The sequence below is a fragment of the Trifolium pratense genome, linkage group LG5, assembly GCF_020283565.1.
Source record: "Trifolium pratense cultivar HEN17-A07 linkage group LG5, ARS_RC_1.1, whole genome shotgun sequence".
NCBI classification, from domain to species: Eukaryota; Viridiplantae; Streptophyta; class Magnoliopsida; order Fabales; family Fabaceae; genus Trifolium; species Trifolium pratense.
The window spans coordinates 9,204,720-9,276,808 of NC_060063.1; the positions used below are offsets into that span (position 1 = coordinate 9,204,720).

At 36.9% G+C, this 72,089-nt stretch overlaps 4 protein-coding genes across 12 annotated transcripts; 3 read left to right on the top strand and 1 right to left on the bottom strand.

Moving 5' to 3' along the window:
• The first annotated feature begins 5,036 nt into the window (after positions 1–5,036).
• LOC123886000 lies at positions 5,037–5,822 on the top strand. Its single transcript, XM_045935341.1, has one exon. It carries the CDS (start codon positions 5,037–5,039, stop codon positions 5,820–5,822), a length of 786 nt encoding a protein of 261 aa, XP_045791297.1.
• A 16,854-nt stretch (positions 5,823–22,676) lies between these two features.
• LOC123884668 (60S ribosomal protein L27-like) lies at positions 22,677–23,274 on the top strand. The gene has a single exon (XM_045933814.1). It carries the CDS (start codon positions 22,720–22,722, stop codon positions 23,125–23,127), a length of 408 nt encoding a protein of 135 aa, XP_045789770.1. The 5' UTR covers positions 22,677–22,719; the 3' UTR covers positions 23,128–23,274.
• Positions 23,275–28,550: 5,276 nt separating this feature from the next.
• Positions 28,551–31,995, bottom strand: LOC123887205 (D-aminoacyl-tRNA deacylase). 5 transcript variants are annotated; one of them, XM_045936484.1, is made up of 6 exons: positions 31,712–31,994; positions 31,500–31,633; positions 30,367–30,507; positions 29,209–29,234; positions 29,066–29,121; positions 28,551–28,990 (listed from the first exon to the last, which is right to left on the bottom strand). In XM_045936484.1, the coding sequence occupies exons 1-6, from the start codon at positions 31,954–31,956 to the stop codon at positions 28,963–28,965; spliced, it is 630 nt and encodes a 209-aa protein (XP_045792440.1). In that variant the 5' UTR covers positions 31,957–31,994; the 3' UTR covers positions 28,551–28,962. The 5 variants fall into 5 exon arrangements, with proteins under 5 accessions (XP_045792440.1, XP_045792441.1, XP_045792443.1 ...); XM_045936485.1 differs by having other exon boundaries at positions 31,536–31,633; positions 31,712–31,990; XM_045936487.1 differs by having other exon boundaries at positions 28,551–29,121; positions 30,402–30,507; positions 31,712–31,995.
• Positions 31,996–59,112: 27,117 nt separating this feature from the next.
• On the top strand, positions 59,113–63,734 carry LOC123887488. Of its 5 annotated transcripts, XR_006801518.1 has the most exons (7): positions 59,113–59,396; positions 59,609–59,726; positions 60,267–60,453; positions 60,981–61,247; positions 61,583–61,752; positions 62,116–62,208; positions 63,402–63,734. XR_006801518.1 is itself a non-coding variant. In XM_045936813.1 (6 exons), exons 4-6 carry the CDS (start codon positions 61,020–61,022, stop codon positions 63,519–63,521), a joined length of 441 nt encoding a protein of 146 aa, XP_045792769.1. In that variant the 5' UTR covers positions 59,114–59,396; positions 59,609–59,726; positions 60,267–60,453; positions 60,981–61,019; the 3' UTR covers positions 63,522–63,734. The 5 variants fall into 5 exon arrangements, 4 of the variants coding, with proteins under 4 accessions (XP_045792769.1, XP_045792770.1, XP_045792771.1 ...); XM_045936813.1 differs by lacking the exon at positions 61,583–61,752 and having other exon boundaries at positions 59,114–59,396; XM_045936814.1 differs by lacking the exon at positions 61,583–61,752 and having other exon boundaries at positions 59,114–59,353.
• The last annotated feature ends 8,355 nt before the right edge of the window (positions 63,735–72,089 follow it).

Here is a 72,089-nt window from a genome sequence, read left to right on the forward strand (position 1 = left end):
CTCCCCCTTGGATGTCCATCGAGGATATGCCTCATTAAAACCTTTACTAGAAAAAACCCGGTGAGAAAAAAATTCTAGTGAAGGAAAAAAAGTACAACATCCTTTGTATTTGAACTGAACTGCCTCGTTAAAAACCTTACCAGGAAAACCCAATGGGACAAAACCATGGTTAAGGGAAAAAGAGTGCAGAACACAATTATATCTCCCCCTCATGAAGACAATTATATCTGAGATGAATAAGAGCAATTAATCTTCAATATAGTTGATCAGAAGCTTTACTTGATGATGACTTTGTAGAAAGATTTGATTCTTCTTCTTTAATATAATCTTCTCTTAATTAGCTGTTGATGCAGTATTATCTTCTTCAAATTTCTTGTATGTGTAGAATCACAAACTTCAACAAAACCACACTTTGAACTTTCTGAATGTAGTGTTAAAACTTCCACATGATCGGATGATATTGTTGTGTCTCTAAGATACAAATTATATACTTGACTTTGTTCCAATATCTTTGAGTTTATTGATACCATCACATACATAATTAGCAAAATGCAATAGTGTTCTCAATTGAACTAAAATATGGTCCTTCAAGACCAATTCAAGTAAGTGATCATTTTCTTGAGACATGAAATGATCTTTGTTCACTTCAAGTAACAATAAATTATATTCGTTAATATCAAATATATTTCATTTCAAACTTTTCTTTAATCAATAGATTTCAAGAACTCTTCAGGAGTTTATGTCATCATATAACAAATTCATTTCCAAAGTGACTTATTCATTTCATTAAGTCATCTCTTCGATAGTTTGAAATGTATATCTCGTGGAAATTAAATTCTTCATGGAGTTTTATATAATCCACGCTAACAAGTGACATATAAATATAGCGTAACACATTTTTCAAATAAATTGAATCTTCCATGTGTTAACAAACTTAATCAAGTAAGAGAAGAATTTTGATTTCACTTCAGGTGAATATTTCTCTTCACAATCAATAGCAAACTTTTACCAATATGCTTGAATAAAAAAATCAAGCTTTTAATGTTTGTATTGCAACATTTTCTATTCACAAGAAAATTAATTTGTATCTCATCATGTTTTATATCTTCAGGTGTATGGACTGCTGGTCCAAAAATCTTCACTTTGCAAAGTGACTTTAATTACATAGCAATTGCGTTTTTATTTAGACAATCATTGTCTATAATTCTCAATAGAATTTATTTCATGATCCTCATTAACTCCTTTCACAAATAGCGCTATATTATATATAAAATATCGTCAACGTTGACTTTCTTTCGGTTCCATCATATTCCATTCGTGACATAATTTTCATTCATGACATAATTCGTCGAGATCTCTTTATTATCATAAATTTCAGGTACCTGAGAAGTTCTTCTGGAACTTATAACTCAATTATGTCAAATACTCTTTTGACAGTTTCATATCCTCACTTGGGTCATCTTTCTTTTTAGCTCCTTTTCTTATTTGAGGATTTTTTTTTTCATTGGAACCGACTGATCTACCACGCTTCAGGGTGGTTAAAATTCATTTGCAATATAAGACTGTCCATCAGGGACATCCATTTTGATCGGAGCATTAGCAGCTGATCGTTGATTTCATAAACTTTGCAAATGATTTATCTTTTGAACTTCTTGTTCAAACTATTTTATATGAGGATTAATGTGAGATAATAACATTAATTTATTTCAAGTGATTCATTTGAACTTCTGGTTCATATTTTTCAGCTGCTTATTCTCTCCTCCTAATATTGGGAAAATCAACTCATCACTTGATAATTAGCCTACAGGCCTGTAGATAAGTCTCCAATTTTTCTATCTCAAAATACTTTATAATGTATGGAGATTCATATCAAATATATTTTCCCAATATTCTTTAATAATTCATCTTAGTGCATTATATTGGAGCAATTGGAACATACCAACACATCCAAAAAAATGCTTATATGAAAAATATTAGGTTATAAACCTAAACTTAATTGCAAATTAAGGGGAGGACTTTCATATTATAACTTATTGGCTTGATGCAAAGCAAAAATTCTATAAATAATGCCATGTTCCCAAAGTTGAATTTTGAAGTTATGATTTCATAAGTATCAATCACACATTTAACTTTAGACGTCTAAATGAAGGATCTTCAGGTCCATATTTTTAATTAGCATATGCTACAAGATATTCAATATCAATTTTGATTTACATATGATACTTATCGAATACTTTCTGAAAATGAGCTATTTGTCAAATCAATTTCACAAACTTCTGGTTGTGAGTTGACTAACCATTTAGTTGATGCATCAATTAAAGTCATAAAATATCTAAATGGTTGGTGAATTGGTTTACAAATATCACCTTATATACATTCTCAAATTGTGAGAGACCCAATTATTCAAATTTCCAACTTCCTTTGGGAACCAATAACACAAATTATTGGATTGAAGAATCTCCTGGCTCTTCAATACATATTCAACAATATAATAATTATTTTTCGCATCATAATAGATCCGGGATAACCCAACCGATCTTGCCAAAGATAAATATGATTTGTAAACTTCTGGTTTACAATAATTTGTGCTTCAATTGCACTAATATATAAGTGTAGTATAAACTTCTGGTTTATAACTTTTTTCATTACACTTTTTTTTTTATCCAAAATATTCAAAGCTCGGGATACATGTATATTGAATTCTTCCGGAGTTCATAAAAATTAGAATTGATCTAAACAATATAATATCAGTTCTATGTGCAATCCATCAAGGATGCATGATTATTGAATTCTTCTGGAATTCATAATAAAATTGAGATTTTGAAGTTCTTCCGGAACTAGTCTATTGAATTATTCTGGAGTTCATTGAGAATAAAAATTGTTCTTTAGGAACTAAGATCATAATAAATGGTGAGACTTCTTAAGTTCTCCAGGAACTAAGAGTATTGAATTCTCGAGAGTTCATAGATTAGATTTGTAAGTTCTTCGAGAACTAATTATTGAATTCTTCGGGAATTCAAGGTTAAATTTATAAGTTCTTCAGGAACTATATATTATAATAATATTTTTTGTGATCCTTCGAGGATGCATGAATATATTCTTTCGGAAAACTAGCACCCAATTTATCACAAACTCAATCTAAATCATAAGGTGATCTGCTTTATAAAATCCTTTCATGGTTAATGTATACAAAAGCATCAAATATTTATATGGGCAAAATTTGATATGACACATATATGACGACAAAATAAATAAAAGTTGCTTCTGGATCTGAAGCATAATTATAGTCCTTGTTAATGATCATACAAAATTTTATCAAATAAAAATGAACATGGCTATAAAAATGAAAGTAGATTTTGCGTGGTACGTACACACCTTTGTAGCAACTGTGTGGTAGAGTTTGGTTTTATGATATTAGATTAATCTTTATGTAATCATTCAGAAATATATATAGAATAGTAAAAGATACGAATATAATAGAATCCACACAATGTCATAATAAAACATTTAAAATTATATTTGGAAACATTGATAGTTATATTTGGAAACAGTATTAAATATGAAGATTTGTCTTAATTTAGAATTTTTAACGGAAAAATCAATACGGCCATAGACCTTTGTTTTCAAGGTTATATTACTGCAGGCCGTAAAAACAAAGGTGCGATTCATGCTAAATGCTTTCTGTGAAATTTACTTAGCAATTGAATTTTACAATTTTATCCATTGAGTTCTTCAGGAACTATATAATAAATCACTATCAATTTACAATCCTTCAAGGATGTAGGAATATTGAATTCATCTAGAATTCATTGAAGAGAAAAAGAAGTTGTTTTATTAGTTCTTCAGGAACTATATAACACATAAAAGTATTTTGATGTGCAATCCATTAGGGATGCATGGTGATAAATGGTGATAGTTCTTCGGGAACAAAATTTTTTTAAGTTCTTCGGGAACTAAGATTATGAATTCTTCGGGAATTCATGTATTAAATATCTAAGTTCTTCAGGAACTGAGAATAGGTTCTTTAGGAACCAAGATTATGAATTTTTCGGGAATTCATGTATTAACTGTCTAGGTTCTTCAGGAACCAAGATTATGAATTCTTAAACATGTTTATGTTCTTTTGGATGATCGAAGTGTCGATGCTTCACCATACAGGTGTCGGTCACGAAGCATAATGATGCTTCACCAGACTATTGTCGGTCACGAAACTCAAACAATATCAAACATCCAAGATACATATTATAAATAAAGAAATAAATAAATAATTGATCAACATTTTATGTAATATTAATGATCAAAGTGTTATGCTTCACCATACAAATGTCGGATATCACGAAGCGTAAACAACATTGAATCAATTAAATACATAAAGGAATGATGCTTATTTATTTATTTAATTTTAATTATTATTATTTGATCTTTTATAAGTATACAAGGTTCAAACGATTCATAATCATATAATAATCAAAAATAAAAACTACTTGTGATTTCATAATAATAGAATAAGAATTGCATACCTCAGTTGGTAAGCTTGTGCTGATAACGTGTTATAAACTAATGTAAATAGGAGCAATAGTATAGATGGAGAAGAGAGAAAGAATAGTGTATGTTGTTCATCACTAGGATTAGGGTTAGAGTTACAATATAGTGATACATAATATCTATATATAGGTAAACATAATGGGCCAATTACATGGGCCAGGACATCCACTAATAATATTCATAACAGTCTTAATATATAAAGGATTGTGTAAACTATCCTTACTAAATACTATCAATGTTCATGTACCAAAAAAAAAAAATACTATCAATGTTCTTTTGTTAATTTTAATTTTAAAATTAGTAAAATATGAAGTCTTTTGTTGTAACAAGAAAAAAATAAATGAGGCCTTTATTAAGAATATAGATAGTTAGTTAATAGGTTACTAAGTTGGTTAGGAGGTTAGAAAGTTAGTTAGAGAGTTAGTTACTCCAAATAGTCCTATAAATAAGCTACTCCATTGTACATTTTACTTATTCTTTTATCAATCAATATGATTACATATGAGTTTTTACCTCATGAGTATTCCTATGCTCTCTACCTCTCTTATGAGTATGATCTTCATCCCTCTCATCTCATGATTCTCAACATGGTATCAGAGCGATACCCGAGGGATGAAGATGAAGATTGTGCTTTCGCTTACGATTCTGACAGTTGTGAAGAAGATGAATCCGTCGATGTTGCAATTCTCAGCACTTCTGATCAAGATCTGGAATTTTCAACTTCGCAAGATTCAATCCTTTTTGGCAGCTTCGCAAGTCCAATCATTCCAGTTTCTATTCCTTCAATTGCATCAGATTTTGATGGTTTCTCCATCAAGATTGGGGCTATTACTTGTTTTCTTGGTGATTCTTGTTGTAGCAATGTCGATTTCGCGATCACCACTTCGGAAGAACACAAACAATTGAAGAATTTTGAAACTGAGTTTGTGCCTTCTGCAGTCAGCCAGAAATCGAAGAATCAACCCGGTGTTCAGTCGTTCTCTTCTCCGATCAAATTCGAGCGTCAACATGACGGCAACGTCCGATTCTCGCAAGATCAAGATCAGAACAACAAGAAAGGTGATACGCTTTCTGATTTGCTATTATGTTCGTCGGAGAGCATCACTTTCATTTCTCACCATCGAGCTTTCGACATCACAGTTTTTGATCCCGGTGGAATTATGTCAGTGATTTACAGTTCCGTTGTTATGCTCACTTTTCTGTCAAAGCTCATTTCGATGTATTTTACTGTTCGTGTTTTTGTCTTCGATCCCGGCGGAAATCGCTGCTGGACTTAGTTCTCAGTTTTCTGCGTGTTTGTTAGAAATTGTCAGGAAGATAATTTTCATTGATTCTTTCATTGTTTCTGGTCTGTTTGGTTGTTGGTTGCTTATGGTCTCATTGCAACATGCTGAAAGTTAGATAGCCACATATATTTCCAGTTCTGCTACTATACTCTCTATTATGTCATTTTTCGATTCAATTTCACTTTTTCCCTTCGATCCCGGCAGAACTTTCCTATGTCGAATTGGTCTTTTTTTCTGTTTGGTTTCTGTTTTCCAAACTCATACTAAGTATTCTCTTACTATGAGTTTGAGGGAGGCTAGCACAATATAGGGGTCAGTTCTGTAACAACATTGTTCAAGATTGATTGATGGTAGTTATGACTTCAATACCTTTGGAAGTATTCTTATGTGATTTGTTCTATCAATTCGATTGGAATGTTGTGATTTCTTCTATTGTTGTTACAACTGTGGAAGATATTTGGCATTGTTATTAAGTTTGGACTTCACTGTTATTTCTCCCTTGAATCAGATTGGTTTTAATCTTACTTGTTACAGTTGTAGTCAAGATTGGTATCTTTTGTTCCATATATGAAGGGTGATTCACCAAGTTGGATAAATATGTTCCTAAATTACTCAAAGATACATCAGATCAAGTCCTCACTTCACTTTACTGCATATTGGATCGAATGGAGATACCTTAATGACAAAGATTCTCACAAAAGTTTTGTCAATTGTTGAAGGAGTGGATTGCTTGTCATTGAACTTGGTCTCCTGTGCACAAACTACACTGTCAAGGTCCTTAAGGATTCATTCGAGTAAAGTTGGCCTTGGATCGAAGTGATCGAAGCAGAATTAAAGATCGGTTGCTACTTGGCCTATTATGCTGACATTGTGCCAACAATGTTACTGTTATGATTTGTCTTGGTGTTTAGTTCTTCACTATATGTTATCCCATATTTTAGCTCAAGGTAAAATATGTTATAATCTCCAGTTCCAAAGACATTTATTGCTATAAAAACCTGTTAAAATGGCTTTAAATAGCCTTAGTCTTTAATGTCTTCAAGAACAAGAGAGATTATCTCTCTTATCGTTTAAACGAAGGTTAAGGGTAATGTCTTTAAGAACAAGAGAATTCTAATGGAAAAACTTCACAGCTCGAGACTGAAGAATATTTCGATAGAAGCTAACGAATCGAAGTAGTCAGGAATTGTGGACTTAGAGCATTTTTCATCATTTAAGTGTGACTCGACTTCGACGGTTACAACGGTTTAAAGGCCTTGGTTCATTTCAAATGCAAAAGGACGCGTGGCTGAAGTGTAGTAGTTTAACGTTAGGATAGACGTTACTTAGTTTTCTATAAATAGGAGTATGTATAGTCGAAATAGTGGTCACAATTCATTTACACAAAATCTCAAACACTCAAAGTATCCATGTTAAGGCGAGAAACGAGTTACTCGAGAAAGATGTATGAATCGGTGAACCTTTACATTTTCTTTGTAATTTTTACATTCTAAATGCAAATTTACTTTCCATAAGTCTTTACTTTCTAAAGTATTTACAAATTCTGCATTTTATTAGTTCCCTCGTTCGAGTGAACTTACTTTGTTTATATTTAACATATGTTTCAGAAATCTAACATATTGTTCTTTTGCAAAATAAGGATGTCTTTAAAGATAAACTTCCAAATTTCTTTTAACAAAATGCATGAACAATTGTCCCGAGATTTACTAGTTGATCTCTCAAGTAATTAATTTAAACTAGCGGTTGTTTACCAAAAATCAGTGTAAACAAATTGGCACGCCCAGTGGGACGGGTTGTTTTGTGCAATTTACATTTTTTGAAAGAAGTTTATTTTCTAAAAATCCTTTTACAAGTACTAAGACAGTTAGTATTTATAGTTTGTGTTTTGATTTTGTATGCATTTGAGAAGTGGTAAATCTTTACCAAATTTAACTAGTGTTAAATCTAGATCAAAAATGGTTAGACCACCAAATAACAATCAAAACAATAACAACAATGTCCCAAATCCTGAAGGACAGCCAACACAAGCGTCGATTAGTAACGCTACTGTCATGGCCCAAGGCTCTGGAACATCTGTTTCGAGCGTTCCTGCAGTCAGTTTTGGGAATATAGGGGTAACAATGCCCTCAACGAGTTCGACTGTATCTGGGTCGATATCTTCGTTAGTATCACATGGTATAGGAGGCAGTCAGCCTGGTGCTGAAGATGTAAGGAGCCCCATTCGATAATTTCTGTTGAACCAATCAGGATTAGGAATGCCAGAATCTCTAATGGCAGGCTTACATAATTCTAATCAAAATCCTGAAAGGAGTACCATGCCTTCCCCAGCAGTCTCTGTTGTGGGAAATAGGACCAGAGACATTGCCTTACAAAATTTAACCAATGTAACTATGATGTCCTTTCGACAACAAATGGACGAGAGTAATCATGAAATGGTTAATATTCTGACTTCGCAATTGGGAACTATTTTGAATCCCTTGATTAACAGTACAAATAACAATTATCAGTTGTTAGCCCATCAGATGGGGCGAATAGCAGATTTCTTTGGTACTCCTGCAATGCCTAACCAAAACCTTCAGCCCATTCGAAACCAAACACAGGTTCATAACCAAGGGTTTCATGTGAACAATGAAGTTCCAAACAATCAAGTACCACAAGTGGTACAAGAGGAACCACCGGCTCCAGTAGTGCACCAAGTGCCAGAGCCTGAAGTAATTTTGGTTAATCGAAATCAGAATGCTGACGAAGTAATTAGAAATGTGCAAAGAAATAATTTTGCGCAACAAGATAACTTGGCAAATTTAGTCGAAACTATCTTAACTCAAAACAGTTTCAACGTTGGCTTACATAGGCCTAACTTTATTTCCCCATTATCTGAATATGTATTACAAACTGAATTGCCAAGGGGATGGAAAATCCCCAAATTCACAAAGTTTGCTGGGGACACAACTGAGTCAACAGTGGAACATATGGCAAGATTTTTTGCCGAAGCAGGAAATTTGGCAGATAATGAAAATTTAAGGTTGAAATATTTCCCGAATTCCCTTACAAAAAATGCTTTCACTTGGTTCACAACTCTTCCCCCCCGTTCGATTCAGCATTGGACTCAATTGGAAAGGGCTTTCCATGAACAGTTTTATATGGGCCAATCTAAGATTAGTTTGAAGGAATTGGCCAGTGTGAGGAGAAAGACACCAGAGTCCATAGATGATTATTTGAATCGATTTAGGCTACTCAAGGCCAGATGTTTTACTCAAGTGCCTGAACATGAGTTAGTTGAAATGGCTGCTGGAGGCCTAGATTATTCAATTCGAAAGAAATTAGATACACAACATCTAAGAGACATGGCACAATTAGCGGATAGGGTAAGACAGGTCGAACGCCTTAAGGCTGAAAAGGCTAGATCATCAAAGTTTCAAAAGAGGGAAAAGATTGCTTATGTCGAAACTATAGATGATGATGATGAGGAATATGTAATAAACTATGGAGACGTAGAGGATAATGAAATTAATATGGCCGAACTAAAACCTGGCCCTCCTTATGTCTGCAAATTACTAAAACCTTCGAATGGAAAAAATCCTGTCGAACCCAAGAATGATAAATTTGTTGCTAAAACTTATTCGTTTGATATAACTAAATGTGATGAAATATTTGATTTGTTGGTTACTGATGGCCAAATTGTTGTTCCAAAGGGATTGAAAGTGCCTCCCCTTGAACAACAAAAGAAAAGAGGTTTTTGCAAATTTCATAATTTTTTGGGTCATAAAACCTCACAATGTGTTCTTTTCAGGGATCTGGTTCAAAAGGCTTTGAAAGATGGAAGGTTGAAGTTTGGAGAGAAATCCAGACAACAGATGAAGATTGACGAAGATCCACTACAAATATCAGATGCTTCCTATGTGGAACCGGTCGAATGCTTGATGATCGATGCCATGGACTTATCAGGAGGCGCTCAATTGGTTTCTATTCCAGAGAATGAATACTACGAAAAAATGAAAGTAGTGTATCCTGGGGCTGAAGAGGAACTGATTGACTTTCTGCAAAGGTGTAAGCTTAACAAGTCTGAAGTTATGCTTTGCCCAAGGTGCAGTGCCGTATTCGACAAGAAGGCTACTGAGGGCCTCAACAAGTTTATACCATTCAGAAGAAACAAAGAGAATTGGCCAAAGTCAAGGCCAATGAAAAGACAGAACATGGCGCATGCTAAACCAATACATCAAAGGTTGGGCAACCCAAATACTTTTGTGCCATCCAACAACTCACCAATGAACAAATGGGTTCATGGTCATGCATCAAACTTTGTCAGAAATTCTGTTGACAAGGGAAGTTCAAGTAAGAATCATTCGAGTCATTCTGTTGATTCGAAGAAGTATGCTTACAGAAACAATTACAAGGGAAAGAATCCCATGACCCGCACACAATGGCGTAGGCATCAGCGCCAACAAAGACTCTCCCTTCAAGAGGCTCAAAAGACTGAAGACAACAAAGGAAAACAGGTTGTCAAAGTGACCAGAAGGCCTCTGAAAGAAAGATTGACTCAAACAGAGGATGTTCGAAAGGTTGAGAATGAGTTTGAAGGAGAGAACATGGAAGATGAGGATCTCCTTGATTCAGATCCCGAGTTTGATGTGCTGGTGAACGTAGTTTCGATCCTCCCTGCTGAATATGACGTGTGGTCAGAAGTGACTGAAGGGGAGGATGAGTTCGATGAGTCTGAATTGGCTTTGCACAAGCCAATGTGTTATTATGTAATGAATAATGGCTGTTTAGAGGAACAGATGGCCAATTTTGAGAGGCCAACTGAGGGAATGAAGAATCATTTGAAACCCCTCTTTATTCAGGCCAAAGTAAATAACGTGGGGGTCAACAAAGTGTTGATTGATGGAGGAGCAGCAGTAAACCTGATGCCAGAATTCATGATTACCAAGATTGGTAAATTTTCTACTGACTTGCACCCTCACAACATCGTTCTTTCGAATTACGAAGGTGAGACTGGTTTCTCGCTGGGGGCAATTCAAGTCGATGTGGCAGTTGGCAGTACTGTTAGGCCAACTTTGTTTTTGGTTGTAGCATCGAAGGCCAATTATAATCTGCTTCTAGGAAGGGAGTGGATACATGGCGTTGGAGCAGTGCCTTCGACTCTCCATCAGAGGGTAAGTATTTGGAGAGATGATGGTGTGGTAGAGAATATCGAAGCCGATCAAAGTTATTTTAGGGCTGAAACACACCACATAACTAAGCATTCATTTGATAAGAAGTTGGCGAACATATCGCCATGTACTGAACAGGGATATGTCTATGCCCCTGCTGATAATGTCTACCATTCTGTCAAATTGGATCCAACTCATGGATTCATTTGGGAGAGAGAGGAGATAGATGATGGTCCACATGTGGATGAAGGCAAAGTCCGCCCAACTGGGTGGGACCTTGAAGAATACTACGATGACTAAGCCCAATGCTTGGGCCAAGATTTCGGCTTATATGGCCGAAAACAAGATAAAGATGGCTTTAGAAGCCACAATGCTGCAAGAAAATATGGCTGTCGAAGCCAATAACTGTGAAAATGGCAAATTATTGCCAATAACTCAAAAATTGGATTGCATCTATGATGAAGAACCATTGGGATTTGAGAAAGATCCTTCCAGTTCCAATCAAAAGATGCAGGCCCAAGACCCTTTGGAGGAAATAGATATTGGAGATGGCTCGATCAAAAGGCCAACGTACATAAGTGCTAATATCCCAAAGGACTTGCGTGAGAAACTGGTTGAACTCCTTAAAGAGTTCAAAGATTGTTTTGCTTGGGATTATGATGAAATGCCAGGCTTAAACAGAAATTTGGTCGAACACAGATTACCCATTCGACCAGACAAGAAACCAGTTAAACAATCACCAAGGAGATTTGCACCAGAAATCCTATCTAAGATCAAGGAGGAAATCGAAAGGTTGCTGAGAAGCAAGTTCATCCGGACTGCCAGGTACGTCGAATGGTTAGCAAATATAGTTCTTGTCATTAAGAAAAATGGTTCTCTTAGAATATGTATAGATTTTAGGGACTTAAATAATGCTACCCCTAAAGATGAATATTCGATGCCTGTAGCAGAAATGTTAATAGATTCAGCAGCAGGTTTCGAATATCTTAGCATGTTAGATGGGTATTCTGGATATAACCAAATTTTTATCGCTGAGGAAGATGTGGCAAAAACAGCTTTTCGATGCCCAGGGGCTTTGGGTACCTATGAATGGGTCGTAATGCCGTTTGGATTGAAAAATGCTGGAGCCACATACCAAAGAGCAATGAACTCAATTTTCCATGATTTTATCGATACTTTTATGCAAGTATATATTGATGATATTATTGTTAAATCATCATCACAAAATGATCATTTGGTTTGTTTAAAAAGGTCATTCGAAAGAATGAGGAAATATGGATTGAAAATGAATCCATTGAAATGTGCTTTTTGTGTACATGCAGGAGACTTCCTCGGATTTGTGGTGCATAAAAAAGGCATTGAGATAAACCAAAACAAGACAAAAGCGATTTTGGAGACTAACCCTCCAACAAACAAAAAGCAACTCCAATCCTTGTTGGGAAAAATCAACTTTCTGAGAAGATTCATTTCGAATCTAAGTGGTAAGGCTCAAGCTTTTTCACCATTGCTTCGACTCAAGAAAGAAGATGTTTTTACTTGGGGGCAGGATCAGCAAGAAGCATTTGATGAAATCAAAAAATACTTGTCTAATCCTCCAACTCTGATGCCACCAATTAGAAATAAGTTTATGAAGTTGTATATTTCAGCATCTGATACCACATTAGGTAGTATGTTAGCCCAAGAGGACGAAAATGGCGAAGAAAAGGCCATTTATTATCTAAGTAGAGTCCTTAATGATGTTGAAACTAGATATAGTAGTATTGAAAAGCTTTGTCTTTGTTTGTATTTTTCTTGTATGAAATTGAAGCATTATATAAAGCCTATTGATGTTTATGTTTATTCTCATTATGATGTTATTAAACATATGTTGCTAAAACCAATTTTACATAGTCGAATTGGGAGTTGGGCCTTAGCTCTTTCTGAATATTCACTTTCATACAAACCTTTGAAAGCAATTAAAGGCCAAATAGTTGCTGACTTTATTGTTGATCATTCAGCAAGCGAATCACCTCAAAATTACATTGCTTTAGAACCATGGACTTTGTATTTTGATGGGTCTAGACATCAGCATGGTACTGGAATAGGTATTTTGATAATTTCCCCACAAAAAATTCCTACTAAGTTCAAATACAGGATTAATGGTATGTGTTCGAACAATGAAGCTGAATATGAGGCTTTGATAGCAGGATTAGAAATATTATTGAGCCTGGGGGCAAAAGACATTAGAATAAAAGGTGATTCAGAATTAGTGTTGAAGCAATTGACAAAAGAATACAAATGTATTAAAGAGCATTTGATTCGTTATTTTGTTATAGCAAATGCGTTACTAAAACGTTTCGATTCGATTGACATAGAACATGTTCCTCGAATAGAAAACCAAGAAGCAAATGACTTAGCACAGATTGCTTCAGGATACAAAGTGTCCAAAGAAAAGCTAGAACAATTAATAGAAATCAAAGAAAAATTGATTTCTAATGAGCCAATGCAATTGGAATTGTCAATGCCAAAACTTGAGGGGGCAGAGATGTCACCAAATGACATAAATAATTCTGATAAAGAAATGAATTATGATGAATTCCAAATTTTTTTCATTGACAATTTAATAGATGGTGATTGGAGAAAACCAATTGTAGAATATTTGGAGAATCCAATCGGGAGTGCTCGAAAAATCAAATATAGGGCGTCAAATTATGTGATCATTGGTAATGAATTGTTTAAAAAGACCCTCGAAGGAGTACTGTTGAAATGCCTTAGTGAGAATGAGGCCTACATAGCAATATCCGATGTTCATAGTGGGGCATGTGGTTCTCACCAATCAGGCCATAAGATGAAATGGCTTTTAGTTCGACAAGGCATGTACTGGCCATCTATGTTAAAAGATTGCATAGATTTCGCTAAGGGTTGTCAAGAATGTCAAAGACATGCAGGAATCCAACATGTACCTGCAAGTGAATTACATTCGATAATAAAACCTTGGCCATTTAGAGGTTGGGCATTAGATTTAATTGGTGAAATAAAACCAGCATCATCAAAAAATCAAAAATATATAATAGTTGGTGTTGATTATTTTACCAAATGGATCGAAGCCATACTCTTGCCCAATGTTGATCAAGAAGAGGTTATAAGTTTTATCCAAAACCACATCATTTATAGGTTTGGAATTCCTGAAACCATTACAACTGATCAAGGATCAGTGTTTACTGGTCGAAAGGTGCAAGAATTCGCTAGGCAAACAGGGTTTAAACTTTTGACTTCGACACCTTATTATGCACAAGCAAATGGTCAAGTAGAAGCTGCCAATAAAATTATTATTGGATTAATCAGAAAACATATTGCTCAAAAGCCAAGAAATTGGAACAAGACTTTAAATCAAGTCTTATGGGCATGTAGAAATTCTCCTAAAGAATCAACAAACTCTACTCCGTTTCGATTAACATATGGTCATGATGCAGTGTTACCAGTGGAAATTCATTTGCAATCTATCAGAATTCAAAGGCAAATGGAGATACCAACTGATCACTATTGGAGTATGATGTTTGATGAATTGGTTGATTTAGACGAAGAAAGGCTAAGAGCGCTTGATACTTTAAGTAGACAAAAAGAAAGAGTAGCAAAGGCCTATAATAAGAAGGTTAAATCAAAAACCTTTGAAGTGGGAAATTTAGTTTGGAAGGTTATTTTGCCTATGGACAAAAAAGATAGAGTTTTAGGCAAATGGTCTCCGAATTGGGAAGGACCTTTTAAAATAATACAAGTGTTTTCGAATGGTGCATATGAAATAGAAGAATTGACTTCAGAAAAGCGAACATTGAATATAAATGGTAAGTATTTGAAAAAATATAAACCAACGCTTTTAGAAGTTAATGTTAGCACAGAATAAATATTCGAAACGAAATTGAAATGGCATAAACAAAGTAAAAGTGCCATCAAAGGCAATTGTCAAGGTTACAAACCAAATATAAATAAAACCAGATAATTGTTCGAGAATTTAAAAACATCAAAAGAAAGTCTAAGACAAACACTTGGACTTGAAATCAGCATAATGGTCCTTAATAAGGCCAACTTCGACAGTCTGGATCTTGATTGCATCTTCGAGAGACTTGATCTCTTCTTTGATCACAGTGGCAGCACTGAAGTGAGAAATACCTTCTTTCGCAGCCTCGCGGATAGATTCTTGAGTGGTAGCAGCAACAGCTTCTTCAATCTTCGAACGCTTTGCTTTCTCTTCGAGGATCTTCTTCTCTCGATCAGCAATCTCAGCTCGAAGAGAATCTATCTCTGCCTCCCACTTGGAAATATTGTTGGTGCATTCTTGAATCCCAAGGCCTGGTTGCTGAACTTGTGCTTTCATTTGGTCAACTTTCGATTGAGCAGCCATGGCCTTCTCGAATAATGCATCATAAGCAGCCTGCTGACCAACAAGTTTTTGAGAATTGCGTTTCAAGCTCTGCACCGTAGTAGCAAATTGGTCCAAGATAGATTCGAGCTGGATAACTTTTCCCAAGGTTTCGAGATCAGTTTGAGGATTATGCAACTTGTTCAAAAAAGATTTATGCTTAAAAGCATTAGCAGGGTGCTCTTCAACTGATGCCAAGATGTCTCCATTGATGAAATCAGTATATAGCTTTGAAATCAGAGAGTCTTGTCGAACAGAAGAATTGATTTCTGAATCTGAAGCAGTCGAATTACTGGGTCCACTCGAACTCACAGGATCAGTAGTCGTTTTAGAAATCAGAAGTTTCAGAGCAGCCTCAGGATCATGGATTTGCAAGGAAATGAATTCTTCTTCAGGAAGCCCTAGGCTGGCTGACAGTTTCGACGTTGAAGTTTCAGGCAGCAATTCTGATCCACCAGCTTCTGCTTCTTTCATGGCTTCAGAGTCAAAATCTTCTTCTTCTGAGGAAGTCTCATTAGCATCGACATCGATTGCTGCAGTCTCGTTCCATTCCTTGAAAGGGGAGGTCTTGTTATCAGTCTCTGCAGATTTAGGATGCTCTGGTTGATCTTGACTAAGCTCTGGTATGATCTTTTCAGAAATAGTGGTCTCACTATCTTTGAGGGTATCACCACTAGACTTGTTCGATATGATGTCCTAAAAAACAGAATCGAATATGAGGGAATATAACATTACTTATTTTAAATGAGAATGCAAGTAAAGTAGTACAAGTACCTCTGGATTGATGTCTTGCTGGGGCATGTTATCCGAATCATTGAGTGTAGCATCAGGCATAGCAACATCTTCTTGAACTTCAGCTTCAGGGGTAGGCTCTTGTTGTTCACTCGAAATCGAAGGAGTTTTAAGGTTGGTTGCAGAGGGATCACTTGAGGACTTGGACTTTTTATTCTTTTTCTCCCGGGTTCGATCCTCTGAACTTTTCTTTCCTTCTTTCTTCTTTTCCTCTTTCCTCTTTTCTTTCCTTTCCTTCTTCTCTTTCTTCTCTTTCATCTTCCTCTCCTTCTCTTCAGTAGAGAGACTATCAGAAGTAGTTTCCGGAATGTTTGTTTCAATATTCGCAGGAGGCTGTCTCCTTTTTCTCTGGAAACTTTCTTCTTCTTCTTCTTCCTGCGAATAGAAGTCGAGACAGGAAGCATTTGAATTAATGGAATTGATTTGGGAGGAACTTTGAAAATAAACTAGAAAAAAAAAACTTATACCTCTTCTTCGTCACTGACGACTATCGTGCTAGGTTTTGGCTTCTTCGATGGGCCAGTCTCAGTAGAAGGGACGTTGGTTGGTCTTTTACGTGCCTGGAAGAAGTAGGTTAGAAAGTTAAAAAATTTTAACTTAGAATTTTCAAAAGAAAACAAGTTTCGATTCAGTAAGTACCTTGGAAGGCTTTCCAGTGGTTTCAACTGCCTTTGGTGTTGTTTTTTCTTTGACTGTCTTAACAGTTTCTGCAGTTTGTTTCTTGGTGACTAGGAAACATAAGCAAAGGGTTAAATCGAAATAGTATGAGAATATATGACAAAAGAAAAGTGCATATATAAAGACAAGTTACATGTAGTTTTGACTTGTTGTTCGATTCTTTTTATCTGAGGTTGAGTAAAACCACTCTCCAACCTCGAGATAAGCACTGCATCTCCCAGGTGTTTGCTGTCGAAATATCGCCTCCACCAGTTGGCAAACTCTTGTGTACAGTAGTAAGAAAGGTTGAAGTCAAATGGCTCGAAGCCATAAACATTATCACGACTAATCTTCATATACCTTTCATACAAAGTAGAAGTCACAGTAGTCCCAAGCACGATGTTCTTCTTTCTTATATACATGCTCTTTGGTCGAAGCTGTGAGAAACCAAACTGTCTAGAGACCAAATTCGGTTGATACCCAATTAATGCATATTCAGAAGATAAGGTACCAATTCGAATAGACAGAATGGTAGGATCTAAATATGCCGTCCAGGTTTCATTTATTTCCTCCTTAACATTTGGATTCAGCACTGGTATCTCTTTGACGAACCAGGAGGGACCAATAGTTCTCTTCACAAATGGAGCATGTTCAGGCTTGAATTGGTCGATGGCTAAGAAGATTTTCATGTACTTCATAAAAAGTTGTTGGGAGTTTTGTTCGAGGGGATTAGGTTGGAGCCTTATCAAACGGGTGCCTTCGACTTTCCTTTTAGCTATCGAAGCATGGTGTTCAGTGGGAATGAACAAACCAAGCTCTTTTTCAAAGGTGGCATTCAACCACAATTGTAATAGCCACATAGGCCCAGCAGCTTGAAAGCATCCATCTGTGGCAGCTTTCTTCGATTTCGACTTAGCAGGGACCAAACCTTTCAGGTTATCACAAACTTCCCCAATAGATTCATACAAGGTTGCCAGCAGAAGGCGTCCTAAGGCAAAGTGGCATCCTTCATGTATTTGCACAGCCATAGGGATAAATTTCCTAGCAATTTGAAGAGATCGAGAGCAGAATACATAATGGGATAGCCATAAAGTAAGAAAAGCCACATGTTCTTCATCTGAGACTTCTTCATTCTCAGGTCCTGAATGTTTGAGGATATAGGCAGAAAAGGCATTCTCTTTGTAGTTCAAAGTGATGTTATCACTAACATCATTGGGGCTGTAGGTTTTGCCAGTGGGTCTTAATCCTGTGATAGCTGACATATCGAACAGGGTAGGTGTCATCATACCACTTTTGAAATGAAAAGTGTTGGTAGATTTTTCAAAGAAATGCATCGCAGCAATGAGCATTTCAGGTTGGTATTTGGGCCCTATCCTAGAAAATTGTATTAACTCGAAGATTCCATAATCTTTCCAGAATTTGCCAAAGGATTGTTCTATTCGATCAAGCCAAGTAAGGTAAAGGTTATTTCCGTAATAAGGATGGGATCGAAAGGGTTTATAATTTGTCAGCATATATTCAAAATTATAGGGTTTGCTGTCAAAGATTCTGGGTTCGCAGGTTTCGAGACATGGAAATATCTCATATACTTCCCTAGTCAAGTTCATATCATCTGGAATCGGACCACCAAAAGCATAAACATTTTTATTAATAGCAAAGGGAATCATTACCTGACTTTCCCAGATTTCTCGATGTTCTTTGCTACCTTTGGGTTCTGGAACGTACTTTGTTCCATCATCAGCAATGGAGAAATCGCTCCATTTTCCAGCGAAAGGGATTTGAATCTTGTTGGATGAAGACGCCATGGGAGCTCTCGGAAAAAGAAGAAGATGAAGAATGTAGATCTGAGATCTGGAAAGATATGATTTGAAGAAGGTAATCCAAGATACGGTAAGTTCAGAATCGTTTTGAATCTTTGTTGTTTCAAGATTGGGAGAAAGATTTTGAGAGATTTTTGGAGCGTGAGAAGCTATGGAAGAAGTTAGAAAAGTTTCAACTGAAGTGGCAAAGCTCTATTTATAGCCATTCTTGGATTAAGACAAAATTTAATTAAAAAAGGAATAAATGCTAAAAAAGTGCTTTTTGTCTATTCCGATTCAACTTCTCAGACTGACGCGTGTCCCACTACTCAAAATGGCGCAGAACGTGACAGATTTGTAAGAAGTGAAACGGTTACCTTTTTTAAATGCCATGACATCATCAATTCGAAATAAAGGGATGGCGTTTGGAAATAGAGGTACTTTGAAAAATGCCCATCTCTTATTTCATTTGAATCACTCAAATCGAAATAGGCATTTTTTGGGGGCAATTTGTTATCCCATATTTTAGCTCAAGGTAAAATATGTTATAATCTCCAGTTCCAAAGACATTTATTGCTATAAAAACCTGTTAAAATGGCTTTAAATAGCCTTAGTCTTTAATGTCTTCAAGAACAAGAGAGATTATCTCTCTTATCGTTTAAACGAAGGTTAAGGGTAATGTCTTTAAGAACAAGAGAATTCTAATGGAAAAACTTCACAGCTCGAGACTGAAGAATATTTCGATAGAAGCTAACGAATCGAAGTAGTCAGGAATTGTGGACTTAGAGCATTTTTCATCATTTAAGTGTGACTCGACTTCGACGGTTACAACGGTTTAAAGGCCTTGGTTCATTTCAAATACAAAAGGACGCGTGGCTGAAGTGTAGTAGTTTAACGTTAGGATAGACGTTACTTAGTTTTCTATAAATAGGAGTATGTATAGTCGAAATAGTGGTCACAATTCATTTACACAAAATCTCAAACACTCAAAGTATCCATGTTAAGGCGAGAAACGAGTTACTCGAGAAAGATGTATGAATCGGTGAACCTTTACATTTTCTTTGTAATTTTTACATTCTAAATGCAAATTTACTTTCCATAAGTCTTTACTTTCTAAAGTATTTACAAATTCTGCATTTTATTAGTTCCCTCGTTCGAGCGAACTTACTTTGTTTATATTTAACATATGTTTCAGAAATCTAACATATTGTTCTTTTGCAAAATAAGGATGTCTTTAAAGATAAACTTCCAAATTTCTTTTAACAAAATGCATGAACAATTGTCCCGAGATTTACTAGTTGATCTCTCAAGTAATTAATTTAAACTAGCGGTTGTTTACCAAAAATCAGTGTAAACACTATAGTACATTGTGTGATTTTGGTGTTCTACAAATTTGTATTTTCATTGTATTCCAAACTCAAATTGGTAAATTTCCCAATGTTGAGTTTGAGGGAGACTATTAAGAATATAGATAGTTAGTTAATAGGTTACTAAGTTGGTTAGGAGGTTAGAAAGTTAGTTACTCCAAATAGTCTTATAAATAAGCTACTCCATTGTACATTTTACTTATTCTTTTATCAATTAATATGATTACATATGAGTTTTTACCTCATGAATATTCCTATGCTCTCTACCTCTCTTATGAGTATGATCTTCATCCCTCTCATCCCATGATTCTCAACAGCTTTTTATATGAAGTAATTTTTTTGAACATTTTTGGAGCCCTCTTGTGCCTCCCCAACTTGTTATAAGCAATTCTAGTGAATTGGTCATAACTTTACAAGTGTTAGTGATTAAGGTAAACCTTAGTTCAGGTTTTGGCATGTTTAATTAACTTGGTGTATCACATAATTCTGTCTATGGTTGTTATATGTGTAAAAAATCTGGATGATTTGGATACTTTTTTACACGGTTCTTATTAAATCCTACCAAATAGTATATACTTGTAGAAATATTTTAAAAATGAAATTTTGAAAAGAGGCAGCATGCAGACATACTATTATTTCGACATTGGTGGAAGGCAAATTAGTATTTAAATTAATAGGATTTTTTTTAGTAATTTTTTTCTTTTTTTATAAAATGGAGGGTTGGAACCCAAAGGAATAAAATTACAAACTATGAGAACACTAGTCTCAAATCCCAATAATTTGAGTCAGACATGTTCGCTTCACGATAAATATGACAAATATGGACATCTCATTCCAATTGTAAAAGTCTCTTAATCTTTTTAAACATGCTAAAATCATACTAAACACCTCTTCCATATCATGAAGCATCTTAACAATCCTCATGGAATCTACTTGAAGTTCCACACACGACGAAAACTCAATCTCCACTTATATTGCAAACCTTCTCACTCCCCACAACTCCGTCACCAAGACAATACACTCCCCTAGACCACGAGCAAATCCACTTACCACTACCACCTCTAATGAGACCATCACAACCACACCAGAGATAAGATTCTCGCGCTCCATCCGTTTTAAGTACAACCCGTTATCCACTAGAAGGTTTCCAATGCACCTGAACAACTAGATAAAATGCTCATACATTTTGAAATACGGTGAGGCATAAGTTGCCTTCGAAGAATTACAGATGATTTATCAAGCATCGAATAAAAATTAACCATGTGGGTAAATTTATAAGTGATGCCTACAAGTCGATTTTTACTCCACTTATAACATTTATTTATGTGCTTAATTTTTATCAGATGTTGAATAAATTACCAATAATTCTTCAAATATGGCCTAAAATTAAAATACCTTGAAATAATGGTTCGAAACATAGAAATAGACGCCAAAAAACCCCACGTAAAGAGTTGTTAAAAAGAAAAGTAAAATAGCTAAGTAAAATAGCTATTTTTATTTTCCAGAATCGCAAGTGGAACAAGTCTTAGCATGTGTTTGGTTCTGCGGTGGACAGAATTGATTTTGACACAATTGAGTTTGATATAATTGATTTTGATAGAATTGAGTTTGATACAATTGATTTATGTTTGGATATATTCATACAAAAGTGAGTTGAACAAAGAATTTGAGTGTAAAAATCAATTCTAGAATCAGAAGCTACAATTTCTAGCTTCAAGTAAAATCAATTATGGAGACAAAATCAATTCTACTTTTGAGAAACCAAACAAGCCAGAATCAATTCTAAACGTCTAGAATCAATTCTGTCTGCTCCAGAATTGAAACCAAACATACACTTACATCATGAACACACCCTTAAATAAAAAATTTGTGACACAGATGAATAAAATTAAAGGTGATACAATTAAGTATAGACACTATTTTTATTTTTTTGTCAAATGAGTAAAAAAAAAAATGGTGACACAGCTGAATAAAATTAAAAGAGAAATATCTGGCATAAGGTTCTCAGGTGGTTGAAAGTCGATCATGTCCCCATGGAGTGGAATGAGGAATTAAGATGGATCACTAGATCTAGCAAAGGAAAAGGGTGGAAGGCCCAACTGCTCAAAAGTGCGGCTGCTGAAACAGTTTACACATTGTGGAAATATAGGAATTATGTTTGTTTTGGTAATCAAGTATATAATACAAACATAGATGAAGATATTATCAACACTATAGTTTATAGAGGTTGGAGAAGTCCTAAACTTAGGGAGCATATTGCTCATTTGCTTATTTAGTTTAGCTTTCTCTTTTGTTTTCCTTGTCCGTTTGATGGTTGGATCCTGGCTGATCACCTTGTACAAAACTGGTTTTTTTTTAATCTATCTATATATTTGCTTCAAAAAAAAAATTAAAAGAGAAATAACTAAGTGTAGACTCTATTTTTATTTTTGATCAAAATATAGACTCACCCGTAAATATTTCATTGTGGTAACCAGTTACAGTTACTGGGACTCTTGTCTAGTTACTTTCATTTTTTAAATTAAGATAAATGCTATGCCATGTACGTATTTTATGTTGAGGTAGTGTAGGAAAATATGGGGGTGCAAATAATATTGTAAAATGAGAATAGACCAATTCGGCCCAAACCCAAACCCATCATAGCTTTCTCTTTCCTTTATACATCACTGCAAAATTAGGGTTTCATTTTCGAACCTAAACCCCGATTCAGAGCAACGAAGAAGAACAATGGTGAAATTCTTGAAGCCGAACAAGGCGGTGATCATTCTTCAAGGCCGTTACGCCGGGAAGAAAGCCGTAATCGTGAAGAATTTCGACGACGGAACTCGCGAACGTGCTTATGGCCACGCTTTAGTTACTGGAATAAAGAAATATCCAGCAAAGGTTATCAAGAAAGATTCGGCGAAGAAAACTGCGAAGAAATCGCGTGTGAAAGCTTTTGTGAAGCTTGTGAATTATCAACATCTTATGCCAACTCGTTACACTCTTGATGTTGATCTTAAAGAAGTTGTTACTGTTGATGTTCTTCAGAGTAAGGATAAGAAAGTTACTGCTTTGAAGGAGGCGAAGAAGAGATTCGAAGAAAGGTTTAAGACTGGGAAGAATCGTTGGTTTTTCACTAAGCTCAGGTTTTGAGTTTGTTTCTTATATTGAGGATTAATTGTTGTTTTAGTGTTTTGGATTTTGTTGGTACTGTTATTTGATAATTTTACAATTGATCTATCTATCTATGTTGAGGATTATGTTGAGGATTTTATATTGATTTTTGTTTTGTTTAGTTGATTTATGATTGTGTTAATTATTTGTTTGATTTTGGGTTATTTGAATCCTAATATGTGATTTGGAGTAAATTGAATCCCTGCCTGCCAATGCCATAGGATTAGCTAACTTTTTTGTAGCAATTTAGGTGAAAATTGTTAAATGTGTTGGAGGTAATGGAAAAACATAGTTCAGTGTTGTTTAAACTGGGTTTTCAATTTTTCTACGAGGATACTCGGAATGAAACAGTGTTTTAGTCCAATAGTTAGACGTTGTTTTAATCCCTTAGGTATGAATCATATGATTAAAGCATCTCTCAATGGTACTTGAATCCTAGAGGTGTCTTGGGATTATGGATCGGGATAGCTGAAAAATAGGCGATTTTTTGTGGTGGTTTGAAGCAACATTCAGTGCTGTCAAAGACTTTTTTCTGCGGTTCTGTGATGGTCATGCTGTTTGAGTTGGCGTCTTTATATAGTATTCTGGTTTATTTTCTGGTAGTGATGTTTGGATACCTCTTGTACATTGCATAGCTTACGACTCGTATGTTCTGCCTGTTATTGTTCATTTGTCATGGAGGAGATTTCTTGCTCTTTAAGAGGTTCACTTCAATTGTTTTGCGTAAGATTTGGGAGTCTAGCAGTCAGTTTGCGGTTGCGCAATCTGTTGCTTCTTAGTGCATCTCAAAATCATTGTCTGTTAGGCTATGGAATTGAAGAAAGTTTCTCCCTTTTTCTTCGAAAATTCAGTATCCGTTAGTGGTCGATGTCCTAAGATAGCTGTACTATGCTCTGCACTGCTATTTTCTCACTGCGAGGGCAAGGGGGTTTTTTGAAAAAAATAAAATAAAAAAGTAACTGGTTTTTTTAGAGTATTGGTTAATCTGTTTATAAAGTAAAATGCTTTGTCATAATAAACTGAAAAGGTGAAAGGATTAGAGCATTACGATAGAATTAAGAAGAGACATTTAGCAGGTTCAAGTTCAATTGATGAATTAAGACACGATGTTTATCAAGCTCAAATAAGACCTTGGGATCTTGTTCTTTTGACTTTTATTTTTGATTTATTTTTAGTTTATAAAGAAATGTTTGCACCATGAAGAGGGTTGATAAGATCGTGTTTATTTTGTAAAATCATTTCTTATATTTATTTTTAAAATTTGTGTTAACTTTATTTTATTTTTTTGGTCAAGTAGCCTTAGTGGTTAGAAATTTCACCTTAAAGGTGAATAAGTGGAGTGTCCGGGGTTCGAACCCCGGCTCCTACACGTATTGTGCGATGTCCCTTCCAACTGAGTGATGTTCATGGGGACAAATTTGTGTTAACTTTATTTACAAACTAGGAGATACTAGACTCTTGAAATGAATAATTATGATTTTTTGAAAACAATGAAAATACCATAAATTTTTTATTTCTAAATAGCATTCCATCGTTTTTCATCGCAATTGTTCATTTTCATTTTAAGCGTCTCATCTTTTTATTGGCAAGTTAACATGAACACTGATGGTGATAGGTTAGTTCTTTGATAAATTTTAGAGAGGACTCCCAACAAGTAATGTATTAAGGTCTAAATTTGCCTAATTAGTAAAATTTATGGACTTTAAAAAACCGAAGACAGAGACACCAATTAGCTAATAAATACATGACATTGTTTTAATGGCAGTGAGTTATCCCTTAACTTTGTTGACTCTATTGGAACTTAATGAAGGGAAATTCAACTGATACTTTTCACACGACTAATAAATTTCTTTCTTAGGATTATGCAAGCAAACTTTGCTAAAAATAAGTGCTGTTTTTGTTGTATATGAACTTTGCTAACAAGTATGATATGATTATATGACAACATAGCTGCCATGCCAATTTGGTTATGTTCTGTTACATAGGTTGCTTGATAAATTGTTTCAAGAAACAACAGTTTCAATTTTCTATTCTAACTATGACTTTCTTTGAGCCTTCATTGACAAAACAGGCAGTTTCAATTTGAAAAGGAGGGGAAAAAAACCTAAACTGAAATCCAACCAAGTAATGACTAAAAAGACATTGTACGGGTAAATAAAAACCAGGTAAAAATGTAACAATAACATACTGTTAAAAAAAACAATAACATACTTATACAAATACAACCATGTTACTATTTTTTCAGAAACCGTAATTGACAACATTGATTTTTTGTTTTGGTCATTCATTTGATTTGTATAATTTGAATTCCTTAGATAGGAATAGTTAATTTTCTTGAAGCGAATTTTGGTGAATTGGTTTTAAAGAGTTGGTTGTGAAGGGAGGGGACCTGTCTCCATAGAATCCTAGGGTTGATAATGCTACATTGATGTTGCTCTTTCGCTGTAGTTTATTTTGATGTGTGTTATTTTCTTGTTTGAAGCAATTTTGGTGAACTGGTTTTACGGGTTGTTGGATATAAGTGTTTTAACATGTTCATTTCCTAGAGGATTTTCTTGTTTTGTTACTATTACTGTATTTGATTATGCTCTCTCATTGTAGTGAGTTTTTTTTTTTTTTTTTTTACTGTCGGCCATTTTTGCACTTTGGAGTAATTTGACTCCATACCGTAGGATTAGTTACTTGCAGTTTGTTTGTAGCAATTCTGATGAATTGTTTAATGTGTTGGAGGTAAAGGTCTAAAGGAAAACCTTATTTCAAGATTTTTGACATGTGTTTAACTGGTTTAATGATAGACCACTAGTTAATCAAAATAATTGACCCATTGGCCAAATTCAAACGATAGGGCGCACTCCCAAGAAAGAAGACTTTAATTACGTGATCGTTCGAGTGAGTGCAGTGGAAAGCTAACCAACTTTCTTTTGCCAAGAGGGGAGGGTGACTTTGGCAAACAGCATTATAGAAGCTACCCCTACTTAACCTATGATATCCACTGTGCTCTCAAAAATCAAAATCCTGTGTTGTTTGAGTGTAGATTTTTGTGGTGATGTTCTGATTGCTAAGGGCCTGCGTTTGAAGGAAATGGATTTACAACTACCAGTTTAGTGGCAAAATAAAAGTGGCAGAATTTGTTGAACAAAATGGAGAATGGAAGTGGAATGAGCTTAGTTTATGGAGAGAGAGAGAGAGATAGAGAGAGAGAGAGAGAGAGAGAGAGAGAGAGAGAGAGAGAGAGTGGTGGGGCAGGGAATCATGGTTGATAGAGCATAGGACGGTCTTTTACAAGACGTGTCCGACGGATTTTATACAATTTCTTCTTGCTGATGTATTGGAGATTTCTACCCTCGTTTAGTTTTCGTGTAATCATTTTCTTTTTGGGCTATGGTCCTCTTTATTATAAAAATAAAATAAAAAATCAAACAATTAAAATTTGAAGGGTCAAACCCAAGCAATTGAGAAACTTTAGAGACCAAAATTGTAATTAAGTCATTATTTTTTGCAATATTTTTTATGTTAATTCTCCGGATTTTAGGAAAATGAAGAGTGGTAATTCGGATTTTTTCCGCGAAAGTAATTCAGATTTTTGCCACAAACTAAATAAAACCTGAAAATTAATCAAGTCGTACTTGAGTTCCTCCGATGATTCGTTCTTTGATATAGTTCATTAATCACTTAAATTCAATATATTAGTTATTTTTTGCAATATTTCAACTCTGGTTACTATTCCACTAACTACAATTATTACATTTCAAAATAAAACTAACTACGATTAATAAAAATGTATGAAATCTATGAAGATTGGATTGAACAAGAAAAACTGGTCTTAGTATAACTGTGAGGTAGATAATCTCGAATTTGTCGTCGAATGATGTAGACGGTGGGACATACTAGGAAAATTCATGGCAAGTTAAACATCGTGACAAAACTGCCTATATATGCCATTTTTTATTATTTTTTACTAAACATATATATACATGTAATAATATGTGAGAGTTCTTTCAGAGCTTCGTCTCAATAATGGTCCCATATATATTCTATCATTCTGGCTCCACTGAAGAAAAAGAACTACTTATTAGTTATTACCCAAAAAAAGTAACAAGAACTACTAGTAATTTCATGGATGATATGGTAAGACCAAGATCCAATTTTAATAGAGGTCATGAAGTGACCATTAATGTTGTCGGTGTTGTTCATGTATGTAACAACATCATAGGAGTAGAAGAAACCAATCCTTTTCATGGTCTTATGGCCTTCATTTTTTTTGTACTCCTTGGTTTCCTCCAAACTACTTATCCAAATAATCCCACTGCATTTCAACTATATCCAAAGACAATGTTAGTCTCTATTTCTAGTTTTCTACTATATTGTTTGGCTTTTTGGATTAAGCTTAAGTTTGTAACAAGGCTTGATACCCATATGGAAGTGTTTGGTTCACTTTCAATAGTGTCTTTGGTGTTGATGTTCATCCCACACAATTGGGGATTATCTGGATTCATTATTATCTATACATTATGGTTCATTTGTCATGTACTTGTCATGATTATTAGGCTACGTCCACAAATGAGAAGGAGGTTGCGACCACTCTTGCCAAATACATTAATAGATTTGAATTAATTATAAGTTGCATTTTTCACTCTGTTTGAATTGACTTATTTTTGAGCTTTTGCGAAACAACTTATACAAATAAATAAATTTTTATGTATTATTATTAATTTTTCAAAGTAGTTTATGAGAAAAAAAGATACAATATTTGTTAATGAAATCTTATTAATTAACATAAAAGTTTATTTATTTGCACAAGTCATTTTTCTAAGCTAAAAAATAAGTAAAATCAAAACGGACCCTTATTATATCAACTTCTTCATATAACTAATTTTCTTTTTATTGAGACTCTACCATATACACTCAGTAACTTATCAAAAAAGTAAAATTGGCATATAATTTTGGAGTCTTTTATAATTTATAATAGAGACTTATCTCATCTTCATTCCTACTTTAAAGATATAAACTGATGGATCAAGATCGGACACACCCTTGTCCTCTTAGACTAAAGGGACATGACGGCTTACCCCAAGTGTCAACCTGGCCCTCTTTTACGGGTTATGGTCGTGTCAAACCCGTAGCTTGTGGGCCAGAACGGGTTAACAGGTCAAGCTGAGTTTTGTACAGCTCCACCATAAAAGGTGGCTCCAGCAATTGTTGCTTAAAAAAAATTTTTGTTGCTCCAATAATATTCCCCACTCAGCATCTAGAGCATAGAGGGTCATACATATGTGTTTAAAACTCAACTACATAAAACAGACCTTCTGGACTAGGATTGCAATGCACATAGTATATTCACTAGGATAGTTGTGAATATGATCAAGCATTCAAATCAAACAAATATACAATTAAACCATCCATGGAGAGTATGAACCACCAAAACTTTATTAAAAAAATTGGGTGTACATTAAATATTCTAAACAAAGTTAACAGGCTTAAATTTTTAATTTATCAATATATAACACAGCATAAGATCAATAGACCTTCAGGTATTATCAGCTATTCGGGATAACTGTCATCAGGTATTAGTTTGTCCAAAAAATATACAAACTCTATTTTTTTTGCAAAGGATACAAACTCTATTGTCAGCTCACAGAACAGAAAAGGACTAACATAATCATTCTTTGAGCTGAATAGATGAAATGATAATTTACTGCATCGGAAAGAAAGAGCTCAAAGTAGAATACAACAAAATAATTTCTTACATTTGGTCTTGTTGCCAAACGAGTCAGAATTCAAATTCATGCTCATCAAATCAAAATCAGCTTCCAATCAAGATTTTGCTGCATCAACTGTATTTCTGAATGATTTGAATTGTCAATGACAATCTCATACCAGAAAAGACACATTTTCAAAACTAATATCATCAACTCACTTGGGTGACTGTGAATCAAGCTGCATGGTAACCGGTCCATCATTAACCAAATTTACCTGCTCATGAGCACGAGTGTGAGGCCTGTTAATACAGGAAGTGTTAAATGCTCTCAACCATAAAAGCAGCAATTACATAACTTATACCTTCATCATAGCTCCAAATACACCATCTGCAAAAACAAAACAAAAAAGGATCTTAAGAATATGAATGAGAAATATAACTGAATTTTAAAATGAATCAACAAAAAACATCACAGTCACACAATTTACAAAACAACAAATGCATTTCCAAGGGTATTAGAAAAAAATTGAGCAGTCATAAAAAATTTGGTAATCATAAACATTCTCAAAATTGTGTTTTTATAATTTGATTGGTAATCAGCCAAAAAGACTTGGTTGTAACTTCATTAATAAGAAATAATGTTGACATCGGAAATTGCACACCAAACAAATTTTGGAATCAACAATAACATGATTTGATAGAGGGAAAGGAAAGATTTCACTGGTGTTTGCCTTTGTTGTTGTTGCTGACCACAATAAATAATTTGCTAGTATTAGTCATTACCACAGTGCATATTTGCATACAACATGCCTCTGTTTCTTTGTGCAGTTTACTAAATACCCGGCAGAGGCGCGAGACTTGTCTAATACTAGACACCGCTAGTTAAAACCATCAAGTTCAGATCATATCACCACCAGGGTCCAGCGCAAGTGGCTGGTGCACTGTGTGTACAAGCGCGCTAAACCCTGGGGTTACAATTCCTACTTGTAGAAAAAGAAAACATCTCCAAGTTGAGAAATTACGACTACACTAGATATTATTGGGTACACAATTTAGAGGTATGTTCAAAATAAGAAGGGTTCCAATCCAACTCACAATATAAAGATGATTATACAGTCGAATCCTAATTTTCACACACCCTCTTTCTTTCACATTACTCGTACAGCTCCTATCTCTCTCTTGATTATATCTCTCATTTTCTATTTCTTGTCTTTATCTTTTCTTTTTAACTTTCTTCATTGCACACTACCGTTGTCACACACCGTGGAGATTGTGAGCGAATCAGTAGGTATAACCTGTTTCTTTAAGACCTTAATGGAAAACAATGCATTGTTATATCTATTTACTCAAAGAGAAGTCAAAGTATCAATTTAACGAACTACTTCTAAAGTCACATATATGGTTGAATGTGATTTGTTGACAAGTAAAACTTTTTACACCGACAATGTATCAAAATTAAAATCTTTTATTAAATAATAAAAATGGCAATAGAAATTGAAGTATAAACATTGATAACACACCCTTGATTGCATCGGAGTTATAGGCATTCCTAAACCTGTCCACTAAAGAGGCATAGAAGGGCTTGGCTCTTTGAGGCGCCATTGCCACATGGAAATCTGGCTTGTTACCCTTCAAGAATCCATACAACGTAAATTGACTCACTGTTACAAACCCATAATCAAACAATCAGACTCTGTTCAGATAAACAACTTAAACAAGTGCTTATACTTAAATTAAGCATTTATCATACAAACACTTGTAGAAAGAAATAAACTATTTCTATAACAAAAGCTAAATAAACTAAAACCATTTCCATAGTAAGCTATAAGCTCATGTCATAAAATAAGCAATCTTAAAGAGCTTATAGAAATAAACTAAAAATAGGTTATGGACATGTCACAAGTTATTTTCATAAATCTCGCAATCAGTTTCATAAGTGCTTGTGGCTCTGTTTGACAAAGTCATATTTTGAGCTCATAGCTTATAAACTCATGACAAAAAAAAATTACATCTTTGGCAGCATTTTTACTCACGAGCTTATAGCTTATAACTTATTTTGATAAGCTAATTCAATTAGCTTATAGATTAAAGCTTATAGTTTATCATTTTTCTCTCAACAACTATTTCAACAACTTATAGCTTATAGATTGCATCTTTGGTATCATATATTTTGCGTTATTTAATATTTAGGCAAAATGCATCTATAAGTCCTTTAAGTTTTACCTTTGTATCAGATAGGTCCTTTAAGTTTTTTAAGTTACAAATAGGTCTTTAAGTTTTACGTTTGTATCAGATAGGTCCTTTAAGTTTTTTAAGTAACAAATAGGTCATTTAAGTCTGTCATTTGTAACATTTCTTAAGGACCTATTTGATACAAACTTAAAACTATATATGATACAAATGTAAAACTTAAAGACCTATGGATGCATTTTGCCTAATATTTATAAATTAGTTCAACAACTAATTTTATCAAACACTCAAATTCAATCAGCTTGCTTATCTGCTATAAGTTAACCTATATGCTCTAAGCTATAAGTTATTCGTCATAAGCTCATCGGTTATAAACTAATTTATCAGTTATCCGCAGTTAGAAACTTGTATAAGACAATTCAAATAGACACGTGTTAAAATGCAACTAGAAGAAATCACTGACAAAATCTTTGAAAATTGTGGTGGTTGCATACTTTACCAAGTAAAACCTGATAATTTTTCTGCACAACACTGTGGTCCCATGCTTTACCAGTATCTTCATTTGGGAATAGTCTCATGTTCAACACCTTTCGACATCTGTTAAATTTGAAAAGTAAATAAAATCAACAAATTGAAATTCGAAAATTCGAAAAAGAGTATGAACCAGGAAGTTACATGTAATCGGCGTCGGATTCGGTATCGGAATCATGAATTCCGACGAGAACGAGAAGACCGGGACCAATCTCTGATACGATGCGACCTTCGACTTCGACGGAAGCAGATTCCACGCGCTGAACCACCGCACGCATTGCTCTCACTCTCACTGTTGTTGCACTTGTTCTGCTTCTTCTGTTATTGTTGTGTAAGCCTACGCAAGCAAATCTACAAGGCCACAAGGATTGCGTTTGCAATGGCATCATTGTTTTTTTTTTTTATCTTTTTTTCTTAGTTGGGGTTGACATAAACCCGTGAACCGTTAAAATGGTAAAAACCGAACCGAATTTTGGTCAAACGGTCGGACCTCTTTGACCTCACAGTTAGATAAATATTATATTGATTTTATCTAGTTCTACTTTTATTTTTATTTTTTTTGTGTTTACAATTAGCTGTGGATCGAACCCATGACCTATTTTTTTTTAGGTTCATTGAAAACTTAATGTATCTAGACTATATTGTGAACCAGATACATTAGATTTTCAATGAATCTAAAAAATAAATTTTCTCTTATATTTAGGACCGGATATAGTATCTATCTATCTACTACTCCCTCCGGTCCTTTTTATAAGGAACACTTTGGAAAAAAAATTTGGTCCTTTTTATAAGAAACTTTGACCAATTTTCAAATGTTTTAAATGTTCAATTTCACTTATGCCCTTATTTATTATGAGAGAGAATTTAAAAATAAGTAAGTTAAAGAGTAATTAATTAAGGGTATACATGGAATAAATTTAAATTTGTAAGAGTATTAAATGAAAATAACTATGTTAAATGTGTTTCATTGGTCTGTGTGATTTTTTCAAAGTGTTCCTTATAAAAAGGACCGGAGGGAGTAGTAGTCTAATACTAATAGTAATCTAAGAAAAAAAGAGTAATCTTCATTTAAAACCTTAATTGCCCCTTAATTTTTTAAATTTTTTTTACGTTTTTTTTTCCTGCATTAATTACGGGTACTATTGGTTGGATCACCTTTTCGTTCCATGACTTTTTTCTCCTTCACTAATTATACTACAAATTATTGAAGATGTGAAAACACAAGAAGGGGGGCTTGAATTGTGTTTTAGCCAAGTTAAAACTTTTTCAAAGTTCTTAACTCAACTACAACTGCAGCGGATAAATAACACAAAATAACAAGATAAGAGCGAGAGAAAGCACACAAGCAATTTATACTGGTTCCTCTCACAAAACGAGAGTAGTCCAGTCCCCTTGCACTTCCAAGGGATTTCACTATAATCACACAAGATTACAAATGCTCAAGCACACAAGCAAGAGACTTCACAACTATGCTCAAGCACACAAGCTTAAGACTTCTCACTTAAGCACACAAGCTTAAGACTTCTCAAATCTTACAGAGATAATAAAGTTGTTGAAAGAATACAACTGCTCTTAAGAGAACCTTAATAAACAAATACAATGAGCACAAAGTATTTGAACTAAGAGTTAAAAACACTAGTTCAGAGGTTCAGAGCTTGTATTAGCAAATCAGAATTGTTCGAGCGCGTGTAATAATAATTGATTACTTTGCAACTTGATTCTTCTAGTATATATAGGACTGATAAAGAGTCGTTGCAAAGATGACCGTTGATGAAGATAATCTTTTGTCTTCAAGCAACTTGTCTTGATGCAGTTTGGTCGTTTCCAAAACAGAGTAAGAGTTTCAGTAACTTTGACCATGTGCAGAGAAGACTTTCCTTATTCAGCTAATAAGTCTGATAACCCACGTTCTCCATTGTGGACAGACAAAATGAGAGTAGCTGTTCTGATCAAGCTTGAAAGGTCCTTTTCTTCATTGGTAGGAGAGTTGACATACAAAAGAGAATCTTCACAAACTTCAAGAAGATCTTCAGAGTTTGATGAAGCTCAGACTTTAAGAAGTTCTGATGACTTCATCTTCTGATGCTTGTAACTTCTGAAGACCATTATCTTCTGAGTATTTGCGAACTTCTGAATGCTTGTCTTCTGAGCTTTCTTCAGAGCTTATCTGGAGCTAAGTTCTGCACACTTAAATTAAATTTTTAATCCTTCCAATTGTTTATTAATACTTTGTTATCATCAAAACCTTAATAGATTTAGGGGCAAACATTTTTAAATCAGTTTTGTTCCAACAATCTCCCCCTTTTTGATGATGACAAACATAAGTATTAATTTACAATTGTTGTTAAATTAACTTATTATGTTTCTCTTAGGTTTATGAGGTTTGCAAGCTCCCCCTAAGATTGATACTTCATAAAGCCTAAGCTTTAAGTTTTATCCATGATATTTTAATTTAGTATAAGATTTAAGTAGTTTAGAACAAAAACAAATTTCATATTTTTCTTCAGAACGAGAGGTTTGCAAGCTCTCCCCCTAAGTCTCATAAGGTTAAGTTAAAATTGCACTTTTAACTTATCCTTACTTATGAAATTTATTTTCAGTTTTAAAATACTCAGTCTCCGCATTAAAACAAGTATTTGCAAAAACAACTTTAATAACACAACAAATAATAGCGTGGTTTCAGCTTTTTTTAATAACACAACAAACAATAGCGTGGTTTCAGCTTTTTGAAACTTATCAACTTATCAATTAATGCGTAACTACTCCCCCTTTTGTCATTATCAAAAAGCAAAAAGTTAGGAAACCAAGACAGTTAAAGATAGAAATTGATTGTTACGAAGGTGAATTTATTTCAAAAACAAAAACTTAAGCGCCAAAAAGGCTATAAATAGAGAACTCTTTTGACAAACATTCTTCACAACAAAACATAAACAGTATTTCAAGAAAGGAAATCAAGAAGAATGAAGAGATTTAGTGCTCGTATCGTAGAGTTTCGCAGAAAGAAGGATGAAGAACGTGAAAGGGAGGAGAGAAAGAAAGAAGAAGACAAGAAACCACAAGAAGCTGAGATTATCATCATCTCTTCAGATTCTGAATCTGAGGAAGATGAGATAGATGCTGACTATGCTGAATTCCTGGCAGGATATGTTTCTGAGGAGGAACAAGAAGAAGAAGAAGAAGAGCAGGACCCAGAGCCTATAGAGATTTCTTCAGATGATGCTGAGGAGAAATCTGAGATTTCTTCTGAGAATCCATCTGAATAGGATTAGGTCGTCTTTTTCTTTTGCCAATGTATTCAAGCATATTCAGCTATTTTAATAAAAAATTTCTTTGAAAATCTGCTTGTGTTCTTATGTTTCTGTCTATAGATAAGTAAAAAAAAATTGTAAAGGTAGAATGAGTAAAAGCAAACCACACAACAGAAGCAATAACATAATAAATAACTAATTTGAAATCCAGAGTGAAATTCCTGGCACACAGTGGACAGGTGTTGCTCAAGGTGTAGCAACACTTGTCTGTTGTAGACAGATGTTGTCACTGGTGCGCCAACATTTGTCTATAAACAGAGTAAATAACATAAAACAATACAAGCAGTAAAGTAAATAACACACGAGAGTTGTTAACCCAGTTCAGCCTAAAGCCTACTCTGGGGGATACCAATCCAGGAATGAAGTCCACTATCAGCAGTATTACTTCGAAGCTAAACTCACCCGTTTACAACTTCTCACTTAATCACTACCCAATGACCCTTCTACCTAGGAACTCCTAGATATGAGACCCCGTCCCAATTCCCACCTTAGCAACACAGACAGCGCTGCTATTCAATTTCACAATCACAACAGGTGGAGACACACTCCTAAGAAACTAGGATTCACTCTTGCTTAAAAGCTTGCGAGTAAACCACACAACACAATAGAACAATCTCCGTACTTCAAAGCTTAGGAGAAGTTCACACTTACAACTCAATAACACTCAGGTCCTAAGCTTGCATCAATGAGACACAAGATAGGCTCACAATTAACACTCTAAAATCCCTAAAAAAACACACGCTTTGTAATACACGATTTTAGATGCTTGAAACCATATGCTTGCCTTCGTATTTATAGTAGTAGAATGACTTGGGCTTCAAGACAAAATTAGGGCTTCTAGAATTGCGGCAGCAGTGATATATTTCTGAAAATAATAGTTATATTTTTGAAGCACAAAAATATATTTTCCAAAAATATAATTCCTTTGGAAAATAAAACTAGGGTTTGGCTGCCTCATGAAACACATTAAACACGTGCGCCTTCTTCTGTAAGAAACCTTGTCATAATTCTTCAAACAGATCTTCAAAAGATTGAGTAGAAATTTAAACCCGCTAGCTGGCGCGCACGATACAGAGTCAGGTGTTGTTCCAAAGTGTAACAACATTTGTCACAACACTTGGGGTCAGCACACTTGTCTCAACACTTGGCTAAAATATGTTTTTGCAAAATGTAGCCAATCTACAAAAACCCAACAATCTCCCCCTTTGGCAAATTTTGGCTAAAACAATATTAGACCAGTATATAGAGAGATACAGTATTACCTTTCCTTCGAGTCAACATGATCACACAACCAGGAAAGAAAGTAACACATAATAAAACTTCTTCAAAGAGATTTAAGTAGCATCAGAGGCAATGCAACAGCGGAATAAAACACAACTAGCCTCCTGGAACAACACAAGGGAGAAATAAACTCCCATAGTAGATGCTAAGTAGGAGAGATAAACTCCTAATAGTTTAACGCGCATCCATTCATCATACGAACAACAGGGAAAAATAAATTCCCATAAACATCTGAGAAAAATAAATTCTCAGTCATAGTAGATAGTGGACTCAATAGTCAGGTGCCATAACACTTGGCACAACATTTGTCATCAAACATTCAGGCGATCAAGAGATAATATCACTCACACTCCCCCTGAATTCATACATATTTACTACTCCCCCTCAGTACATGCATATTACTCACACTCCCCCTCAATACGAACATTTCATGCAAAACAGTCAACAGTCTCCAGATGTGAGAACATCTGTCCACACACTTGGCACACACACACACACTACTCCCCCTTTTTAGCCACAATTTAGACAAACATCATGAATAGGAAGTCATAGTGTACCAGAGCATAGAGAATATCAGTGTGCAGTTATTACAGACCATAGAGCACACACAGGTGCTAGAAATTCAGGGCCTTGCCAAAAAAATGGGACAGCAAAAGAAACACCAAAAGTACATCAAATAGGAAAACAAATATAAGGAAACATCAGAAATCATATTGAAGAACTTTCATCAGAGTCCTCCATCACATCCTCAGAGCCATCCTCAGACTCACTAGCCTCTTTTCCTTCTTGTCCATCTGGCTCACCCTCAGCCATTTCAGCAGCTTCCTCAGCCTTGAGTGCCTCAATCACACGGTCTATTTTCAGCTTCCTGGCCTCAAGTGCTCTGCTGGTCTCAGTCAAGTCTGCAATCATCTGCTTCCTAGAGAGTACACCAGCCTGGACAGATGTGCCAACACCTGCTGCAACATTTGTCCCATCCAGCAGCCTCTGCTCAATTACCAACACCCCTTTCCTTTTGCAAGGAACATCAGAACTTCTTAGTATATCTGGGTGTTGTTCCAGTATAATATTGCATAGCAGAGTGGGAAAAGCAACTGGTTTCTCAACAGCATATGTTAGAGCATGGCTCAAAGTTTCTTGAAAGAAATAAGCTCCATAGTCAAAATTGGCCTTGGTACCCACAGCATAAATGAACTTACCCAATCCTCTTGCAATATCACCTGAGTGGGTGGTTGGTACCCAATTATGGGCAGCAATCCTATTTAAAACAGCATAGAATGGTGAGAGGGAAGTTGCAGATAGCTTTGCCTTGCTTGGCCACACTTTAATTTTTCCACCAGTGAGGACCTTGCAGATTTCATTATCTGTGGCTTTTAAAGGAACCACTTCATCAGAACTTCTTTGGAGATATTGGTTTATCACAATAGGGGAGAATTGAACACACTTTCCACGAACAAACACTTGCCTGTATTCAGGACTTGCTGGATCATTACAGTCTGCAGCCACATTAATCAAAAATTCCTTGACAAGCCTGTCATAGCACTTGTCCAAACCAACCACAGTTTTCATCAAACCTGCATACTCAAGAGCTTCTACAATACTAGGACATTCAAGAATATCATCTTTCAAATTCCTTTCTAGGGCCAGCCTTCTATGATATACAAATTTCCATCTTGCAGACCCATTTTCCAGATGAAATGAAACATTATCTAATGGAGCATAGGGAACAGATTGGGGAACCTTCTTCCTTCCTACACTCTTCCTAGATGTGCTGCCAGATGCAGCAACATCTGTCTCTGGTTCAAAATCAGAATCACTAGTTGGAGGAGCTTTTCTTTTCTTGGTCTCTGACCTAGGGACCACCTTACTGACAGGTTTTGGAGGTCCATACACAGGCTTTTTACCAGTAGCCTTTCCAGCCTTAGAGGGTTTGGGTGTTTGGACAGGTGTACTAGCAGTCTCTACACCTTTATTAACCCTACTTCTAGTCCTCCTAGCCACACTAGCCTCAGAGTTTGTAGGGACAGCCTTATCACTGGCAGTAGTTTCATTAACAAGTATAACCTCTGGATTATCATTCACAGTTTTATCAGGAACAGTTTCTTTATCAGTAGCCTTAGGTGGGGGACTCTCATCTGACTCAGAATAGTCAACCAAATTTTCCTGTGCCAAAGATGTGGTAACATCTGGCACCACATTTGGCGTAGCGCCATGTGTTGCAGCACTTGGCATAACATGTGTCTCAGTGTCAATTTTTGTGGGCGACTCAGTAGAGGCATCAACATTAGTCTCAGTAACAGCATCAACATCAGTATTAACAGCAATAGGGGAGTTAGGAGTACTTTTCCCCAAATTATCAGTTACAGTAGGTTTCTCTATACCTAGGTTTTTGACAGAATTTGGAACATCAGAGTTTGGATTAGGTGGATTCTTACCAGATGTATCAACATTGTCCTCTGTAGCATCAACGACTGGAGTGGGAGCATCACTAGACGGTAACGGATCAACATGCAGTTCAGACATGGTATAGGACTTACTCGATTCCGTTCGCGATTTTTTGCTCTTCTTCTTTGATTTCTTAATTGAAGAGGAGGGAGATGAAAGATTCGCTCGTGATGACCGTTCCTTCTTCGCAACTGACTTTCTTCGCATCTTTGGACTTGTGAAAGGAATGGAGTTAAGAGGAATAGCGTTGATTACTTCTTTTTGTGTCGACGGAGCAGCATTTGTCTTGCTTGGTGAAGATTTGACAGAATCAGACATGATTGTTGAGTAAGAGTATCTGAAAAGAGCAGAAATTGGAGAAGTGTTGATGGAGAAGTTAGATCGGTTTTGAGCGTGAGAGAGAGAATAGATGAAAAGTAATGATTGTGGTTGATGGAGGTTGTGGGAAGTTGAATGAAAACTTCCTTGATTAGCGTGTAACTTTAAGTGAAGAGAGGTAGTTACACGCATTGCATGCTGTAACTGCTATTTGTCTTCAAAAAGGCAAATTCCAAGTTTGCCTCTTAAATTTTCAAATTGACTTGCATCCAACGCTTTAGTAAAAATGTCTGCTAATTGTTCTTCCGATGCAATGTGCTCAAGTGTAACAATTTTTTCTTCTACCAGCTCTCTTATAAAATGATGACGTATGTCAATGTGCTTAGTCCTACTATGTTGAATAGGATTTTTAGAAATGTTTATAGCACTAAGATTGTCACAGTAGAGTGTCATGACATCTTGCTCCACACTATACTCTTTCAACATTTGTCTCATCCATAACAATTGAGAGCAACTACTTCCAGCTGCTATATATTCTGCCTCAGCTGTTGATAGAGATACACTATTTTGCTTCTTACTAAACCAAGATACTAGATTGTTTCCCAAGAAGAAACATGCACCAGAGGTGCTCTTTCTATCATCAGCACTTCCAGCCCAATCTGCATCACAATATCCAATTAAGGTAGAATCATTACCATGAGTGTATAGAATTCCATAGCCACATGTGCCATTGACATATTTGAAGATCCTCTTTACTTGAGTCAGATGACTCATCTTGGGCTCAGATTGGTATCTAGCACAAACACCAACTGCAAACATGATATCAGGCCTGCTAGCTGTGAGATATAGTAAGCTCCCAATCATACTTCTGTAGAGACTTTGATCCACATTAATCCCTTTCTCATCTTTGGTAAGCTTCAAGTGTGTAGGTGCAGGTGTCCTTTTGTGACTACCACCTTCCATTCCAAATTTCTTTACAATGTTTCTTGCATATTTTTCTTGAGAGATAAATATGGTGTCTTCCATTTGTTTGACCTGAAGACCTAAAAAATAAGTTAGCTCACCTACAAGACTCATTTCAAATTCAGATTGCATTTGATGCACAAAATGTTCCACCATTTGTCGCGACATTCCACCAAATACAATATCATCCACATATATCTGAGCTATCATTAGCTTCCCTTTCTCTTCTCTTACAAACAAGGTTTTATCATTACCACCCTTCTTGTATCCATGGCTGACAAGGAATTCAGTCAATCTTTCATACCATGCTCTAGGGGCTTGTTTCAATCCATAGAGTGCTTTCTTTAGTTTGTAAACATGGTTAGGAAAGCTTGGATCTACAAACCCTTTTGGTTGCTCAACATATACCTCTTCATTTAGATAGCCATTTAGGAATGCACTTTTAACATCCATTTGATATAGCTTGAATTTCAAAATGCATGCCACAGCCAAGAGTAATCTTATGGACTCCAAGCGAGCAACTGGAGCAAAAGTCTCATCAAAATCTACTCCTTCTATCTGGGTGTATCCTTGTGCTACAAGTCTGGCTTTATTTCTAGTAATATCACCATTTTCATCAGTTTTGTTCTTGTACACCCACTTTGTACCAATAACATTTATACCATCTGGTCTAGGTATTAGATCCCATACCTCACTTCTTTTGAACTGAGTTAGTTCCTCCTGCATAGCATTGATCCAGTATTCATCAGTCAAAGCTTCTTTAACATTCTTTGGTTCAATCTTTGATATGAAACATGAATTGGAGATTGCTTCTTTTGATCTTCTTGTTGCAATTCCTTGATTTGGATTTCCAATGACAAGTTCCAGAGGATGATTCTTCTGTGTTCTAGTAGATGGTCCCTTGTTTGGTCTAGGATCCTCTGTAGTAGACTCAGAATGTTGATCAGGTTCAGGTTTAGTTTGATCATCATCAGGTGTTGGGACAGGTGTTATGACATCTGTCTCTTCAGCCGGATCTGCACTTGTTGTATCACTGTCATCAACAACAACATTAATTGATTCCATCATAGTTCTTGTTCTGGAGTTAAAAACCCTGTACGCTCTGCTGTTGGTTGAGTAACCTAAAAATATCCCCTCATCACTTTTGGGATCCAATTTTCTCCTAGGTTCTCTATCTGCCAAAATATAACATTTTGACCCAAACACATGGAAGTACTTCACAGTAGGCTTCCTATTCTTCCATAGTTCATACAATGTTGTAGCAGTACCTTTCCTTAATGTTACTCTATTGTGAATGTAACATGCTGTATTCATGGCTTCAGCCCAGAACTTGTAAGGAACATTTTTGGCATGTAACATTACTCTAGCAGATTCCTGTAAGGTTCTATTCTTTCTTTCAACCACACCATTTTGTTGAGGTGTAATTGGTGAAGAAAATTCATGAATTATTCCTTCAGCAGCACAAAAATCAGCAAATTTAGAGTTTTCAAACTCCTTACCATGGTCACTTCTGATTCTTACAATACCACAGTCTTTCTCTTTTTGAAGTTGTACACAAAGATTTTTGAATTCTTCAAAAGTCTCAGATTTTTCCCTAATGAAATTCACCCAAGTATACCTAGAGAAGTCATCAACAATAACAAGAACATATTTCTTACCTCCAAGACTCTCAACTTGTATGGGCCCCATCAGATCCATATGTAGTAACTCAAGAACTCTAGAGGTGGACAAGTGTTGCAACTTTTGGTGCGACACTTTGGTTTGCTTCCCAATCTGACATTCACCACAGATATTATCTTCCTGTATCTGTAAGATTGGTAGTCCTCTGACAGCTTCTTCTGATATGACTCTCTTCATGCTCTTCAGGTTAAGGTGTCCTAATTTTTGATGCCACAGCTTAACCTCTTCATTTTTGGTTAAGAGACATGTAGATACATTACCTTCTTCAAGAGGGATCCACAAGTAGCAGTTGTCTTTTGATCTAACACCCCTCATAAGGATGTCTCCTTCATTATTGCTGACCAGACATTCATTTTTTGTAAAGTTGACTTTCATGCCTTGATCACATAGTTGGCTTATACTGATTAGATTGGCAGTTAGTCCTTTTACAAGGAGAACATTTTCAAGTTTTGGTAGACCATGGTCAATCAGTCTTCCAATACCTTTGATTTCCCCCTTTGCTCCATCTCCAAATGTCACAAAACTTGTGGCATAGGATTTTACTTCCTTTAAATATTTTTCAACACCAGTCATGTGTCTAGAACAACCACTATCAAAGTACCAATCTTCTTTTGATGAGGCTCTGAGAGACGTATGGGCAATCAAACCTTTCCCACTGCTTTCAGCTGTATACTCCTTGGTATTGATTGCATCATCTTTTTGCTTCCATTCCATCCTTGTTTTAGTAATGGATGGATCAGACTCTTGAGGAACTTCACTTGGATAACCATACAGTTTGTAGCAGTAAGGCCTTATGTGTCCCTTTCTTCCACAGTGGTGACATCTCCATGAGTGGTACCTGCTTCTAGGTCTAGGTATAAATCTAGGTCTCTGCCATCTTTGCTGATGTGGTGCCACATGTGGTGACACTTGTCTCTGCTGTCTAGGAGCCAGGTGTGGCGACATCCTGTCATGCATTTTTGGAGAAGGTTGTTTACTTATCTCAGGTATGTATTTCCCTTCTTTGTTGTAATCCATAATCCTATTAACATTTTTGTATTCATATCCAATGCCTGTTTTGGATCTACTAGGAGCAGGCAAAGTTTCCAGGATTTCATCTAGATCACTTCCTTTGAATAGCCTAAGAACATGCTTCTTTAAATTCTCAAGATGAGAGTTTAATTCAGTTACCTCTTCATTCAGATGAGCTATCTCAGTTAGTTGTTTGATCTTGTCAGCTTCCAAGTTGATGATAGTTGCCTTCTGTTCCCCAATGATCTTTAAACTATCTTCCCATTTAGTACTAAATTCAGAGATTCTGGACAAGTTAGCAGCTCTCTCAGTTTGCAACTTAGTGATTGTCTCTTTTTGCTCTTCAGAGACTTTGCAGACTTCTGCACTCTTCAGACACAGCTTTTTATATGATTCAGCAAGTTCATCAAAAGTTAGTTCTTCTTCACATGATTCAGTGTCAGATGTGCAAACACTTGTCAATACATGTATAGCTTTTGCAGTATCGGCTTCTCCTTCAGAATCTTCATCTGACCAAGTTACAGTTAACCCCTTCTTTTGTTTCTTCAGAAAGGTTCCACATTCACTTCTAATGTGACCAAACCCCTCACATTCATGGCATTGAACACCTTTATTTGGAGCTGATTTCTCATCTGTCACAGGTTTTCTGAAATTCCTGTAAGTGTTGCGACCAATGTCAGCTGCACCTGTCTTAGAGCGTTTGTCCATTCTCTTTAGCACCTTATTAAATTGTTTTCCCAAAAGAACCATTGCATCAGAGATGCTTTGTTCAGATTCTGTGTCACTCAGTTGATCTTCTTCTTCAGCATTTGAAACAAAAGCAATACTTTTGTTTTTCTTATCCATCTTTTCATTTGTGGCTACCTCATAGGTTTGTAGTGAACCAACCAGTTCATCTAGCTTCATATCTGTGATATCCTTTGCTTCTTCTATAGCTGTGACTTTCATGTCAAACTTCTTAGGTAGAGACCTGAGCATTTTTCTTACCAGTTTTTCTTCAGGTATCTTTTCACCCAAGGCATCAAATTGATTGTCAAAATCAAGTATGGTCATGTGAAAATCTTGAATGGTTTCATCATCATTCATTCTTAGATTCTCAAACTTAGTTGTTAGGAGTTGTAGCTTAGATAGCTTCACTTTAGAGGTACCTTCATGAACAGTTTCAAGAATTGTCCAAGCTTCCTTAGCACAAACACACTTTTTGATGAGTCTGAATATGTGCTTGTCAACACCATTATATAGCGCATATAAAGCTTTTGAGTTTGCAAGAGCAAGCTCATCTTCTTCTTTGGACCATTCTTCAGCAGATTTCAACTCAAGAGTTGGTTTACCATCTTTGTCCATCTTCACAGGTGGAGTCCATCCTCTCAGAATTGCCTTCCATGTCTTGCTATCAATTTGTTTTAGGAAAGCCATCATGCGAGACTTCCAATAGTCATAGTTTGAGGCGCCAACCAAGAGAGGTGGTCTGGTAACAAAACCTCCTTCTTTGTCCATCCTTGCCAGAAACGATTTCCCTGGAGCTCACCCTAAAATTCAGAACAGGGTGCCTGCTCTGATGCCAATTGAAATTCCTGGCACACAGTGGACAGGTGTTGCTCAAGGTGTAGCAACACTTGTCTGTTGTAGACAGATGTTGTCACTGGTGCGCCAACATTTGTCTATAAACAGAGTAAATAACATAAAACAACACAAGCAGTAAAGTAAATAACACACGAGAGTTGTTAACCTAGTTCAGCCTAAAGCCTACTCTGGGGGATACCAATCCAGGAATGAAGTCCACTATCAGCAGTATTACTTCGAAGCTAAACTCACCCGTTTACAACTTCTCACTTAATCACTACCCAATGACCCTTCTACCTAGGAACTCCTAGATATGAGACCCCGTCCCAATTCCCACCTTAGCAACACAGACAGCGCTGCTATTCAATTTCACAATCACAACAGGTGGAGACACACTCCTAAGAAACTAGGATTCACTCTTGCTTAAAAGCTTGCGAGTAAACCACACAACACAATAGAACAATCTCCGTACTTCAAAGCTTAGGAGAAGTTCACACTTACAACTCAATAACACTCAGGTCCTAAGCTTGCATCAATGAGACACAAGATAGGCTCACAATTAACACTCTAAAATCCCTAAAAAAACACACGCTTTGTAATACACGATTTTAGATGCTTGAAACCATATGCTTGCCTTCGTATTTATAGTAGTAGAATGACTTGGGCTTCAAGACAAAATTAGGGCTTCTAGAATTGCGGCAGCAGTGATATATTTCTGAAAATAATAGTTATATTTTTGAAGCACAAAAATATATTTTCCAAAAATATAATTCCTTTGGAAAATAAAACTAGGGTTTGGCTGCCTCATGAAACACATTAAACACGTGCGCCTTCTTCTGTAAGAAACCTTGTCATAATTCTTCAAACAGATCTTCAAAAGATTGAGTAGAAATTTAAACCCGCTAGCTGGCGCGCACGATACAGAGTCAGGTGTTGTTCCAAAGTGTAACAACATTTGTCACAACACTTGGGGTCAGCACACTTGTCTCAACACTTGGCTAAAATATGTTTTTGCAAAATGTAGCCAATCTACAAAAACCCAACACAGAGAAAATAAGAAAATTGTTCAGAAGAAGATAAACAAAACAAACAAAAAATTAAGACAACAGAAAAGTGCTTAGAATCCTAAGGTTTCTTGAGGAGGGCTATGATGATATCGAATTTGTCATTAAGGTTGTCCACTTTAGAATCCAGCTTGTCCACCTTGGTTTCAAGATTCTGATGATCAGCCCTCTGTTGCTCAATAGCTTCCTGTAAGACACTCAGCTGATCTGCTTCCATTGGAGCCTTTCCTTTATCAGAGGAGGATCCATCATCCTCTGAATAGTTAAGCATGAGAACATCTTCCTGAGACAGCATCACAGCTTCTTGAGCAATCCTCTCAGTTTCTTGAGCAAGTCGTTCAGATTCAATCCTCTGATCTTCTAAACTCTTGAACAACTTGGAATCCACCCAGCAATTCTTGAAAACATTCAGTAGCAACTCATCAGCAGTTTCCCTAGCAGTCAAAGCAACAATCCTAGCAAGCTCAGTTTTCTCATGATTGAACATGGTTAACCTCTTCAGACTGACCCTTGCAAGACCTTCCCTCATAAAATTGACAACTTCCAGATCCCTCTTACCAATCACAGCCTTGATATCCTTACCAACCAAATCCAGAGCATGACAAACTTTGGCCTTGATAGTAGAGACTTCGACATCCACATCAGAATGACATACCAAGAACCTGTTCTTAATATTAGACAACCTAAGTAGATCATCATAAAGCTGATTGGATAGGTTACTAAAAAGGTCAGAAGGTGTGGGAGAGGTATAGGGAATAGTGGAGTGTTTTGGTGATTCAGGAGCAGAGTTGTCAATAAGAACAACATCTACCTCTGAAGGTCTAGGAGCACAAGTGTGAACACGTTCAGGAGAAACATGTTCAGCACCTGAGTTAGGGTTAAGCTCATGAAGTTGTTCAGATGGTGCGGGTTCAGAGGTTGGTTCAGGAGATTTGCTAGGAGAGGTTTGTTTAGTGGGAGAGTTAATGGGTGCAGGAGAGATATCTGGTTGAGGTTCAGATGATGGTTGATTTGGTGGTGATTTTGGTTTGGGAGGTGATAATGGTTTGTTGGTTTCATGAGTAAAAGAATGGTTATTTAAGGGGTCAGAGCTTAGGTGTTTTTCTAGTTCTGAAAGGGGATTATCAGAAGGAACATGTTTGTCCTTCTGTTGAATTTTATCAGAAGAGGTAAATTTGTCAAGATTTTGTTTACCTGTTCTAATCAATTCATCAGTAGAACAATCAGGTTCTTCTGAATTGTCAGAGGGAATATTAATGGTTTCAGGTTCAGGAAGGATAGTGTTAAGAGGTTCAGTGTAACCTACTCCTATTTCAGCTTCATTAAATACATACTTAGAAGTCTTACCTTTAGAATCAGGAACTTGTTTCTTTTGCAGCCTGGCACCAAGTGTATCTTCATCAGACTGAGTCTCTTCATCAGACTGAGTCTTATCTGATTCACTTTCCTCCTCATCAAGACTGATTGGCTTTTTGGACGATGCTTCAGCAATCTTGTCAGCAGCAGCTTCATGCTTCTTCTTAGTTCTTTGCTCAGCAAGAGTTTGCTCAACCTTGACTTTCTTCTGAGCAAGATGATCTGGCTTAACTTGATCCTCTTGAGTATCAGCTAGAGCTGTCAAAACGGGCGGCCCGGCCAATTTCGGGCCGGCCCGGTCGGGCTTCGGGCTTCGTCGGGCCGGGCTAAAAAGCCCGGATAGAAAACGGGCTACCAAAATTAGTGCCCGAGCCCGGCCCGGTATGGGTAGTCGGGCTTTCGGGCGGCCCGGTTTATCTTTTTTTATTTTTTTTTTTACTTTTAGTGCTCAAACTCAACTATATAAATAGCATTAATAATTCTCGCGCGTCCTATTTTTTACTCATCCGCTATAAATATTATATAATTCGCGCACGCCGTATTTTTACTCATCCCCTATTTACGAGTTTCTCACGCGCCCTATTTTTACTCATCCACTACCTACGAGTTTCTCACGCCCTATTTTTACGAATCCGCTACTTACGAGTTTCTCGCGCGTCATATTTTTACTCATCCGCTACCTAGAACTTTCTCGCGCGCCCTATTTTTACTCATTCGCTACTACGAGTTTCTCGCGCGCCCTATTTTTATTCATCCACTATGTACGAGTTTCTCGCGCGCCCTATTTTTACTCATCCTCTACCTACGAGTTTCTCGCGCCCTATTTTTACGCATCCGCTACTTTCGAGTTTCTCGCGCGTCATACTTTTACTCATCCGCTACCTACAACTTTCTCGCGCGCCCTATTTTTACTCATCCGCTACGTACGAGTTTCTCGCGCGCCCTATTTTTATTCATCCCCTACGTACGAGTTTCTCGCGCGTCCTATTTTTACTCATCCGCTACCTACGAGTTTCTTGGGTGCCCTATTTTTACTCCCGCTACTTAAGTAGAAGTAGCGGACGGCATTTTATAATTTATATTACAAACTAATTTCAAATCATCCGAAACAAATTATTTATATTTATATTTTATTTTATTTTTAATTTAAATTTTTCGGGCTTGCGGGCCGCCCGCGGCCCATTCGGGCTAGCCCATATTTTAATCGGGCTTTGTCGGGCCGGGCTAAAAAGCCCGGAAATAATTCGGGCTAGGATTTTCAAGGCCCGAGCCCGGGAAAAAATCGGGCTTGGCGGGCCGGCCCATTCGGGCTAGCCCATTTTGACAGCTCTAGTATCAGCTTTCCTCTTGGATTTCCTCTGCTTAGGTTTGTACATGTTCACTGGAGCCTTTGGAATCATTTTCCTAGTGACATCAAAACCTTCAGCTTGTCGATCCTTCAGATAATCCTGAATAATGTGATCAGCATCCAATTCAGAGATTAGAGGATAACCATCCACATACAGACGATCTTCAAGACGAACTGAGAATTCTTGATCAGGTTGAACCACCTTAGTATTGATGAGATGCATCTTGGTCAGAAAACTGGCAGTCAGAACTTCTGGGGTAAACTTATTAGCCACAAGTTCTGGATAGAACTTCTTCAGATTCTCTATGATGTGACCTTGAAAGAGAAGATCTGAAATCAGTCTAGGATAAACAATAGTTGTTTTCCTCTGAGACTTGCTTAAGAAGATGGCTTCACAGATCCTCTCAAAGAAATAATCTCCTAGATTTACTTTTTTTTTAGTCAGAAGAAAGTATATCAGATGACGATGAGGCCAGGAGATAGTATCAGTACCACCCACTCTTGGACTGATAGAGGACAAAATTATCTTGAATAAAACTCTGCATTCATCCGTCAAACCTTTAACCTTTCCCTTCAGCTCCATATCCACACACATCCTATGTAGAAGATCTTTTCTAAACCTTGTATCCTTCTCAAAATTGTCTAAGACCAACCCAGAGTTTTCCAAACCCAGAAGAGCATTAAAATGAATCTTAGAAAAGGTGAGATTGATACCACAGACATTAGACCTAATCTGTGTACCAGTAAACTCCAATAAACCCATCTCCTTCCTAGTTTTTCCTTTTAAACTAGGATTCCTTTCAATAGCTGCAAGTTCTTCTTGCTTAGCTTCGAACTTGGTAAAAACTCTAGCTTTCATCCAGAATTTCTTCAAGAGATCTGGGTAGATAGGACCATTCAACATATCAAAATATTTATCCCAACCCTGAGCAGAGAAGTAAGGCTTCACATCAAAACCATTTGCTTTCAAACTTTCAAAGTCGACCATCTTCTCATGAAGTAGAGTTAGTTGAGATTCAGGAAATTCCATCTCGTTCCCAACTATTTGAAGATTCTTGAACATGAACGGAGGGATCTTAGTTGTTGAGGTTGAAGAAGAAGCAGCCATGATGAAGTTTAGTGTTAGGGTTGATGCTAACGAGGGAGAGAAAGAAAGTTTTGTTGAAGGTTTAGAGAGAAATAAAAGTGTAGGTTGTGAGAGTGAAAAGTGTGCAAGTGTATTGTGTAAGTTTATTTAAATGCGTACAGTTAACACAAAAATGGCAAATTTTGGGAAGTTACGCTTATTGACAAAAATTTGAATACTAAAGGTCATCATAAACCACCCACTACCTGACACACATAAGCCACGTGTAAAAGATTACTTGGTAACTGCCAACTTAGTGAATAACTGCTCAGTAGTGAAGACTAAACGTTTTTCACTTAGATAGGTCAGAGCCTCTGAGTTGAAAGGATTCCATCAGAGTCAAATACTTCAGAGCTTTTGTGCTCAGATGTTCTGAAACAGAAGTTCTGATGTACATAACCTCTTACACTTTAGAAGCCAAAAAAAAAATTTATTCAGAGATTGAAAACATGTTCAGATGTTTCTTTATAAAATCAAATCTTTCAACCGGTAAGGCTTTAGTAAATATGTCAGCCCATTGATTTTCAGTATCAACAAACTTAATATCTATAATGCCTCTCTGAACATAATCTCTGATGAAATGGTGTTTTATTTCAATATGTTTGGCTCTAGAGTGAAGGATGAGATTTTTAGAAAGATGAATGGCTGCAGTATTATCACAATATAAAGGAATATTGTGACTGCTTACTTGATAATCTTCTAGCTGATATTTTAACCAGAGTAGTTGTGTGCAACACTTAGCTGCTGAAATGTATTCTGCTTCTGCTGTAGACAAAGCTATGGTAGTTTGTCTTTTACTAGCCCAGGAGATAAGGTTTTCACCAACAAATTGACAATTGCCACTTGTGGATTTTCTTTCAATTTTATCTCCGGCATAGTCAGCATCACAAAATCCATTTAGCACATAATCATTGGATTTCTTATAGAGAAGTCCAAGATTAGTTGTTCCTTTCAGATACTTGAAGATTCTCTTTACAGTAGTAAGATGAGATTCTCTAGGATCTGACTGGAATCTTGCACATAAGCAAATACTGAATAAAATATCTGGCCTAGAGGCTGTTAGATAGAGTAAGGAACCAATCATACCTCTGTAGCCTTTTTGGTCTACTTTTCCTTCATCTTCTGTCTTGCTCATGTTGGTAGTTGAATGCATGGGAGTGTTCATTATCTTGCAATCATCTAAGTTGAACTTCTTCAGAAGTTCTTTTGTGTATTTTGATTGATGAACATAAGTTCCTTCCTTCTTCTGATTAATTTGAATTCCAAGGAAGAACTTCAATTCTCCCATCATGCTCATTTCAAATTCATCCTGCATTATCTTAGAAAATTCTTGCACAAGGAAGCATTATTTGAACCAAAAATAATATCATCAACATATATTTGAATGATTAAAATATCTTCTTTGGTTGTTTTTCTAAAGAGTGTGCAGTCAACCTTCCCTTTCTCAAAACCCTTTTCAAGAAGGAAATTACTGAGTCTATCATACCAAGCTCTTGGAGCTTGTTTCAGACCATACAGTGATTTCTTCAAATGTTTTGGGTTTGAGACATCTTCAAAACCAGGAGGTTGTTTAACATACACTTCTTCAGAAATGAAACCATTTAAGAAGGCACTTTTAACATCCATCTGATACAGAGTTATTCCATGATTAACAGCATAAGATAGAAGTAACCTGATAGCTTCAAGTCTAGCTACTGGTGCAAAGGTTTCAGTATAGTCAATCCCCTCTTCCTGACTATAACCTTGTGCAACCAGTCTAGCCTTGTTTCTTACCACTTCACCTTGTTCATTCAGCTTGTTTCTGAATACCCATTTTGTTCCAATAATGTTCTTGTGTGAAGGTTTGGGCACTAGAGTCCATACATCATTCCTTTGAAATTGATTCAGCTCTTCTTGCATTGCCACTATCTAAGCGTCATCTTGCAGAGCTTCATCAACTTTTGAAGGTTCCATCATTGATATAAGACCAACTAAAGATTCCTCATTTCTCAGTTGAGATCTTGTCTTTCTTGGACTATCTTTGTTGCCTAAGATCAGTTCCTCTGGATGTGATGATTTGTATTTGAAAGTGTTTCTATGGGGTTCATCATCTTCAGACTCATCAACCGCAGGTTCAACAGCTGCTTCATTGCTTTGATGTTCAGGGTCTGTAGGAACTGTCATGTTCAGAGGTTCTTCAGTGAATGGATGTTCTGAGTAGTTTGGAATATCTGAATACTGATCCTCTGATACCTGAAATCTAGACAAACCTTCCACAAGCTCTGACACTTGGTCACACTCTTTGTCATCAAACTTGACATGCATAGTTTCTTCCACAGTATGTGTTTCAGAAATATACAGTCTGTATGTTTTTGAGCGTTCAGAGTATCCTATAAAGATACCCTTATAACCTCTAGCATCAAATTTCTTTAGATGGACTTTGTTGTTTAGAATGTAACAAGTACATCCAAACTGATGAAAATAAGAAATGTCAGGTTTTCTTCCTTTGAACAATTCATAAGCAGTTTTGTTCAACTTAGATCTGATATAGATTCTATTTTGAACATAACATGTTGTGTTTACAGCTTCTGCCCATAAAAACTTTGCTACATTAGTTTCATGCATCATGGTTCTTGCCATTTCTTGCAGAGTTCTATTTTTCCTTTCTACAACCCCATTTTGTTGAGGAGTTCTAGGAGAAGAGAATTCATGCAAGATGCCATATTTTTCACAAAAGTTTTCAAAAGGTTCATTTTCAAATTCTCCACCATGATCACTTCTAACTTTTAAAATAGTGTAACCTTTTTCATTTTGAATTTGTTTGCAGAAGATGCTAAACTCATCATAAGCTTCATCTTTTGTTCTTAGGAATTTCACCCAAGTCCATCTACTGTAATCATCAACAATTACTAATCCATATTTCTTTCCATTGATAGAGGCAGTGTTAACTGGCCCAAACAAATCAATGTGAAGAAGTTCCAATGGTCTTGAGGTAGAAACAATGTTTTTAGGTTTAAAAGAAGATTTTGTAATTTTTCCTTTTTGACAAGAACCACAAAGTGTGTTTGAGTGATATTTAATTTTAGGTAGACCTCTGACAATGTCAAGCTTGCTAATCTTAGAGATTAACCTCCAGTTAGCATGGCCTAACCTTTTATGCCAGATCCATTTTTCTTCACTCAAGGTCAAAAGACACACCACTTTTTGTTCATTCAAATCAGAAAGATTAATTTTATAAACATTGTTCTTTCTCATACCTTTGAATACAATGGAGTTATCAGATTGTTTAGTTACAGTACATGATTCCTTATTAAAGACAACTATATAACCATTGTCGCAAAATTGACTTATGCTCAATAGGTTATGTTTGAGTCCATCAACTAACCAAACATCATTAATAGAAAGGGAAGAGTTACCTACTGTACCTGTACCTATTATCTTTCCCTTTTGATTTCCTCCAAAGCCAACAGAGCCTCATTCTTTCAGAGTTAACTTAGAAAATAGTCGTTTGTCACCAGTCATATGCCTCGAGCATCCACTGTCCAGATACCATGAGTGATTCATGATACCTCCTTGAGTGGTAGGCTGTATGAGAAACAACTTAATCATTGCGGTAGAACTCTTCATCATAGTTAATGATAAAGTCATCCCAGTATTCTTCCTCTTCATTTCTCAAGTTCTGATTGCGAACTTGAGAACTTGTCAGCCATTTGTCTAGGACATAAGCCCTTCTTCCTCTGCATTGGACTTGTTTCCATGCTCTAGGCAGGACATATCCTTTCCTAGTTGGTAAATCTGAATGGTACATTATTTCAGCTTTTGGTACCCATTTTCTTCTGGGTCCACGCTTGTTAGTCCACAAATGCTTACTATGTTGCTGAGTGTTAGAGAAAGATTTTGATTTGGAATAATAACTCTTTTGAAACTTTTTCTTTGTTTGAGAGTTGTTATTATTCGAGGATTTGGATTGTTTATGATTCCAGAATTTGTATCTATCACCAATCCATTGTTCTGATTGGTTATATCTACTGACTCTAGAATCATAAATAATCTGAGTCCTGTATTGCCTCTGAGGTTTGGAGTTTGATTTTTTTCTTTTAAAAACTTCTGAGCTTTTAGATTGACTTGCCTCAGGTACTGAAGTTCCTTTGGTTCTAGAAGTTGAAGTCTCAGATTTTGAAGTTTTCAGAACATCTGAACTAATATTCTCAGGTTCTGAATAACTCCTATCTTCTGAACTTTTCTTCCCAGATCCTGAGGAGCTTGGTTCCTCTGAGCTGTCAGCTTCTAATTTTCTCAGATTATCATCCTCATTTCCCAGAGTACCAAAATTCTTTCCCTCTTCACTTTGTGGAACAACATAATAAACCCAAGATTTTCCAACCTTTTTGGCAAAGCTTTGAATATGTTCTACCATATTCATAGCCAATTCCTTCTCCTATATGTCTCATGACATTATAAATTAAATTTGCAGCTTTGCTCTTTCCAAAGTTGAGATGCACAAACTGTTGAAGAGCCAATTCCTGCTCATCAATAGGTTTGTGACAAACAGCACAGCCTTTTTCAAAGTCATTTACTCTGTTCAGAGTTTCTTGATATAGACCTTGAAAATGACCTTCCTGTTCACTCAGAGCATTAAGCCTTTCTTGTAAAGCTTTTTGTTTGCTTAACACTCTGAGATGTTTCTCAATAACTTTGTTAAGAGCTGTTATAAGTTGAGTTTTAGAACAGTCAGAAAATACCTCATCTGTAACTTCTGAATCTGATTCTGACTCATCCTCTGAATCTGCATCTGAGTCGGTTGAAGCCATTAGAGCTAGATTTGCCTCTTCCTCTTCTTCAACTTCCTCCTCAGATGATAGCTCCTCAAAGGTAGCCATCAGACTCTTTTTCAATTTGCTTTTAAATTATTGCTTCTTTGAGTTGTACCTCTTGCTTTTGTCTTTAGCAGACATTTCTGGACAATCAGCAATAAAGTATCCTGGCTTCTTACAGTTGAAGCAGTTCTTTTGATCATCCTTTTTGCTAACAAAATTTCTTGAGCTGTTTCCTCTGAAATTTCTCTTGTTAAGCCTATTCCATTGCTAAAACTTGGTGAATAGGGCAAACTCATCTTCACCCATTTCTTCCTCTTGGCCATCTGCAGAAGATTCCTCCTCAATGTCAAGATTCTCAAGAAGCTGAGTTTTAAGAGCTTTGGAAGAAATCCTAGTTGACTGTAAAGCCACAGACTTGGACTTCTTCTTAGCTTCTGAATCAGCATCCAGAACCATCTCATGGCTTCTGAGATTGCTTATCAGAGCCTCAAGACTCAGAGTCTTGAGATTTTGAGCTTCCTCAATTGCAGTGACTTTAGGTCTCCATGCAAGAGGAAGACTTCTCAGAATCTTCTGAACATGGTCATAGGTAGAATAACTCCTCTTTAGAACTTTGAGACCAGATACAAGGATTTGAAACCTTGTGAACATAGTTTCAATATTTTCATCTTGTTGCATGGTGAAAAGTTCATATTGCCTTATCAAGAGACTAGCCTTAGCCTCTTGAACTTTCTCGTTACCATCATAGGTAGCACACATAGAGTCAAAAATAGATTTGGCTGAGGACTTGTTTTCTATTCTGACATAATCCTCATGTCTAATAGCACCAACAACAATGTCCTTTACTCTGTGATGTTTAGTGTAGGTTTTTAGGTTAGCTGGTGTGAGTAACTTTCTGTGCTCAATGGACAACCTTCCATGTTCATTTAAGTTTTCAAAAGTTACTCCAAGCTCAACCAAATCCCACAGCTCATGATCAATAGCAGTGATATTGCTATACAGTCTTTCCTTCCACCACTCAAATAATGAAGCATCACCATTGAATATAAGGGCTTTTCTATTGCCACTATGTTCATGTGATTCATTATTTAGATAATCAAAACCAAAAGCAGCTCCAGTTCTACCACTACCACTGGCATCACCAGGAGTACCAGTATTAGTACTTTCATCTCCTCCTCCAGACATAATGTTTTCACAAGATCTTTACTGTCTCACTGTTAAGTGAAAGTAACAGACCGTGCTCTAGATACCAATTGAAGGTGTGAAAACACAAGAAAGGGGGGGGGGGGGGTTGAATTGTGTTTTAGCCAAGTTAAAACTTTTTCAAAGTTCTTAACTCAACTACAACTGCAGCGGATAAATAACACAAAATAACAAGATAAGAGCGAGAGAAAGCACACAAGCAATTTATACTGGTTCCTCTCACAAAACGAGAGTAGTCCAGTCCCCTTGCACTTCCAAGGGATTTCACTATAATCACACAAGATTACAAATGCTCAAGCACACAAGCAAGAGACTTCACAACTATGCTCAAGCACACAAGCTTAAGACTTCTCACTTAAGCACACAAGCTTAAGACTTCTCAAATCTTACAGAGATAATAAAGTTGTTGAAAGAATACAACTGCTCTTAAGAGAACCTTAATAAACAAATACAATGAGCACAAAGTATTTGAACTAAGAGTTAAAAACACTAGTTCAGAGGTTCAGAGCTTGTATTAGCAAATCAGAATTGTTCGAGCGCGTGTAATAATAATTGATTACTTTGCAACTTGATTCTTCTAGTATATATATAGGACTGATAAAGAGTCGTTGCAAAGATGACCGTTGATGAAGATAATATTTTGTCTTCAAGCAACTTGTCTTGATGCAGTTTGGTCGTTTCCAAAACAGAGTAAGAGTTTCAGTAACTTTGACCATGTGCAGAGAAGACTTTCCTTATTCAGCTAATAAGTCTGATAACCCACGTTCTCCATTGTGGACAGACAAAATGAGAGTAGCTGTTCTGATCAAGCTTGAAAGGTCCTTTTCTTCATTGGTAGGAGAGTTGACCTACAAAAGAGAATCTTCACAGACTTCAAGAAGATCTTCAGAGTTTGATGAAGCTCAGACTTTAAGAAGTTCTGATGACTTCATCTTCTGATGCTTGTAACTTCTGAAGACCATTATCTTCTGAGTGCTTGCGAACTTCTGAATGCTTGTCTTCTGAGCTTTCTTCAGAGCTTATCTGGAGCTAAGTTCTGCACACTTAAATTAAATTTTTAATCCTTCAAATTGTTTATTAATACTTTGTTATCATCAAAACCTTAATAGATTTAGGGGCAAACATTTTTAAATCAGTTTTGTTCCAACAATTATTATATTATGGACGAAACTTGTATTGGAATTTCACAAATTTTTTTTACATTGCCCAATTGAAAATATCGTAAAATTTGATATTTTGAAAATACTCACTGAGACGAATACAATAAAATTTTATATTCTAATATTTATTTTTATTTAGTAGAAAAATATTATAAAAACAATACTCCCTCCGGTTCTTTTAATAAGAAAGACTTTGAGAAAAAAAATTGATCATTTTTATAAGAAACTTTGACAAATTTTTAAATTTTTGAATGTACAATTTCACTTATTATGAGGGAGAATTTAAAAATAAGGAAGTTAGTTGAATAAAGAGTAATTAAATAAGGGGTATACATGGACTAAATTTATAAGAGTATTAAATGAAAATATCTTTGTTAAATGTGCTTCTTTGGTCTGTGTGATTTTTTCAAAGTGTTTATTACAAAAAAGACTAGAGAGAGTATGTATAAATAGTGCAATATAGTTAACTATGTCATTCAAATTGAGACGAAATGAGTAACTAAATCACCTACTTAATTTATAAATATTCTATTTTTTATTCATCATTTAAAATATTACAATATATTAAGATTTTAATGAGTTAAAAATGAATCTGATGGTTGGAATTTAATGACTTTAATTAAATAATTAAAAATTAAAAACATCTTCTTCCTCCTTCGTCACTTTGTCAACCTCAGCCACCGTCACTGCCACCCCCTTCCAGCCGTCATAGGGTGGCGGTTTTCCTCCCCTTTTCTCAATCGACCACCACGCACACGCACCACCTCAACATGTTGTCATTTCGCATTCGCCGCCGGCCCATTTTGCCGCAATGACAGAACCCAACCATGTCGAAGCTGCTGCAGAGCAACCCAACGTCATTACTAATATTCATGATCAAGGTATTATTCCTTTTCAAAACTACACTCTTTTTTATTCTTGGTCCTCTTTGTTATTGCAAGTAGAGAAAAATTCAAATAGAATTAAGAATTGTGTTGTTACTGTGCTGCCATGTAATTTTCACTCATTTGCTTCATTTGAATCCATGAAAATTTCACTACTACATTTGAATTAAAACAGTTGCTATAAGTGTAATGTTAGATCCTTTCTTTGAAATATGTTAAATTGACATTGACCCCTTCTTTAAAATACAGTGAGAAAATCCTTATATAAACAGTTTTAATTCAAATGCAGTGAGAAAATTCCCCAATTCATAGTTACAACAGATGTTTTAATTTAAATGGATTGAAAAATTATCTTTTTATATAATTAAAATTTGTCAAAATTCATCTTTGTTTCAACTCAAATGCAGTGAAAACAGCCAGAGTCGTGATGACGAGGTGGTGTGTGGAGAAGAATGGAGGAAGGACGCCGCTGTTGTGATGACGGCGAGCGGCGGCGAGGGGAAGATGAAACGATGATTGTACAGAGAAAGAAGAAGAAGAAGAAGCGGCGCATGTGTCGTTTCTGGGTTCCTTTTCTTATGCTTTTGTTAAAAGAATAATTAATTATAACCTTTAAATCTCAACCCTCTATTTTTAGTTTCCCACATGTCATTCATCTGTTCAATGGACAGGAAAAAAGGAGCTAGTAGAAATGGAGCATAGCTGCGCTCGTTATCTTCAACAAACAACCATACTATCACCTAAGATTCTCTAACTATATGTTATTACAAAAATTAAAGTTACAATTCAAGTTTCCAACGTGTAATGAATGAATGGACTACTACAACTTTATCATTCACTACTAAACCATTCTCACTTTCATTCATATATGAATAATACTTATTATATTTATTTGAAATAATATAAAACTATTGATATGACTCTATCATAACCGTTTAAGTTTTTGGGATAATCGGTTATTTGACATGATATCAAAGCCTCTATGACTAAGTGGTCTAGAGTTCGATCTCCGCTCCCCGCACTTTCTAATTAAAGAGCGAAATTTAAGCGTATGGTAGGTGGCCTATGCATTATCCACCCTTCAAGCCCAAGTGGACTCTTGCATGAGGGACATGTTAGAAATAATATAAAACCATTGATAAGGCTCTATCCTAACATCTTAAGGTTTTGGAATAATCAATTATTTGACAATTTTTTTTTTCATCGGTCATTTTTCAATACTTGCCTGGGAGCTACTCAAACTTCCTTTTACTAGTAAAATATATAAGAATTTTTCGTTGTTATTTTAAAAAATACAATTATTTATTGATAGGTAGGAGTAACTTTGTAAACTATTGCGAGGACTTAGAGGTAAAAAAGACTCAAAAAGAAGTAGAAATATAGGTAAACTTGTGGTGAGGGCAAATCATAAAATATTTTTATTCGTTCATTCATAAAAAAATCATCAAAAAATAATCTGGCCTTCTTCTTTACCATACATACATATCCCAAATACCGACGAAACCAGATCCACCGTAACCCTAGCTAGCATAGCATAGCACCATCATCGCGAGATCTGATCTTAACTGTTGATCAGAACAGGTAGAAGGCCAGCTGGAAGTCCGTTGAGCAGGTGGTAGGCAGCAATCCGAGCACACTACAACAAAAGTGTGTTTTAGCTTCAAAAATTTTAGCGTCAGCCACGACACGGACGCTACAAGCGTCCCCATTGTGTCTGTTGGGCGGACTCTACATCTTTTTTCAATTTAATTTAAATTTTTAATGAGGCATTAAATATAGCGTCTGCCAAAGCAGACGTTACTTAGAAGCTAAAGAAATTAAAAATACAAAAATATGTTAGTGTCTATAATGGCAGACGCTAAATAGACCAAATTAAGAAAAAAAAAATTACAGTATATTATAAAACACTTAAATTAATAAAAATATTAGTTTTCGCCAACAATTATCTTTCCTCTCTGATGAACTAACCCTCAATCTCACAAACCCTCAATCTCATTAAACTCTCTTCAGTTCCCAACTACACAAATTTCACACAAATCCACAATCTAAGCCAACTCTTTTCTCAATCGAACCCGATTTTGCTAAATTGGATAATCTTTTCCCTATAATGTTCACGTTCTAGGGATTTGCTTTTCTCCCTGAATCATCATCTCTACGATAGTACTGCAATCCAATCCAACGCCATCTGAAGTGCTTGATATATAGCAGGGTCTTCAGACCCGGCCATTTCCCAAGTCGCTGCTGCAGCCAGCCACCAGGAACCCGTCGGAGTCGCGAAAGGTAGGTAGCTCCCAAACCCCATCGGCCTTCTCTTGCCAGCGAGGTTAGCATCACAATTAATCTTGATAATACTGCTAATAGAAACAAGTAGGATTGTGTTGCTGATACTCAGTTAGCAGTTTCATATTCCTTCATACTTTCTAAAGTAGCAGCCGCTGCTGTATTCGTAGATTATTTGAGTTTGTATTTGTACACAGCAATTTCTGGTGAAGGAATATCACTAATTTATTTATTTATTTATTTTCTGAATTTCAGCATAAGCATCGTTATCTGGTGTTTCTGTTCAACTCATGCAAGTCCTTTACTACTTGTTGTAAACTTTCAATAACAACTTTCAACTATGGCGCTTTCCGGAACTGCCTTATCCTTCAATGTAAGCTTCTCATTGTTTTAAACCTTAAAACTTTGCTTCTTTTTCTTATTATTTTTTTTAGCGGAATTTAGAAGTCTCTTTTATAGGTTCTTTAAAATCACCACTTTAGAGTATTTGTGTGTTGATCAACGATAAATTGATTTAAAACTTCCTGGATTTAATATAGATTCAATTCAACTACTTGAAATGGAAATTTTGGAATGATTTATAAGTTTTTTTTTTGTCAGTAACCTAGTGGCTAGAAATTTCATTATTTAAGGTGAATAAGTGGGTTGTCCGGGGGTTCGAACTACGGCCCCTGCATATAAACTGCGATGTCCCTGCCAATTGAGCTAAGCTCACGAGGAAGAAATGATTTATAACTCTAATCGATTGAATGTTAGTATTTTGTTTACCTAGAATTTCGTTGAATGATTGAAAAAAGGGTGACCTTTTTATGAATTTTAATTAAGGAAATTGTACTTCATGAAATGCTGAGGAATAAAGATGAAGTTATGTTTTCCCTTTCAATCTTGATTAATTTTGAGTTTTTTCATGAAGGGACTTTCTTCTACTCTCAAGGAGTTTAATTTCTCGCCGGGTTTGTTCATGAATAGTTTTAACAAGCGACATCATGTTTGTCTGTCATCCTTTGAGCCAAATAGGTTGGTTTTTGGAAAAAGTGAAAGAGGAAACCAACTATCTATTTCTCCTAATCAATGCCTCAAGTTTCAAATGAGAAGATTAGGTAAGTTTCTTTTGCTTCAACCCTTAAAAATCAATTCAGGGCTCTTTTTGTATAATATTATAATTGAGTAAATCGTCATTTTAGTTCCTAAATGTGTAAAGTTGTGTTTACTATAGTCTTTGAATGTATTGGAATTGAAATTACAAAAACATCATCGATTATGTTTTTTGTTAGTGATTTTGTGGACTAAACTTATTAAGAGGAGACATTTAAGGACTATTCTAACTAATGAAAGACACATTAGTGGATCAAACTCTCTAAGGACAGACAAATCCAGGGATGTTTTTGTAACTGTAATACATTCAAGCAATATAGTGAGAGCCCTTGACACGTTCAAGGACCTAAACAACTGTTTATTATAGTTTGTGTCTAGTGAACGAGCATAGAAATTGTTGGTTATTTCTTTCTGTTGTCTTGATTTTGCTGCAGTCTGATTATATTTTCATCCATGGCCCTAACTATTCTGTACTAACTATTTAACTAAATTTAATGTTTCATTTTATGAAAATGTCGTTGGTTTCTCTCAGGGACACGACAGGGAGTAAAAAAGCGAAGACTCAGAGAGTATGTTGAGTAGCGAGAACATTGCATTAGATGAAAAAACTTTAGAGGAGGAGTTACAGAATGCAATTGCTGAGGAGAATTATGCTAAAGCGGCAGAAATAAGAGATACTCTAAAAAGCCTTCATAAAGATAGCAAGACAGAAGTGCTTGGAGCAAACAACAAGTTTTATAATTCATTCAGGAATGGTGACCTTGCAGCTATGCAAGCAATGTGGGCGAAAAGGGACGAGGTATGCTGTGTTCATCCTGGTTTGAAAGGAATTTCCGGTTACGATGACGTTATTGAGAGCTGGAATTTTGTATGGGCTAACTATGAATTTCCCTCTCTGATGAACTAACCCTCAATCTCACAAACCCTCAATCTCATTAAACTCTCTTCAGTTCCCAACTACACAAATCCACAATCTAAGCCAACTCTTTTCTCAATCGAACCCGATTTTGTTCACGAACCCATTCACCAATCTTTCTCTACCTCAGAATCTGTGTTCAACCTGCGTTCACTAATATTGTTGGATCCGTGTTTCTCTTGAATAGCTTCAATCTCCGTGCGCTTTTTTTTTATCAGGTTTGGCGAAAGAGAAGATTGGTGGATTTAGAAATTGTCACCACATATGAAACGAAGAACCCTAAAATCAAAGGAATTGGAAATTGATAGTCACGGAAACTTCTCTCAACTCGCTAATTCTCTCCGTCGTTCAGTCATCATTTCACTGCCGATGACTCCTCCTTCAATTGGTATATCTCAATCTTGCTCCCTCATCTCGATCTCTAATCTTCTGAGTTCACTGACTGTATTTTCTTTGTTTACGTCTATTTTTTCCTCCTTAGCTAACCGTGTATTTGGATGATGGTGGGTTGAACAAATTCTCCCTCCCACTATTGATTGTTTTGATTGGCTACCATTTACAAGCTAACTTTCATTTTATTATAGTATATTGTATTCAAATTCTGATGAATTGAAGTGTTTCTAATTTAACCACACCCATTTTAACCAATTTTTTTCGATTCTTATGAAAAACTAATGATAGACATTGACTTAAGCCTTCAAAGTTTGTACCTACTTTGTGCTTAAAACTGAAATTGGTTTTATATATGCAGGTAAACCCTATGAATCTTGTGTCCAGGAACAAAAAGATACAAGATATTTCAATCTTGAAGGGTCATTGCCAAGACCTTCTTGCTTCCATGCAGGTGATTTTTTATTGTTATTCTACTTCAATGCATTTTAGTGGGTTCTATATGTAGAATTGGATTTTAATTACGTTAGGTGGTCGTGTCTTTATTGGTTGTCCATAGCTACATGGTGTTTTCTTTGGTAATAATATAGATATGTGTGTGTTTGTGTGTGTGAAATGGAAACAAGAGCTAGGATTTGTGTTTGGATCTTGAGTTGTGCATGATTTTCTTTGAATTTGGATGACTTTTGATGTGCTTGCATGATGGCTAAGTTATCCAATTTATGTTTAAGATTTATTTTAGTTTAAGGGAATTTTTCTTTTGAATCGTTTAAAAATGCACAAGATCAACCAATAAGAAGCTTGCTGTTGCATTATCTTTAGATAATTACACATATATGTACTTGCATATAATTATCTACCTCTATGACAAAAATACTTAAAAGATTTACTTACCAATATATGGCTTTTTATTATCTATCTCTATGCATTATCTCTTTAAAGTGTTGATGAAGATCTGACTTACCAGTTTCAGATTTACTTACCAATATATGGCTTTTTATTATAAAATTAGTTTACCATAGGGAATATATTAATATGTTCTCCAAGAGTGTAAGAAACCTTTTATAAGTATTGCATGTAACACTCTTAATTTTTAGTAAATGTGTCCATAAACACTTTGAATTTGATCTGTTCCTCAAATCAAATGGACCGATCTCTTGAAGAGAAAATTTTACAATTGGTCAGTATAGAGAAAAAACTCCTAAATTTTATTCATACTTATACTTACAAATCATGGGCACATATTGTTTAATTGTTTACTTGCACATGATATTGCATGTTAGTTTTGCTAGTGGCATAGTGTTGATATTATTGAAGGCTTAAATTTTGGCATTTTCAACAAATATTACTAATCTTACCAAGAGGCTAATAACGTATTAGTAAAGAAGTTGAGTTTGATTATCTTTGATAATAACTTGGTATTTACTCTTTGTTATGTAAATTGAAATTATAGCATTTTTGGGAAAGTCATAAGCCACTAAGCTTACCTTGCCACACTCACTAGTCTTCTATACTCACTTTGAAACTGAATTTATAATTTCTAGCTGCTGGATTTATTGATTTTTCAATTTTCATTTTCATAAAATATGCTGGTACATTTTATGTAGTGGGAATTTTGATTGAATATTTGAATGCTTAAATATGCAGGACAGACATCTGGAACATTTGAGTCAATTGACAGTGCTTTTGGGGTTTGTAATGATATTAGTGTCATATCGATTTACAGGAACAACATCTAGAACATTTGAGTCAATTGACACAAAATGAAGACAGTCGAAGAAGATGATGAAATTAAGTTGCACATCATTGCCACTATTTCAGCACTTGTACCAAAATATCTTGCTTATGCTAGATTGGTATAATTGAATCTTTTAGCATCTATATATGTACAATTGATATGCAATCATTTACATAGGTCGAAGGTAGGTGAATTTCTATTAAACCGGTGTATTTAAAGTTTTCCTAGATTCATAGGCATATTGGTCCAATGTTGCAGTATGAGTTATACTAATGACATTATTTTTGTCGCATTTCTAAGTTATCAATTGTATAAATACAATTGTGTTCTTGGCTTTCTTTTATGCCTTTGACTCTTTATCTTTGGTTTTGATGACCTTAATGAGTACATTGGTAGAGATTTTATGATTGTTATCTTTGGTTTTGATATTTTAATGAATATATTGGTAGAGATTTTATGGTTGTGAGAAATTATGGTCGAAAACTATGAAAGATAATAATTTTTTGATGTATTTTTAGAAATACAGGATAGGTTCCTTTCTAGGATGAGTTTTTTAAATTAAAAAATAAAAAACAAAAGCGTCTGCTTTAGCGGACGCTATATAATTCAGAAACTAAAATATAGCATCTATTTAGAGCAGACGCTATATTTAGCGTCTGTCAAGCGGACTCTAAGGGTGACGTTTTATAACACCAATATATATGTGTAGCGTCACCCAAAAATCGAAGCTACTAGCGTCTGCCTCATAAGCATGTCACTAGCTTCCGCTTAGCATCTAACGGGACGGACGCCAAATAGCGTCTGCTGGACGCAACTGTCTAGCTTCGGGCATTTAAGTGTCTGCCACGATGTAGACGCTAAGCGGACGCTAAGTACCTTGTAGCGTCCGCTTTTTGCCATTTAGCGTCTCTTTTTGGCCGACGCTCCAAAGCAGTTTTCTTGTAGTGGCAGATGGTCCACGGAGGGGGGGGGGGTTGTACCTGCAGGTGCTCCGATGCCAAAGTCAGACAAGGAATAGGGAGCAAAAGAGATACTAGAGAGAAGTTAGAGAGAGAGAGTAATTGTGATAATGAATAGTGTTCTACCTTGCTCTCCCAAGAGGGAGAGTATTTATAGCCCCCAGCTCTGGGCCAAAGGTCCTCTTAGTGGGCTGGACTAGCCAAGGCCCATTAAGAGGGACTGCCAAGATATTACCCTTAGATAGTGGGTAGAGTAGTAATTTTACCCTATCTTGGTGGAGAGGTTGTGCCATGCTGACATGGAGGTGGTTAGGCAAGCCATGTGGACTTTGTGAGGGTCTAGGTGGACTAGCATTAGTCTAGTCCAGAACAGGAGCCCCCCAAGTCGTTGCTCCTAGGCATAGGAGTGATGACTTTTAGATGTGTGCCCAAGTGCAGAAGGAAATCTCCTTGCAACCTCTCTTGAACAAAAGTGGACGAGGAAGTTGCTCGTCAAAGCCTTGCTCGTAGCAAGCATCTGCAATGTTTTGCTCGAAGTGGTTTTTCGAGGATATTTAGTATTCTGCTCGTATCTACTGCGAGGAGATAACTACGAGAGGGATTTGTTGCTCGTATTAATGACGAGGAGATGATTTATAAGAAGGAATTGTTGCTCGTTGCTATGACGAAGAAGTTAGCAACGAGGAGGTTTTCTGTAAAGCGCAACCTTTTGCTTGAGGACTTGCTCGAGTGAAATTCGAGCATCCTTTTTCGTTGGGGATGTGAAAGGGTGCATTTACTGCTTTGATTTTTACGAGGGAGTGTAAGGACCATTGGATCAAAGCGTCTCTTCACTTTCCTGGCTTGGTCTATATAATAGAGGAGAGTGAATTTCATTTTTACTTTTCACTCTCTCTCTTCAATTGTGAATCTCTCTGAAGTTTCAACTTACTAGTCAAATCGTTCTTCAGATTTCCTTCATATTCAAGGTAATTCTTTCAAATTTTGTTCTTTAGATCCATTTTTTGTTGTTCCTGCCCAGTTTTGGGCGTTTTTACATGAAGATTGTATGAATTTATGAACATTAAGATGAATGTGCCGGGCACCATATGAATTTAGTGCCGAGGAGCTTTCCTCCCCTTTAAAACTTTAGGTTAGACGACTAGCGACGGGGAGCCTATCTCCCCGTTTCAAACTTTAGATAGTTTATTTGAGTGACGGGGAGCCTATCTCCCCGTTTCAAACTTTAGGTAGTTTGAATATGCCGGAGAGCTTGTCTCCTCTTTTTCAACTTAGAACATTTTTTCATGAAATTTGTTGTTTAAATTTCAACCGGGGAGCTTACTTCCCCGTCTTTAATTTAAGAATTCTCATGAAATTCGTTGTTTAAATTTCATGCCGGGGAGCTTACCTCCCCGTCTTTAACTTAGAAGTTTTGAGGAAATTTCGTTATACAACCTTAGTGTCGGGGAGCTTACCTCCCCGTTTTTGCCTGCCTTACCCTCCTCGGTTTGCTTTTGATTGCCATTTGAAAAGGGCTTTGGTCGGGGACAGCGTCCTCGTCCTATCTTGCGCCCTTTCACTTGAATTGCGGTGAAAGGGTGGATTTGGTCATCAAATTCACTTTGTTTTTACTGCATTTCAGGTTTTAAAATGTCAGAATCCGAGGAGGTTGTGGAAATCCAGGGTGCGGAGAAGTATACGCTGGTCGACTGTATAACTGATCCTGCATTGGATTGGGTTGCTCCTGAGCCCCGGGGAATAGCTTCGGCGCTTACTCCCAAGGATCCTAGATTATATACCACGGTCGAGCAGAGGAGAGCGAACGAGCCCCAACACTGGTCGATCCGTTTACCCGGGGAGGATGAACGGGTGTGCTCGTCTTTTGCCGGGCATGATTTCGCTATGTATGAGTTCGTCTTCAAGGAGATGGGGCTTAGGCTGCCGTTCAGCCCTTTTGCGGCCAGTGTTCTTAAAGCCTTGCAAGTGGCTCCGTCACAGCTGCACCCGAACTCTTGGTCATTTATAATGGCGTTCGAGCACCTCTGCGTATATAAAGGTGTTCGTCCCAGCCTTCCCCTCTTTTTTAGGATCTTCAAGATTCAGCGCAAGCTGACGAAGGAAGTAGGACGAGCACCTCGTCAAAATTGGGTTTCGTTGAAGCATCACGAGGATGTTAAACTCTTTAAGATGTTTGTGGATTCCGTTAAGGATTTCAAGGAGAGGTACTATGTCGTCCGGCCAGAGTCTCCATCTGCCCGGGAGAGTTTAATGGAGCTGGAGGAAGATAGGGACGAGCAAGGTGTTGCTCGTAAGGATGCCGGCGGGCAAGTTATAGTTCGGGCAGTTCCTAAGTTCCCGTTAAGCTGGTCGTACACCCACTTCCAGAAGGAGCCTAAGGAATATACAACCGGGGACGCAGATTTGTCTCCCGAGGACATGGCTGCTTTCGAGGATTTGAAGGCCTTTGTGGCCGGTTTTACTCCCGGGGTCTGGACGACTCGTAAGGGAGTTACAATAAGAGATGAACACGGGGTGCCTAAGGCCTCTCCTCGTCTTATTAATACTAGGACCCTCCTCAAGTGCAGAAATGCCGGGGAGGTCAAATTGTGTTTGGGTATTGTTTCCTTTCTTTTTAACTTAGAAAAATTTCTGTTATTATTGTATGTATTCTTCGTCTTTTACTAACTTGCTCGTCACTTGTTTGCAGACGAAATGGAAACTATTGCCGAGCGCATGTTGAAGGCCAAGCAGGATGAGAAGGCGAGCAGGTCTGGCCGAGGAAAAAAGAAGATTGTTGCTAGAGCTTCCCAGGAAGTGAGGCCGGGGACCCCTTCCGTGCAGGTTATTGGGACCTCGGTTGGTGGTTCGGGCACCCCCACCTCAGCTCCCCGGCCTCCTCCAGCGAAGAGGACAAGAGAAGACGATCCCCCGGTTGAGGAGGCGGGCATGGGTGCATGCAGCAAGTTTCCTGTTCCTCGGTGCTTTACCGTGGACAGATTTTTTGAGAAGTATCCTCCGGAGGTCTTTGAAGCTGAAAGGACTGCTATTCTTGACCAGGAACCAGAGGTTCGTAGGCAGCAGCATGCTCGGGACATGGCTGCTATGGTGCGAATGGTCTCGAGCTCCCTTGTCCTTGGTGACGAGCGGGAATCCTTACTCGAGCAGCAGAACACTGCCCAGGCCAAGCACGAGCGGGCCAAAGGTCGGATCAACCAGCTCAAAATTGTTGTGGATGACCTCAAGGAGAAGCAAAAACGCTGGGGTGACCAGCTGGACGAGCACCGTAAAAGGGGAGAGGAGTTGGATGCTGCTCGGGCTGAAATTGAAAGGTTTAATGCTGCCATGGCGCCGGGCGAGAACGAGCACAAGGCTGCCGAGGGGTTGACCACCCGAGCAGACTTGGTCAAGGTGATTGCTCAGCTGTCCCATGACTTTGTAGAGGGCACCGAGTACGCCTTTGAGAATGCCGTGCAGCAAATCAAGTGTCTTAATCCTGACGTGGAGTTGGTGACCCGGGGAATGCATGTGAATGAGCAGGTTAAGGATGGCCAGATTGTTATCCCGGCTGGCCTGGCCGACTCTGATGAAGAGGAGGAAGATGCTGAGGTGGTGTTCGAGGAGGGTCATGAAGACGAGCAGGGTGACGGGCATGAGCAGGAAGATAGGTGCGAGGAGTAGATGTCCCCGGCCTTTCTATTGTAATTTCCTTTCTACTGTAATTTATTTTGTCTCTTTGAATTTTTGGGGCCTTTGAGCCATGGTTTGTAATTTTGGAACAAGTGGGCTTTTGTCCCCGTTTAATTTTTATGACAATTCCGGGCAGGTGCCCGTTTTATTTATCTATGCTTGTTTATAACTGCTCGTCTATACCTGCTCGCATGTATGTTTACATTTTCTGCTCGCGTGTATGTTTCCTCATTTTTTAACTTAGAAAATTTACGAAATTTTGTTGTTTAAAATTTCAACCGGGGAGCCTCCTCTTCTAGTAATAACTTAGAAAATTTTTACGAAATTTTGTTGTTTAAAATTTCAACCGGGGAGCCTCCTCGTCTAATAATAACTTAGAAAATTTTTACGAAATTTTGTTGTTTAAAATTTCAACCGGGGAGCCTCCTCGTCTAATAATAACTTAGAAAATTTTACGAAATTTTGTTGTTTAAAATTTCAACCGGGGAGGTTTGGACCCTACCTTTAACTTAGCCAAATTTGATGCTAATTTCTTGCTCAAAATCTGAGCCGGGGAGCTTGTCCCCATTTTTAACTTAACGATATTTGTTGTTTAAACATCGTGCCGGGGAGCTTACCTCCCCGTTACTGAGGTGCTCGTCTGGGCATGCTGGTATGCTCATTCGAGCAAGTTGGTGTGCTAAGTTTTGCCTGTTTTGTATGCTTATCATATTTTTGCATGTAAAATGCTGTGCTCGTTGTTACTTTGCCGGGGAAGTTTCCCCTGCTTGATACTGAGCATGTTTTACCGAGGGTAGTCTCCTCTGTTTTGACTTAAACAGTTTAGGGAACTGTATAAGCACTTAGAGTTGTTTCTAAGTTACGCGAATACAAGCACGCTAGTGTACCTTTCTTCGCAACCTGAACCTCCCATCGCGAGCTGGGTGCTAGGTCGTGGCACAGGGACGATGGGCTCGTTTCAAGAGTTATCCTCGTCTAGCAGGAGTTCCATTTCCCTTATGGTGAATTAGTTCCCCTGCTATGGTTTTAGATGAGCACGTGTGCCATGGTGCCCTCCGTTGTTTAAGGTGCTCGATTCGTTGTGTTCTGAAGTGCGAGCAGCTTTTTTTGGTGTGGCAATAACTTAGCTGTAATACTGTTTCAATTTCTGAGCGTTCCAAGGTCGAGGAAGTTTCTTTCCTCGAAGGTCCTCGAGATAGTATGCACCATTCTCTGTTTTGTCAATGACACGGTATGGTCCTTCCCAATTGGGTGCAAGTTTGCCATCCTGGGAGTCTGCATTGCGTCTTAGGACGAGGCTGCCCACTTCGAATTCTCTTTTGATGACTTTGGTGTCATGCCGGGCAGCTATTTTCTGCTTCAGGGTGGCCTCCTTTAAGGAAGCTCCTGTTCGAATTTCTTCGACGAGGTCAAGCTCCTCTCGAAGTGCTTCGTCATTCTGTTCCTCGTCTAGAGGTTGCTCAGTCCGACGAGATGGTTCCCCAATCTCTACGGGGATAACTGCCTCCGTTCCATATACCATTCGGAAGGGGGTCTCTCCAGTTGTGGAGTGTGGGGTTGTTCGATAGGCCCAGAGTACATTGTCAAGCTCTTCGACCCATTTCTTTTTGTTTTGGTCAAGTCTTCTTCGTAACCCTCTTAGGATTACTCTGTTGGCTGCTTCAGCTTGCCCGTTGGTTTGGGGGTGCTCGACCGATGTGAAGTGCTGCTTGGTGCCCAGGGCAACAAGGAATGCTTGAAAATCTTTGTCTGTAAACTGTGTTCCGTTGTCTGTGACTACCACCTGTGGTATTCCGAATCTAGCTAGCACATTTCTTTTGAAGAAGCGCAGGATTCTGAGCGACGTTATGTCGGAGAGGGGTTCGGCTTCCACCCACTTTGTGAAGTAGTCCACTGCTACTATTAAGTAACGATTTTGATAAAGTCCTTTGGTGAAAGGACCAAGTAAGTCCATGCCCCACCAGGCGAAGGGCCAGGGGGAAGACAAAGATTTTAGTTCTCGAGGGGGAGCTAAGTGCATATCCCCATGCCTTTGGCATTTGTCACATTTTTTTACGTGGTCTTTGGCGTCCTGTTGCATAGTAGGCCAATAGTACCCTGCTCGTAGAGCTTTCCTGGCCAGTGACCTTCCTCCCAGATGTTGGGCGTTAATGCCCTCATGGACTTCGCGCAGGATGTAATCTGCTGTGTCCTCGTCCACACATTTTAGGAGAGGAATGGAAAATCCTCTCCTGTATAACTTTCCATCAAGGATGACATAGGAGCAGGCTCTTCGTCTGACTATAGCTGCTTGTTTCTGGTCGTCAGGGAGAGTTCCGTGCTCGAGGAAGTTGTATACTGGAGTCATCCAGCAGTCTTTGTCGCCAATGACATTTATGTCCACAACCTTGCTTGGTTTTTCTATGCTTGGTCGAGGGAGTATCTCTTGGATGACAGATTTGTTTCCGCCCTTCCTTTTTGTACTTGCCAGCTTGGACAGGATATCTGCCCTTTTGTTATGCTCGCGGGGGACATGTAATATTTCAACAGAGTTGAACTTGGTGATCTTTTCCTTTACTAGCACTAGGTATTCAGAGAGGTTATCATTCTTGGTCTGATACTCTCCTAGCACCTGTGAGGCGACCAGTTGCGAATCTGTGTAGATTTTTATCTCCTTGGCCTGCAGGTCCTCGGCCAAACGTAGTCCAGCGAGGAATGCTTCATATTCTGCTTGGTTGTTTGAAGTTGGGAAGGATAGTGCTAGGGACACCTCGATTAGTAAGCCATTCTCATTTTCAAGAATGATACCTGCACCTGCTCCTGTGGCGCTTGATGCTCTATCCACAAAGATTGTCCATTTATCTGCTCCGTCCACTGTAGGGGAGGAGCTCGTCATCTCTGCGACGAAGTCAGCTAGGACTTGGGCTTTTAGAGCTTTTCTGCTCTCGTAACGAATGTCGAATTCTGAAAGTTCGAGGGACCATTTGAGCATCCTGCCCGCCATATCTGGTCGGCCAAGCAAAGACTTGATTGGTTGGTCTGTTCGGACCACAATTGTATGGGCCAAGAAATAATGTCTTAGTCTCCTCGCAGCATAAACTAGTGCAAGGGCTATTTTTTCAATTTGTTGGTATCTTAGTTCAGGACCCTGCAAGGCTTTGCTCGTAAAGTATACTGGTTTCTGCCCTTCGTTTGTCTCACGAATAAGAGCTGCACTTACAGCCTCTGAGGCGACGGAAAGGTACAGGTATAATACCTCCTCGTCATTTGGTCGTGAGAGGACAGGTGGCTCTGATAATGCCTTTTTCAGATGTTGGAGAGCTTGCTCGCATTCATCTGTCCATTCGAAGACTGCTTCTTTCTTTAGTAATTTGAAAAAGGGAAGTGCATGTTGTGCTGATTTGGATACAAATCTGGAAAGCGATGTTAGCATTCCATTAAGAGTTTGTATGGACTTCTTATCGCTCGGATTGGGGAGCTCGGCAAAAGCTCTGCACTTGTCAGGGTTGGCTTCAATTCCTCGCTCGGTTAGGTAAAACCCCAGGAATTTTCCTGCTCGGACCCCGAAGGTGCACTTCTCTGGATTGAATCTCATGTTGTATTTCCTGGCCTGCTCGAACACCTTTCGAAGGTGCACGACATGGTCGAGTTCCTCGGGGGATTTTACGATCATGTCGTCCATGTATACCTCGAGCATGTCTCCTATTTGTCCTCGGAAGACTTTGTTCATCATTCGCTGGTATGTAGCTCCTGCATTTTTGAGACCGAAGGGCATTACGTTGTAGTAATAGTTGCCCGACTCGGTCATGAAAGCTGTTTTTTCTCTATCTGCTACTGCCATTGGAATTTGGTTATAACCTGAATAAGCATCCATAAAAGACAATAATTTAAAGCCAGAAGAATTATCAACAAGTCTATCAATGCAAGGTAAGGGATAAGAGTCTTTAGGGCAAGCCCTGTTAAGATCGGTATAATCATAACACATCCTCC

What these genes read in the sequence shown, in the direction of transcription:
- LOC123886000 (XM_045935341.1), top strand. Translation starts at nt 5,037, where the DNA reads ATGATTACATATGAGTTTTTACCTCATGAGTATTCCTATGCTCTCTAC.
- LOC123884668 (XM_045933814.1), top strand. Translation starts at nt 22,720, where the DNA reads ATGGTGAAATTCTTGAAGCCGAACAAGGCGGTGATCATTCTTCAAGGC.
- LOC123887205 (XM_045936484.1), bottom strand. Translation starts at nt 31,956, where the DNA reads ATGATGCCATTGCAAACGCAATCCTTGTGGCCTTGTAGATTTGCTTGC. An exon ending in GAATCCGACGCCGATTACAT is followed by an intron (nt 31,634 to 31,711) that starts GTAACTTCCTGG and finishes CAAATTTAACAG; the next exon opens with ATGTCGAAAGGTGTTGAACA. An exon ending in CTTGATTCACAGTCACCCAA is followed by an intron (nt 28,991 to 29,065) that starts GTGAGTTGATGA and finishes CAAATCATTCAG; the next exon opens with AAATACAGTTGATGCAGCAA.
- LOC123887488 (XM_045936813.1), top strand. Translation starts at nt 61,020, where the DNA reads ATGTTGAGTAGCGAGAACATTGCATTAGATGAAAAAACTTTAGAGGAG. An exon ending in TGTGGGCGAAAAGGGACGAG is followed by an intron (nt 61,248 to 62,115) that starts GTATGCTGTGTT and finishes TTATATATGCAG; the next exon opens with GTAAACCCTATGAATCTTGT. An exon ending in ACCTTCTTGCTTCCATGCAG is followed by an intron (nt 62,209 to 63,401) that starts GTGATTTTTTAT and finishes TTAAATATGCAG; the next exon opens with GACAGACATCTGGAACATTT.